The sequence below is a fragment of the Pseudonaja textilis genome, chromosome 4 (assembly GCF_049901715.1).
Source record: "Pseudonaja textilis isolate UNSWEBS1 chromosome 4, rPseTex1.2, whole genome shotgun sequence".
Lineage (NCBI taxonomy): Eukaryota > Metazoa > Chordata > Lepidosauria > Squamata > Elapidae > Pseudonaja > Pseudonaja textilis.
In genome coordinates, this window is record NC_141993.1 from 23,993,484 (window position 1) to 24,065,572 (window position 72,089).

The 72,089-nt window shown below is 37.9% G+C and overlaps 3 protein-coding genes across 4 annotated transcripts in view; all 3 read left to right on the forward strand.

Moving 5' to 3' along the window:
- The first annotated feature begins 10,966 nt into the window (after nt 1-10,966).
- Nucleotides 10,967-30,297, forward strand: LOC148125776 (lipase member M-like). Its single transcript, XM_087932378.1, has 9 exons — nt 10,967-11,065; nt 12,160-12,277; nt 15,861-16,059; nt 20,165-20,274; nt 21,151-21,287; nt 23,417-23,563; nt 24,047-24,118; nt 27,976-28,041; nt 29,341-30,297. Exons 1-9 carry the CDS (start codon nt 10,970-10,972, stop codon nt 29,572-29,574), a joined length of 1,179 nt encoding a protein of 392 aa, XP_087788504.1. The 5' UTR covers nt 10,967-10,969; the 3' UTR covers nt 29,575-30,297.
- An 8,371-nt stretch (nt 30,298-38,668) lies between these two features.
- On the forward strand, nt 38,669-52,677 carry LOC148125777 (lipase member M-like). Its single transcript, XM_087932380.1, has 10 exons — nt 38,669-38,725; nt 42,004-42,112; nt 43,233-43,350; nt 44,843-45,041; nt 46,838-46,947; nt 47,817-47,953; nt 49,509-49,655; nt 50,238-50,309; nt 51,555-51,620; nt 52,444-52,677. Exons 2-10 carry the CDS (start codon nt 42,014-42,016, stop codon nt 52,675-52,677), a joined length of 1,182 nt encoding a protein of 393 aa, XP_087788506.1. The 5' UTR covers nt 38,669-38,725; nt 42,004-42,013.
- An 8,012-nt stretch (nt 52,678-60,689) lies between these two features.
- The window catches only part of LOC113442743 (lysosomal acid lipase/cholesteryl ester hydrolase-like), a 12,396-nt gene continuing 996 nt past the window's right edge, over nt 60,690-72,089 (forward strand). The window contains exons 1-9 of one of the 2 annotated variants that reach the window (XM_087932375.1): nt 60,690-60,815; nt 61,300-61,411; nt 62,169-62,286; nt 62,704-62,911; nt 64,671-64,780; nt 66,143-66,282; nt 67,942-68,079; nt 70,835-70,906; nt 71,547-71,612. In XM_087932375.1, the coding sequence (XP_087788501.1) occupies nt 61,316-61,411; nt 62,169-62,286; nt 62,704-62,911; nt 64,671-64,780; nt 66,143-66,282; nt 67,942-68,079; nt 70,835-70,906; nt 71,547-71,612 (948 nt within the window). In that variant the 5' untranslated portion in view covers nt 60,690-60,815; nt 61,300-61,315. Of the gene's footprint in view, nt 60,816-61,272; nt 61,412-62,168; nt 62,287-62,703; nt 62,912-64,670; nt 64,781-66,142; nt 66,283-67,941; nt 68,080-70,834; nt 70,907-71,546; nt 71,613-72,089 lie in introns of those variants that run through there. The other variant, XM_087932376.1, reaches the window with a different exon arrangement.

Sequence of the window (72,089 nt, forward strand, 5' to 3'; positions counted from 1 at the left end):
TCATGACTCCTTGTCAAGTAATTTCTGGTACAGCATTGCTTTTGGAAGTTATTGGCTTGGCAACTCTCCAAGCCTGATAAGGTCTGTGGTTGAAAATCTCTCTTGAAAGACTGTTTGCCAGGACTTTGCTGGATGTGAATGATAGGAATTCACATTAGCCTAATAAAAAGGGGTTTTGTCAGGAGGAGGAGTCTGCTTCGTTATTTTGTGAAGCCTAGGTCAGAACATATGCAGAGGTGAGGGTGAAGATTTGTTCTCCAAGCTTGTTGATTAGTTTCCAAACATTTCATTACCAGGCTAGGTAACATGTTGAGTGGAGTTTAGGGGATGTCATTTCTTCTGTTTACAAGGGCTTCATGTGATCAGTAGGTCTTGGGATGGTGAGTTCACATCAGGTGAGTAACCCATCAGGTCAGGGTCTTATGATGGTCAGGTGTCAGTCACCAGTGGGAATCTTGTGAAAGGGAGGTTTCATCAGGTGAGGATACTGTTGAATATTCAATGGGGAAAGTCAGTGATGTCAGACTTTCCCCATTGGTTCATTTTCAGGGCAGGAAAATGAACAGCCATCAGTGGCTGAAGTTTTGGACAGCGACCTGTAAAAAGAACAGCAGGGGCTCTGCAGGGCAGTCTTTTAAATGGAGCAGAATAAATGGAATCTTTTTTACCGCTCCCTGTTGTTCTGCCTCTTCGATCTACGCCATATCTAACAGGTACCACCCACATAGACAGAGGTGCTACAGTCTTGACAATAGACTTGTTAGCTGGAGCTCTAACTTTTTGCTGTTGTCGATCTCCAATACCAATGCAAACACAGCTGAACTAATTCCTGCATTGTGCTTGGGCATTCAATTCTTGCTAGCACATCTAGAACTTGATTTGCCAGTCCTTCCTGAAATTAGTCCATAAGTACTGCTTTAATCCAGGTCAGATTTTGAGAGATTAGCTGGAAAGAATTTACATATTCAGTTACTAAGAGCATCCTTATTTCTATTTTTGAATATGGCTATTCGCTGACTAAATTATCACAGAGTCAGAATGCATGACATAGATCTGTTGACTAAATTTAGCAAAATTGTCTGGCAAATGACTCTGTTAATAATGATATGACCCATCTAGCAGAATTTCCGGATTAAAGGCACATTATAAACCCAACTAGATGACTTTGTGCTTGAATTATTAATTGTCCATACATGCTCATATAGAGATTGCATTGTGCCTAAAATTGAGACAACTTCCCATAATTTCTTTTTGAGATTGGCAATTGGGCATTTTCTGGAAAAGTTTCGGAGATACTACTACTGTTTGCACTCGCTAGGCATGTAATGTTTGCAGCTTTACATGCAAGTTGTTCTATGCTGTTTGTTTTTCTGCAGCAAGGCCATTACCAAAAATGTCTCCTTCCAGTCAGCCAAGAGTTAATGAGACTGGAAACAAATTGGAAAGAAACAAAGTGTACAGCGGCAACCAAAAAAAGCCAATGCAATCCTAAATTGCATTAATGAGGGATACAATTAAGATCAAGTGAAGTACTAATACTACTCTATAAAGCTTTAGTAGGACCACAACTAGAATACTGCATCCAGTTTTGGTCATTACACTATAAAAAAAAAGACATTGAGACTCTAGAAGAAGTTCAGAGAAGAGCAACCAAGATGATTAGGGGACTAAAAGGAGGCTAAAATATATGATGAATGGTTGCAGGAACTGGGCATGGCTAATCTAGTGAAAAGAAGGACCATGGGAGACATGATAACAGTCTCCCAATATTTGAAAGGCTGCCAGAGAGAAGAGAGGGTCAAGCTTTCCAAAGCACCTGAAGGCCAGACAAGGAATAATGGATGGGGTTTCCAGGTTGAGCCCTCCTTGCTGACAAACCATAAATCGCGATCATCCATGACTATGGCCCATGCTCTTTCGTCGGAGACCCCCAATCATTATGATTAGGGGCTGAAGCTGCCTCGGAGGGACAGTGGAGAAAGGGGAAGCCGCCAGCCAGGTTGAGGGGAGCCGCATCTCCTCCACCTGGGCTTGGCAATTTTTCCCCCTGAAGATGACTGAAGTGGTGGTCTAAAATGGCCACCCTGAAGAGGAGGACTCAGTTGGACTAAGTTTGTGCAGGAGTGAAGAAAGAGGTGGATAGCATGTGAGCCGGGACGATTGGGCACAACTACTAAATAAAAGGTACCCTGGGATTAATGTAACAATGAATTTTTAGAAAAGAAAGTGGCGGAAATACAAAGGGAAGGAAAAGAAAAAGAAAAATAATTTTGACAGCTAAACGGGGCTTCAAACCAGGAAAGGAAGAAGCCAGAACAAGATACTTAATTAAATTGGATTAAAGTATTTTGGCAACAGGCATAAATTAAAGCTGGACTTAAGAGTGTCAAAAAAATTGGGGGGACGGGGCAAATATACAAACTGGAAATTTGATTGTATTGGAATATTGAGGCTCAAAAAGCCCTGAATAATAAAACAGGGAAAAAGGTGAAGACTTTGCAGAACGGAGAGTGCCATCTTGTGGACAAAAAATTAAATTTAAAAATAAAAGGAAAAAGATCCTGTTTCTTTATGAACTTGAATTGATACAATGTAAAGAAATATTGAAACAATAAAGCAACAAGCCTAGAAAGCGAAAGTTGAACTAGAATAAAAGAAGAAGTAGAAAAGATTGACTGTGGAACTAATTGGTGATTTTGGTATAGACCCAGTGTTGGAATAATTGTGAATCTAGAAAGCCTGAAGAAGAAAAAAGGAAAATAAAGGTTTTTGTGGGTTTCAATGATTATAAGATATGTGCAATGATGATATCTATTTGGGAACTAAAAATGGAACTTAAAAATATGAAGGAATTACTACAGAAAAGAGGTGAATCACTTGGCTCTGTTTTAATGGAAATGGTGACTGAAGAACATGAAGAAAGAATTTCAGAGAAGGAGGAGTTAGTTCAAGCAGCAGCCATCTTAAATAGACAATTAACACAAAGAAGAGGGAAAAGAAGGGGGGGTTAAAAATTTGAGATTCAAGAAGGTAACTAAAAAGGGGAATACCTGTGAAATTAGGAAAGGCAGAAAAGAGCAACAGAAAAGGGGAAAGGAAGATACAAAGGAAGAGGGACACAACCTGGAAGGAGAAAAGATGTGGGAAAATGAAGGGGAAGAGAGGTAACGAGAAACAGGAGTAGGAAATAAAGAAATATGGGAATTGCAAAATAATGAGAAGAAACTGTTTATTTAGAAGACATAGAGATAACGGTTAATGAATTAAAAAGGGGGGGATTCCTCATGGAGATGTGGGGTAATAATGTATTTGCAATTACAAAATATTTAGAAAATAGGGAAATATAGATTATTAAAAGGAGGGATGGACACTGATATTCTTTACTAGATGATTGTATATCTTTATTCTTATATTTAAAAGAAATGTTAATATTTATTAAATAAATTGAAATAATTGAAATTAACTGTGAGATTGTTTAAAAATGAGATTAATATCAGTGACCAGGATTAATTAAATGGACTAATTGTTTTTTTTTTCCTTATCTTTGTTTTGAAACTATAAATAAATTCCATGAATTTAAAGGGGAAAAATACATTGTGGAATCTGACTGAAAAGATATATAATGTTATGTAGTTTTTTTAGGGAATGACTATTTCTATAATTAGTTAAAAATAAATGTTTATTGGGAGTTAAGGTATATTTTAACCACTGAAGTGACACACTCAAATTAGTAAAAAGGGGGGGGAGGACTTATGTTTTTTTTTCTCTTGTATAAATTTAGAACTTATGGAAAGAATATGCGATGAAATTGCAAATCTGACAGATAAAAACTATTTAAATGAGAAAAGAGTATTTTGGAAAAGGTAACAATAAAAGTATTTGTAATTATAAATGTCAGTTAATAGAGTAATATAGATTATTAAGAGGAAGGAGGGGCATTGATATTTTTTATTAGGCTAATGCATATTGTTATTTTTATTTTTAAAAGAAATATTAATGTTTAAGAAATATATTTGAAATAATTGAAATGAAATGAGAGGATGTTTAGATTGAGACCAATATCAGAGACCAGGATTAATTTGTCCTTTTCTTCTGTAAAAGTTGGAATGGAAAAGGTAATAATAGAACTAAGTAAAAATTGGATAAGATAGGAAGTTGAATGTAAAAAATGAATATATAACTGTTGTCATATTTGCATGGTGACCTGGGAATATGTTGTCCACTGAAAAGAGCCTTTTTGTTTTGTAATTCATGTGAAAAACTGAATAAAACTTATTTTTTAAAAAAAGGAATAATGGATGGAAACTGAACAAGGAGAAATTCAACCTGGAAATGAGAAATTTTCTGACAGTGAGAGCAATCAACTAATGGAACAGCTTACCTTCCAAAGTTGTGGGAGCTTCATCACTGGAAACTTTCAAGAAGAGACTGGACTGCCATTTGTCAGAAATGGTGTAGGGTTTCCTGCGTGGGCAGGGGGTTGGACTAGATAACCTACAAGGTCCCTTCCAACTCTTGTTAATCTGTTAAATCTGCTGTTTTCAGTTTAGAGGTAACAACATTAAAAAACAATATACAGTCTGTTATAGTCACTTGCTTAAATCACAGGTGTCAAACTCGATTGCATCATGTGACATATAGTGACATATTTTTTGCCTTTGTAAAGCTAGGGAGGGCTTGGACTACATGTGACACATCCATGCAGTTTGACAGCCCTGGTCTAAATGGTTAGCTTTATAACAAGAGCATGCAGAAGTATAGTCCAAAATCAGTCTAGGGTTCCAAGAGCTGGATCAGAGTTGTCAGCCACTCCAGAAGTCAGAATTTCACAAGCAGAATTCACATGAATTACCATATAAGAGCCAGAGATCAGATGGCTGTTTCCAAAAAATAATTGTGATGACCCAGGGTGGGATACAAACTAAACACAGTCACAAAAACAGGTGAAGCCCCCTTTATTCCTTCACTTTGCTTCAGAGCTCCAAATATCCTTGACTGGAGACAAAAAACTCCCCCACAAGCAGTTACAAAAAGGAGGAAATGCCATTTAAACTAAAACTGCCTATAAATTATAAAGAGTAAAAACAACACAAACCACTGAAGCAATTAAGGGAACCAGGCAAGATAAGGGCTTGAAGTCATCCACAGATATTGGAACACACACTGGGAAGGATGCCAAACTCAGAGAGGAATGACAGACTGGAGATATTTCCATGCTTTGTTTCCAGCACTGGCCCATAGGCATGTCCATCCTTTTAACCAGTTCTCACAGCTGCAACCCTTGAAGAGAATCAAGGCCCTTTCCTCCCCCATAGACCATGCCATTCACGTGTTTCCCTTATCCTTTCCTCCCTGCGTGCCCTAAGATGGAGAGAGGATGGGCCTGAGTCTTCCTCTGACTGCCCAGCCAGCCTCTGCCCTTCCCCAGCCTGCTCTACAACCTCCAGAGCCATACTTCCACTCCCTGTTGGCGGTTCCTCTTCTCCCTTGGAGTCAGTCTCCAACAGGGCATGACAGTAATATGGATCAGTGCTATCTGTTAAATCAGGCTGCAGTCAGCTATCATTACTCAAGAAATTTATTGCTTCTTTGGCAAGAATTCTCTGTTCTCTTTACTCACCAGTTGCATTCTCAGCTGACTATTCTATGATGGGTCATATAGTGCCTGGTTTTAATCAGTCTCATGGTATTCTTGGCTTTATGTCTCAGAGGCCACAGGTTCTGCTGGAGCCTCTTCAAAGTTAAAAATCATTGTCTGAGTCCTGGCCCATGACAATTTAGGCCATTGAATTCAATCCCCTGCTTAGTACTAGAATGTTCTAATCTAGTTTCTAAAAATCCTCCTTTAAAATATGGTCATCAAACTGGGCACATTACTGACCAATGTGGAATAAAGTGAAACAATTAGCTTGTTTAATTCGAAAACCATACTTATGTTAATAAAGCCTTTTTTTAACTTTTAAGAGCCACATCATATTGCTATTAATAGTATATTCCATTTGCAATCAATTGGTATTTCAAGATCTTTTTCATAAGTACCATTAATTCTGATAATATACTAATAATGTATTATTAAGGTATCCTTCCAACTATAATTGTGGTTTTGGTACCATAATAGCCACATTGTTGGGTGATTTCAGAATATCCCATCTACTATTTTATTTCTCAATAGGTCAGTATCAGAGTGATTCACCTGTATTTTCTCAAATCCTCCTTTTACCCCTTTTCTAGGCCAGGGCTGTCAAACTCCCACCCATGGGTTGGATGCATCACATGCTGGCCATGCCCACGCCCAGTTTAATGAAGGGACAATGTGAGTTTGACACCCCTGCTCTAGACTTTCTAAATTGATTGATTGTTTATTTATTAGATTTTTTTTTATCCCACCTTTATTACTTTCTATGTAATTCAAGATAGCAAACATACCTAATGCTCCGTTTTCCTCTTCTTTTTCCTACAAGAATCCTATGAAGTGAATTCCCCTGCGAGTTGGCCAACTGATCCAAAGTCTGATTTCCATGCCTAAGGCCTTCATTGGTTTACTAGTTGTTTCTGGTTTCTAGGCCAGTACCTTAACCACTTACTGGGTCTCAAGGACTAGTTGAATGAAATAGTGGGAATGGAAAAAGGACAATGAAACCTGCCTTTGATCAATTAAGTGCCATTGCAATCAAATTATCTTTTATGTGTCACAAAGTGACCATGCAAAATTATTCTTTTTCCATAACAGTCTGTCCTTCAAGTCTTCCAAGGTTCCCTCATCAGCACTCTAACTGAGTTGATTCATCTGGCTGTTGATTGTTTTCTTCTCTTTTCCTTCCAATTTTTACCATATGCTACGCTGGCTGGAGAATTCTGGAAATTGAACTCCACAAGCCTTAAAGTTGCTAAGTTTGGAGACCTCTGTATTACATAAATACATAAAGGTTCAATCAGACCAGTGGTACACCAATTTGTCTGACCTAGAAATTCAAACTCGTTCAAAAGTATTCCCTGAACATGTTTTCATCAGACTCTCATGTTAGTTCTGCTTCTTGATCTTGTTCTTTAAAATTGTCTGGTGGAATACATTGTTGACAAAGATCACATTGAAAGACCAACTAAGAAATGATGTCCCTAAACATTAATCAATCTGTGGACCAGTGAAGCTGCAATGCAAGTAATCAAAATCATGGTTGGGCGTATAAAGACCTTTTTCTTTATGTACCATGTAATTATGATCTATCTATTTTACATATATATTCAGATTATATTCTAATGCAAGCTTTGTGCAGGATCTGTTCAGTATCAAGTTCTTCTAGACAGCATAACTAGGTAAGTTAAAATATGTTCTTTAATGTTTGTCCTTAATTTGTCTGGACAATATTTTTATCTTGCAATACTATTTTACATGTTTATTAGTTTTTCAGAAAAAGAATTTCACCATTAATTCCCTGAAATGTAATCCTTAGAACATTATAAGTAAAAATATTGTTTGCATTTTTCAAGTAAAACAACTGAAATCTAAAGACCTGAATACCCATCTTGGTCGTATTGTGTCTTCTTAAAAATATTGCAATACTATTGATGAAAATGGTAACATCCTACCTGTAACAGTTGTCATAGCTAAATAATAACGTTTCTAGTTCCTGCTTGAAATTCTTTATCTTAAATACATTATATAAATATGGGCATAGAGAGATAGCAGATAGCAATAGTCATTTGCAGTGACTATCCCATACATTTTTACTTATTCTAACAACAATTTTCAAGCCCTCCAGGCCAATTCCAAAGTGAAGATGTGATGTGTTAAATTGTGATCAGTTACCATTAGCTTTTGTTTAAAAAATATTACATTGTGCTAAGGCTTCAATATCACTTATATACGTGGTAGAAATTCACCAAAAGAAGGAGCATAGCACTGAGATGAAATTGTCACATCATTCGATACCTGCTTTACAAGGAAAGGCATTCTGAACAACAGAAAGGAAAATTGTAAATTTACAAACTTTGATGTTGAGAGGTAGGAAATCTGAGGAATTTGATTCATTAACAAGATTTAGGAAAGTGGAAGATAATGGAAAAATTATTTCTCTATTCTAAAGCAAAAGCAGTATGGAAGATTTTGCTTTAATAAGGATGAAATATTGAGCTATTCCACCTGCTTGTGGACAATGAAATGTTGGTAATTTCTCACCCTGTCACCTTGTTTCCTTGTAAGGATGTCTTTAAATGAACTTTAATGAATGAACATTTTTATCAGTCACCTACCATATTTGAAAACAAAACATTAAAAATAAAAACAAAAGATGAAATGTTACATTTCATGTTGGGTTCATCATTGGATTGTCAAAAGTCTGCCTAATTTTACAGGCTGTGTTACAAAATTTAGCTATATTCAGAGTCTAAATTTTGGCTGGCAGGTGAGGACTTTCCATTGTTTTAGGACTAAAGAGGCTTTTCCCACAGTAGGAAATAGTTGTCTATTTTATTTGTTTGTTTAAAACAGGACTGTCAAACTCGCAGCCAGCAGACCAGATGCATCACGCACTGGCCACGTCCAAGCCCAGTTTAGCAAAGGGGGGGGGGGGGAGAAGTCACAATACATCATGAGATGTTGCCATAACACCGCGAGTTTGACACCTCAATTTAAAACATTTATATATCCCCCCTCCATCTTTCAGACAATTCCGGTTGGCTCCCAACTACACCTTATTTGGGCGAGAAGGGTGGGTATGTGTTGTGTCGCTATTAGAAGCATTTTTCTCATTAGACAGTAGTACAACCCTAAGAAAAGGATGGTTGTTCTTGTGTTGGTGAGGCATTTATGCAGTTGCCTGGGGCTGATCTTTATTCCTTTTTAATTTTAATTACAGGTGTGAGTGGTGGTGAAAAAGTGAGGAGGGGCTGGGAAGAACTTGGACTTTATCATTTTATTATATCACACATATTATTTTATTACTTCTTCTGAATTCAGATCTTTTATTACTTCTTCTGAATTCAGATCCTTAAAGTTTCCCCAGTAAATATATTGGGCATATTTACAGTTATGGAGTGCATAATTGTAAATGTTCTTAGTTGGACAGTATAAGTAATTATTACTTATGTGTCAGAAAAAGAATACATCAGATTCATCAGGGGGGTTTTGGTATGAATTTCTCTCTTTTTTCCTCATTCTCTCTCTCTCCCCCTCTCCCTCCCCCCACTTTTTCATATACCTTATACCCCATGGTGGCATAGTTACCTAATACTCCTTTCTTTTCCTATTTTCCACACAATAGCAACCCGTGAAATGAGTCAGACTGAGAGAAATCACTTCTAAAGCAGTTGATTCTGTATTGGGAATCTGCTGCTAGTATATGCACACAGTCAAAGTATCTGCAATCAATATATTATCTACAATAAGTAGAACAGTATTATGTAAGATCTATGTAAACTTACAGCTCTAAGTCCTGGCACTTCTGATCGAAAGAGAGCAGTGACTTGTAATCTCTAAGCTTTAGCAGGTCTGTCAAATTGGCGGCCCACAAGTTTGATGTAACATGTGCAGGCCAAGCCCACCCTCACTCTACAAAGGCAAAAAAAGCCACGCTACATCATGTGAGATGATCGAGTTTGACAGCCGTGCTTTAGAGTAACGAAACCTATTAGGATTCTTTTTCATTTTATTGGATTATTTTGCTATGACAGTAGGATTAGCCCAGAAATTTAACATTCGATTAGCAGACAAGTAGTCCTTACTTACCTATTACTTTGTTTAGCAATTAAAGCTACAACACTGTAAAAAGAAAATAGCTTTGCAACCAATCCTTTTAGAGTCTATTTATGAGTATCACAGTGGCATTTCAGCTATTCCATGACCAGGAGTCAATCATTCAGGTTCCTCATAACTAGCTTATGAGTCATGACAAGTAGAGTTAATAGACAGTGCAGAAGTAAAATTGTACATTATACTCACATGATGTCTTGCTTTAAAACCATAGTGATTTGCTTAATGACCCAAGGGAAAGCAAGGTTGTAAGCCTTTCACAGTCACCTGATCAGCTTTTCAGTTCCAATTAATACTTCAATTCAGATCTACTTTCTTGATTGGAATTTATTTACATTATTCATTGTATTTGGCTCCCTGTGACAATGAAGAATACTTCTCTGCTATTGGTCCTTAAAAAGCTGTTATGCATGTCTTATCTCAATAAGATACAATAAACAAACAGCATTGCAATCTTAATTTGCTGGTTTTGATCACAGACATGTGAGAATGAATTATTTATGGGAATATTTAAAAAGGTAGAATATTATATTTCCCTAAAGGAGAAATGGAGAAATGTGTTTTAGAGGCAGAGAGCAGCCTCTTTCTTAATAGCCCACAGCAGAGGCCAGCACTTAAGAGATAAAGAATTTATTGAAAGAGGAAGCCAACTATCTACATGGCTCTATTCGTAAGCAAAGCAAATACTGCCAGCAGAAGCCCATTTAGGACAGGATATTTTGAAACTCCTTACAGCAAAATTTGACAGCTAACAAAGGCAGAACAGTTGGATTAGAAAGCAGCCCCTCACCCAAGATCCAACACAGGACAAAAGCCATTAGCCACAATAGGAATTGCCCAACACCCTTTCGGAACACAAGCCCCTTCATTGCACCACCTCCAGAACAGTCCATATGTCAAAGTCACAGAAACTATAAAGATCCATCCACTCATTTGGTCAGCTGTGCCATAAACCTTGGTGGTTTTGTTCATCAATAAATGGACCTTCTTTCCAATCAGCCTCCAACATCTATGTTGTTTCTAGGGCCTTTCTCCCAGCATGGAACTGAACCAGATGGGTTTTCCTTCTAACAGATTTTATAAGCCCTATGATGGTTTCTTTGTATCTAATGGGAAGATCAATTAAGATGGCAGTTTGATTTTTCTGTTCTATTAGTTGATTAGTTAGAGGGCTTATACTATCAAAAGCTGATCTGTTTGTTTTTGCTTTGCAGACCCACAATGTGGCTGGTTTGGGTGGTGATAATCCAACAAGCAGTGATCTCAGAAAAATCTATCAATGGAAGAGATTTGAATCCTGAACTTTTGATGAACATTGTAAATTGCTCATCTAGGTGGTGATAAAAGGGGAAAGATCCTCATGTTTTATTCAGACAGATTCTCAAGAAAGAGGGTTTAATTGACTGAAGTTCCTGACTTTTTTGGTTATTCTGGGAGACAGTTTTGAAATTATTCAACTTTCATTTCCAGATTAATTGAGTAACTCACACAACCCCCCCTCCTCCTTTTTAAGGCCCTCATATACCTTAAACACTACACCAAACGGGCTCTTTTGTAAGATGCATACATCTTGATACTTTGCATCTAATGATACTTTGCATCTAATATATTATTGTTTTTGAAAACCATTTAATCGTAGCTAACTAGCACATTATAATCTCTTCACCATATGTATGCAGCCTGTTAATTCAGGGTAGAGTCAGGACGACTGGATGGACCTGAGAGTTTATTGTCTGGATGCTCTTCTTGATGCCACATGGAGTTCCCAGCAGATATTTTTTCTAAACATCTGCTACTACCGCTGAACATTCTGAGTGGGAAAGTGTTTGTCTTCTCTGCTAGGTCACCATGCTGCTTGATTAAATAACTCATACCGACCATGTTAAAAATGCATGTCATCATTATGGCAATATTACTGAAACACCCACTGCAAATTGTGTTTCTTTCACAATTCTGTGAAAACAGAATTCTCTGCCCTGTCTAGCCAAACACATTCTGTTTGAATAGGCAGAGCATAACTACTTTAGAGTATAGGAAATACTATATGTGGCTGGCTTGACATTAATTTCTAGTTCATGGACATCCCACTGTGTACAAAGGGAAAAATTATACCAGTATTTAAGATATGTGGACTTCAGCTTCCAGAATTCCCCAGCCAGGGGGAATTCATATACCTACAAGTTGCCAAGTTTGAAAAACACTAGATTATAACTCCCCATTCCCATATACGTAGTGGGAAAGAATGGAGCAGGCAAAAAGGAGCAGCTTCATCTAGTAAAAAAACAAAAAAGATTTAGATTGTGAGCAGTTATTTAAAAAAAATATTTGTCATCTTATGAATGGTTAGAGTAGGAATGCTCCCAAACACTATTAAGCTTTTTCAAGGTGTTGTTGATGTATTTTTTTTGCAGAGTGAAATAATTCAATATTGGGGATACCCTAGTGAAGAGCATGAAATCATGACAAGTGATGGCTATTATCTCAAAGCAAACAGAATTCCTAATGGAATACGCAGCAGTGAAAAAACAGGTATTTTGGAGATGAATTATTAATATGGTGACATTTCTAAGGCAAATGCCTGCTAGATTCACAGTTTTAATTCAAGTCAGGAGATGAGAGAAAAACATTTTCAATGTCATGAAGTGACAAGAAAAAAAAAGAGAAAGAGAAGACTAGTGTGGACAAGGTCAGCTTTTTTACCCCCATTCTGACATCCTCTAATTAAGACTTATTATGGTATCTTTAATCTGGTGTCCTTCTATTCGGACTTAATCTGTCATTAATCACAGAGAGTTTTATAACAATTTCAATTTCTTCTTCCCAGTCAATTTGAGAACAAACTCTCCTTTATCACTAACTATTCCAAACATAATTGCTTTCTCCAGTGAATTCTTCCCACACATGACAAAGTAAGTGAGATACAGTTTTGTGATTTTGCCTTTTAGTGACCTGTCTGGTGTTACACACTCCAGTACATGCTTGTTATTTATATTTGATGTCCAAGGAATATGCAGTAGTCTTCTCCACCAGCACCACAGCTAAAATGAGTTGATTTTCTTCTTGCCTTGCTTTTTTAAGGTCCAACTTTCACAACTGTAGGTAGCTACTAAGTCCAACCCATCTTGAATTCCATTGATTCTTATCAGGAACTAATTTAGTATTGAACATTGACTAGATTTTTCTGTAGAGGGTTGGGCAATATATCTTCTTAAGTAGAACTAAAGCATATGGTCCTGATTCAATGTCCCTGACGATATGTAAATGATGTAGATGAGATGAGAATCAGTTTGGGTGTAGTAGCTTACGTGTCAGGCTACAAATTGGGAAATGGTTTGTTTTAGTGCTGCCTAAGGCAGCAAACCAGCTAGATTACTTCGGGCTAATCACCCTTTCTCAGCTTTAGAAGGGGGCAGTGGCAAACCAAGTCCAAAAATCTTGTCAAGAACACTGCAGGGACTAGTGCCCCCTCCCAAACTAAATCAGATCTGGACCCCAGGTCACATTCAGCCCTTTGACTCCTCCTGTCTGGTCTCTGTGAAGTAAATTAGAAATCAAATGTAAATAAGCGAACGCCATGAATGCAATACAACTGCATTGCTTTTAATTTAAAGGTGACTGCTTATTGTTTTTCCTTCAATTTACGTAGGGGTGAGCCTACACCCTTCACAGTAATGTGTTGGCTCTATTGGTTCAGCCTTCCATAACATTCTCACATGGCTCTGGTATTACTCAATCAACTTTGATATGCATCAAAGTTCCATTGATACGAAAGAAACTGGGACAAGTATGGCACCTAAATTATTTTACTTTTTCTTTTAAGGAATTACATACCACTCTGCAAACCCCCACAGCAGCTACAACACAAAATTAAAAAATAAACAATGTACCACACGAGGTGGGAGGAAGGCTTTCCCTTGCAGGTGATCATATTTCCTGGACTAATTGTTTGTTTGTGTAATATAGTGAACCTATGTTTCACTGCTGTCTGTGAAGAAAGCCCTCATCTTCACAGCATGACAACTGCTGACAAATTTCAACTACTGAAGCTTTCATGTTTGCCCCTAGCATGTGAAGAACCCCTTGTGGGAAGAAATATCTATCTAGTTCAGTTCCAAGCTAGGAGAAAGGCACTGGAGACAAAATGGAGTCTGGAGTCTGATTGGAAAGAGGGTCCATTTATTGATGAACAGAACCACATGTTTGTAGTTCTGGTGCAGCTGACCACATGGAGTTGAGAGTGGGGGTATTTATATCTTCTCTTGGGCTTTGCACTTGAACTTCCTTTTCCTGTGCAAGAACATGTATTTTATTGGCTGTTGTCAGACTCCCATGTGGCCATGTACAAATCCTAGGAGTTTGTCTGAGCTAAGTTTGCTTGAAGTTTGAACTGCTGGATGGTTGGTGTGCAACTGAGGTAATGCAATGAAGGGGCTTTGAGAAATTCCTATTATGGCTTAGGCCTAATTCTACCTAGTTAGCGATCTCTTTATCTCTTAAGTGCTGACATCTGCTGATGGCTATTAAGAAAGGTGAAGGCTGCTTTCCAAGAGCATATTTCTCCATTTCTCATCCAGGGAAATACAATTTTCTGTCTTTTTTCTCAAAATATTTCATTCTTTTAGGAGAGGGGTGGGTGCTAACTTGCTACACCATCCTGCTGTCTAATGTTGAAGAATATTATCAGTAATGCGACCAGACTTGGGATTTCCTATAAAATCCCAAACGTCACATCAGTCCATTTAAAGTGATCTGTTGATTGTCCTTAAACCATTTGTTAACTTTTTTCATGTGAAAGTCAATTGTTGCTTGTTAGGAATGTGAGTCACCTAACGGTTATTTGGGTTGGAAATATATAAACTAGGGTAGACATTTTAATACTATGTCTTTAAAAGCATGCTAAATCTGTAATTGGGTGTGGTTCCACAAACGGCCATAAGATTGAGCCAGAAACCTGGGTTGTTTTTAGTCTCAGACGAGAGTCTCAGTGAAGTGAGTGAGTCTCTGTTCCCTTCTGTTGGAAGAGTTTTGCCATTCCTCTATTTTTCCTTATTGACTGTTTTTCTTGGATTTGATGTAAGTCTGTTACTGAACTGTTTTTGATACTGGACTTTGATATTGGAATTATCCCTGGACTGAACACTGACTGATTTAACTGTTAATTGATTTGTGTGGACTTGGCTTAAACGTTTATTGAAAGTAAAAACCTACATTTACTGTACAGTGTATCTGTGTGCTATTTGTGTATTATTCAAACACTTTTCTCACTACGTCTCCCTGTATGTGCTCATTCTCCTAATGGCGAATTACCTCAACATTGCTGTCACAAGTTGTCCACTTTGCTCTGGCTGCAAATAAGTTCATTATTCAGCATCTCAGCTTTTTTTTTTTTTTTTTTTGATCCATTCACATTGCTCCTGTCAATATAGTCAGCATAAACAACCTGCATTCAAGTATTAATCTCATTTGAACAGACTCCGTTGGCAATGAAAAATTCAGTCATGACACACTGCATAGTTTCCCTATGGCTTCCATTTCACAAACAATACAATATGCAGGGCTGTCTTAACAGCATTATGGGCCCTGGGCAAAGCAGTGTACTGGGGCCCCTATGACAACTATTCACAGGAATAAAAATGTAAATGGTTGATAAAATTAAACATGTATTTGCATGTTACTATTAATTTTAAAAATGCAGTAAAATATCATAAATATGTTGCTGTATTTATATGATACAAGGTGCACTGAAGGTGCACACAAACAGATTAGTGTGGCGCCCACTGGCAAGTGCCCATCAGGCCCATGAGTTAAGACAGCCCTGGCAATGCAAACTTTTCTCATAGCAACTTTCCAATAATTGAAGTGAAAAAATAGGTGCTAAAGAATTCATCTGAGCTTCTAACATGCCAAGACTATACTGCCATCTATTAGCAATTTATCAAATTGCAAACATTACTTTTCATTCAGTCTTCGTACATTCATGCTCATATTCAGGCTGCAGGTTCCATAGATATCATAAATACAGAATTATGATGTGCCATGTTTATAAAAATACAACGCTCCTTGCTGGAGTGATCCTTAAATGATATAATATTTAATGTTACTTATTTTCAAGGGCCTAAACCTGTTGTGTTACTGGTCTCTGGTTTTCTGACGGAAGGGAGATGTTGGCTCATCAATCTTCCCAGCAATAGCCTGGGATTTGTTCTAGCAGATGCTGGCTATGATGTTTGGATAATAAATAACAGAGGGACTACCTGGTCTAGAAGACACCAGAACCTAACAATTGACCAAGAGGAATTTTGGGATTTCAGGTAAAACTCGGAACAGTTTATATAGTAATTAAATAAAAGCAGATTTTTGCCAGAGAAATGGGTCAGATGTTATAGAATGCGAGACGTATCCTTTAGTAGCTTTTGAGATTGTATAAAGATAATCCTTGACTTAGGACCACAATTGAGCCCAAAATTTCTGTTCTTAAGTGAGACATTTGTTAAGTGAATTTTGCCCCATTTCTTGCCTCAGTTGTTAAGTGAATCACTGCAGCTGATGAGTTAGTAACCCAGTTGTTAAGTGAACCAGGCTTCCTCATTGACTTTGTCTGAAATTCACAAAAGGAGACCACGTGACCTTGGGACACAGCAACAGTCATAACAATAGAAATAGCAATAGCATTTGGACTTATATACTGCTTTACAGTGCTTTACAGCCCTTTCTAAGCTGTTTACAGAGTCAACATATTGCCCCCAACAATCTGGGTCCTCATTTTACCAACCTTGGAAGGCTGGAAGGCTGAGTCAACCTTGAGCCTGGTGAGATTTTGCATTGCCAAATTGCAGGCAGCTGGCAGGCAGCAGAAGTAGCCTGCAGTACTGCACTCTAACCACTGTGCCACCTGGCTCATAAATATAAGTCAGTTGCCAAACATCTGAAATTTGATCATGGGGGTACTGCAAAGTTTGTAAGTGTGAAAAACAGTCATAAGTCACTTTTTTCAGTGCTGTTGTAACTCTGAATGATTACTAAATGAACTGTTATAAGTTGAGGACTACCTGTATGAATTGTCAGATTCATTGGATTTCTGACACTACTTGTCATGCCCCTGTTCAAATCGGACTCAGAAGGAGAAGAGGAACAGCTGACAGGGAGTGGGAGCGTGGCTTTGGAGGTTGTGGAGGAAACTGGGGAAGGGCACAGGCCGGTTGGGCATTCAGAGGAAGACCCGAATCCATCCCTCTTTATCCTAGGGCATGCAGGAAGGAGCGGATAAGGGGGAAACATGAATGGCATGGTCTATGGACAAGGAAAGGGTCCCGATCCCCTTCATGGGCTGCAGCTGTGAGGATTGTTTAAAAGGACAAACTGCACATGGGCCAGTGCTGAAAACAAAGCGTGAAAATATTTCTAGACTTTCAGTTCTTAATGAGTTCTGGCGTCCTTCCCAGTGTGTGTATTTTGATATCCGTGGACATCTTCAAGCCCTTATCCTGCCTTGTCTCCTTAATTGCTTCAGTGTGGTTTGTGTTGTTTTTGTCTATTTATAATTTATATGTATTTTGAGTTTAAATGGAAGTTCTTCCTTTTCTCAACAGTTTGTGGGGGAGTTTTTTCTCCAGTCAATGATAATTGGACCTTTGAAGCCAAGTTGAAGGAATTAAAGGGACATCACTGGTTTTTGTGACTTTGTTGCTTTTGTATCCCACCCTGGGTCATCACACTACTTTAGAGAGCCCATTGGAACATAAAGACATTTTCTTCCAGTTTCAATATCAGTTATTCATTAAGGTTTATCAGCAGTTCAGATTTTATCATTAAAATGCCATTTGAAGCATGGATGTGAACGTAGTGTCTATCTGCAACACTTTAAAGTAGCTGTACTGCACTTTTTCCCAGGAAAGGAAAAAGTGTTTCAGGTGCTCTGAAAATACATGGGAGCACTTTGCCTCCTAATGTTAATAAATTAGTGTTAAACTTCAATGTATATTAGTAGCAAATTAAATATTAAAATGCAGTTACTATATGAGACCCAGCTTGGTTTAGGGATGAACAGCTGTGGACTAGAAGCTGGAAGATGATAAGATCTAATCTAGGGGTGTCAAACTGGATTTCTTCGAGGGGCAGATCAGCATTGTACTTCTCCTCTGTGGGCCGGCTGAGAGGGGAAGAGATGGAACCAGTGGTGGGATTCAAATTTTTTTACTACCAGTTCTGTGGGCATGGTTTCTGTGGCAAGGGAAGGACACTGTAAAATTTCCAGTCAGAGGTTGTATTTATCAGTTCTCCAAACTACTCAAAATTTCTGCTACTGGTTCTCCAGAACTGGTCAGAACCTGCTGAATGTCACCTCTGGACGGAACCCTGTCAGCCAAAATGGGACATGGGGGCACCCGTCGCCCCCTCACGGCCTGTTTTTGTACTAAACGCCCTCCTGCAGCACTTTACCAGCCAAAATGGGGCCTTTTGGTTGGCAGGCTGCTTCAAGAGGCTGTCCAGACTGAGAATGGGCCACGGGGGTGTGTGTGCCCCCCCATGGTCCAATTTGGCTGCCAGAGGCACCATGGGCCTGTCCTTGGCTATTTCCAGGACAGCCCCATGAGCCAGATTTAAGCACCCCACGGGCTGGATCCGGTCCATGGAATTTGAGTTTGACATGCTGTTCTTTTAGGCACAAAACCCCACTAGAAATAAGGTGATGGGACACACCTCTGAATTTTTGAAGAGAAAATGAATTACTGTGGTAATTCACTTAACAATTGTGTAAAGAAATGTTGTAAAATGGAGCAAATCTCATTTAGCAAATGTCTCACTTAGCAACATAAATTTTGGGCTCAATTGGGGTCATAAATCGAGGACTACCTATAGTTATCAGTAGTCAAAGTCGTCTTGAAAGACCACAACAAGTTCTATGTAACCAAAATTGAATCATCTATACAAAAGAGAAAGGTGTGCCTGAAAAAAACCCAATTGCTTGAAGAAGTACTTTTTTAGGAGGAAACAGATTAAGGGAAATAAACAGAAAGAACTTCATAGAGGCTCAACAAACTCAGTTACAAAATTCTGGCAAAGCAAATAGAAAACAAGGAAGGAGGGAGAACAGAAGAGCGTAATACCGAATCTTAAATGGAAGCAAGACTGATCCCTCACTAATATATTCATAAATTCTCTTACTGGTCTGACTTGTTCTTAATTATTAAGGCAGATCCTATAAAGCGTAGAGAAAAATTTAGGGCCTCCAGTTTTCGCTGAAGTGAAGCACAAGGAAGACTCGGCCATGTGAAATTTAAAAAGTGAGCAATTTGATAATGAAACAATCAAAAAGACAGCTGTTATTTTGGAAATCTAATGGGTTTAGTTTAAGTAACTAACTTAACATGTAATAAAAAATTAGTTTTCTTTGCTTCTACGCTGTCTATATCAGGGGTGTCAAACTCGCAATGACATGTCATCACGTGACATCGAAAATTTCAAAAACGAAAATTTTTTCCCTTTGCTAAAATGGAGGTGGGTGTGGCCAGCACATGATGCATCCGGCCTGCGGGCCACAAGATTGACAACCCTTGCCTATGTCATACAAACAGGCCAGAAACCAGGAGAGTATGAGTTTCAATGCCACCTTAGCCATGAAAGCCAGCTGGGTGGCTTTGGGCCAGTCCTTCTCTCTCACAACACAACTCACCTCACAAGATAGTTGTTACGGGCAAAATAGGAGGAGTAAGGAGTGTAAGATGTTCACCATCTTAAATTATTTTTCTAAAAAAACAATAAAGGCAAGATTTTTAAAAAAACTTGCAGCCTTCTGCCTTTTTTTTTTTTTACCCTTAAGCTATAAAGGTTAACTTACCCTTAACCTTATGGTACCATATGACTATTATTAAGTGTTGTACAGGGGTGGGTTTCTACCGGTTCTGTCCACCTCTGTAGAACCAGTAGCTCTAAAGAGCAGCAGACATAGAACTGGTTCTGTCTGCTGATATTTTTGCCCACCCACCTACTCAGGCTCTTACCTGATCTTTATTTCCTGATTTTTCAACTTCAGCTGCCGAACGAGGCACAGCTGCAGTTTAAAAAGCAGGAAAAGAGGGCTGTTTCAAAGGTTGCTTCTCTGCACACAGCGTGCTGATGATGATTTACAGGCGCGAGGCTCGCAGCGTGCAGGGAAGTACATCATAAAACACCAAACCTCGTAAATCCCAAACCGGTAGTTAACCCTGTCGTATCCCATCCCTGGTGTTGTACCTTATGATTCTTGACTCTTGAATGTATCTTTTCTTTTATGTACACTGAGAGCATTTGCACCAAGACAAATTCCTTGTGTGTCCAATCACACTTGCCAATAAAGAATTATATTCTATTCTACTCTATTATACAGAATAAATCTCAGCAATGTTTTGTGTCTTTGCTTGTGTCCCTCTATTACAGTTTTCATGAAATGGCAATTTATGATATTCCTGCAACTATAAACTTTATTCTACATAAGACAAACCAGGATAGTTTATATTACATTGGCCATTCTCAAGGAGCTTCATTGGGTAAGTTAAGAGTGAATCATATTTCATCCTTGCATCTTTCTCAAACAGTCAATGATCAAGCAGCATAGAAATATAGCTGTTTAATGATCAACAATATTTTTACCAATGTATTGTGAAATATATGGCCCAAAGTATAAGCCAGAAGTTAAAATATAATAGTCTCTTGACAGCAAGAAATCTATCTTGAATTCTTGAAAGATGATAGGGAGCAGAATAGATAAGATAAGTAGGTAGGCAGGCAGGCAGGCAGACAGACAGACAGGATAAATGCAAATAACTGATTTATTTATTTCTCTTTTTTTTCTGAAAGATGCTGCAATAGTGAAGAAACTAAGCCAGCCATGAATATAGGCTTTCTATTTGCCTGTTACAGGCACGGCAATAATGTAGGGAAAGAATGAGATTGAAATTTTAACTCAAGTTAAAGTTAAGCAAAATGTGGACATCAAGGCTTTGTGACAAACATTGCATTTGGTCTTCTGCAATTAACCTCCCAACCAATAGAACTTGGTGGCCCTTGATCCTTACTGGAGATAATCTTTAGATTATCTTTTGCATTTAACTATGAGATGCCTGGGTACAAGCAAAGCCCTCTCATATCCCTTTATTAGCCTCCTATTTACATATATTCTGCTGCAAAGAAAAGAAAGCCACTCTTATAAAAACAACAATAGGATTAGGAGGAGGAGGAGGAGGAGGAGGAGGAGGAGGAGGAGGAGGAGGAGGATAGCTGGCACTTTCTTGCAAGCTTATCCATTATGTATCTATCAATCTTGGAGCAAACACCATCACTTAAATATCAATACATATACTGACACTAGGTTTTGATCAACATTTAGCTTGTTTTCCATTTTTTAAAACTTATCTTTCTTTCAGGTCTTATTACTTTTTCAGTCTTCCCACAGCTTGCTCAGAAAACAAAACTTTTAATATTCCTTGCACCTTCCTCCACATTAAAGGGCATCAAAGGAATAGGAAAATACACCCTACTACTTCCCTACAAAGTTAAAAGGGTAGGTATTTCTCATAGGTTTACTTTCTTATACTATTTGATTCAGTATAGAAATATAGATGTGTTATTATCTCCTGCAATTTGTATAATTTGGAGGTAGGGTTTAAATATCTGTTTAAAATTCACCTCCTTTTTTTCTTAGAATTTGTATGGATTCCCCCACCACCACCAACCTTCAGTATTTAAACACAAAAAAATGACTTCAATTCCCAAGTCTTGCATAAGACATCATGTAATGAATCTAGATGTGACTACAAAACTGGAGAGAATTTTTCAAAAGTGATTTTTTTTGGACAAATGCTTGCTTTTTGAAGGGACCCTCCTACATTATTAGATGTTCATTTCCCCTTGACAGAATATTTGACAAAATGTTGCTTTCTTCATTTTGCCTTTTATAAAGATGGTGGACAATTTTACATGAAGCTACAGGCACAAAAGTACTGCTGAAGAAATAGGCTTTTATTGATTTTATTTATTTTATCTCCATTTTTTATCTCCCCACTTTTTTAAATCAGTTGTTTCCCCTACAGAATGATTGGACAATACTTTTTCACTTAGTATAACCCAGGATGAAATTTCAATATTTTTTTATCTTTAAAAAAAAAAGCCCTCCAACTTATAATGCCCAAATTCTTGAATAATTTCTGGAAAACATTTAGAAAGCATTCTTTGCTGTTTCCACAAATAGTTTAAAAAAATTTTAAAGGCAATTTTTCATTCACCAAATTAGTTATTTTTTACCAATTTTTAAATATCTATTTCCTGTCCCCTATCAGTATGTTATATTTGCTTCATCTAATTACAGGGTTTAACTTCACTTTCTCTTCTAAAATGCTTTGATAAAACTGATTAAACAAATTCATGCACTCCTCTCTATGCTATCCTCTCTGTGCAGCAGCCAAAAAACCTAATGCAATCCTAAGTTGTATTAACAGAGGGATACAATCAAGATCAAGGGAAGTACTAATACCACTCTATAAAGCCTTAGTAAGACCACACCTAGAGTACTGCATCCAGTTTTGTTCACCACATTATAAACAAGATGTTGAGACTCTAGAAAAAGTACAGAGAAGAGCAACCAGGATGATTAGGGAACTGGAGGCTTAAACATACAATGAACGGTTGCAGGAACTGGGCTTGGCTAGTCCAGTAAAGAGAAGGACCAGGGGAGACATGATAGAAGTCTTCCAATATGTGAGGGGCTGCCACAGGGAGGAAGGGGTCAAGCTATTTTCTAAAGCGCCTGTAGGCCAGACAAGGAATAATGGATGGAAACTGAACAAGGACAGATTTAACCTGGAAATAAGGAGAAACTTTCTGACAGTGAGAACAACCAACCAATGGAACAGCTTGCCCTTGGAAGTTGTGGGAGCACCATCACTTGAGACTTTCAAGGAGAGATTGGACTGCCATTTGTCAGAAATGGTGTAGGGTCTCCCACTTGGGTGGGGGGGTTGGACTAGATGACCTACAAGGTCCCTTCCAACTCTGATTATCTGTTATCTGTTAAAGTAACTAATTTTCTTTGTGACTCCTGGCCATCTTTGATTGCTAACTCTCTTGCTATTGAATAAACCTCACCCCTGCTTCCAGCAATTTTCTTGTGTTTTTTTGAAATCCAGAATCATACTAAGAATTTATTCTAATACCAGGAAAAGCTGTTTGCAGTTCCCCATGTTCAAAAAGTGAGAAGAGCAAATCTTACAAGCCTTGGTTTTAGATCAGTGATCCTACATGTTAGCCTCGCCACAGAAATTTGATTTGTCCCTTTGCTATTAAATTTTTAACTATTCTAGAAAGCCTTTGAGTTATTAGTTGTTATCATAATAACCGTTTTGTGTATGAGTTAGGCTTCATCTATTGCATTATTGTGTTGTATTTTTATCATGGGTGGAGTAGTAGTTGCCATGCTTTATATTAGTTAATGTTCTAAATAATACCCACTAGTTATACTGGGCATAAATCCCATAAGTAAGGAATAAAGAAAGATTGCATGTATTTTAAAATATTGTTAAAATAATGCAGAGAATCAATGGGTGTATTGAATCTGCTGAATTAAATGAGGAATTGATAAACTATTCAATTAGAGGTGCTTCTATAAAATTTTGCAATAATATTTGTATTTTGCAGTATTTATGGGGAAGTAAAGACTTAATTCTTCTGAATAACAGAACAAGAATCACTAATGCCAAACTATGCAAGCTCCCAGGATTACACAAGATTTGCATCCAAATATTTTCATCTTTTGTGGGTTTTAATAAAAACAATATAAATATGGTAAGTGGATTGTGGAATTTTTTTATTTAGATAAATCAAGGTATTTATTTTTAATATGGAATTTTATGTGTAACATTGCAATAATGATATGTATTATTTCTGTAAGTGATTTTTTTTTTTACAACAGTTCAAAATTTAGCTGATGCACCAACTTTTTCAATTAGTTTGTTTTCATTAATCGTTAATTTCATTCATCCTATGTAGCCTTGATTGCACAATTGCAGTTGTCATCTTGATTTTTTGCCCCCCCCTCCCCCCCCTTTTCTGTGGTCACCTTGCTTGCTGACCGTTGGCCAATAATGAGACAGAATGTGTGTTCCTTGGTTTGAAAATTTCAAGATTGCTTTCAGTAGAAACTGAATAGTCTTTCTCCTTAACAGAGGATTTAAAGAAATCTATCTGCCTTTTGGCTTTAAGAAGCGTAATTGGTGTAGTTTCCAATCCCTCAAATTTTTTAATTATTTTGTTTATTTTTTTTTCCAGAGTCGAATTGATCTTTTTTCGGCAACTTACCCAGATGTTTCTTCTGTAAAAAATATATTTCATTGGACCCAGGTAAAGTTTCTTTTTCCAATTTTCTTGGCAAGTCAAAATAGAATGGTACTATATGATGCCATTTGATGAAATGTTTAGTATCAGGCATGCACCAAAGGAATTCTCAGTCATTTAGATCATGGTTGTCCCAAAGGTACTTTTTTTTTCTTCAGAGCTTCAACTCTTCAGAGCTGAAGTAGTTTCTTGGATGAGAAGCAAAGCACCTTCAAAGAAAAACCAGAAAGTCCAGTTGCCTCTTGAAAAAAGCACCTTTGGCATAAAATCTAATTTCTTCATAGATAGTAAAGATCAACTACAGAGTGCCTTAGATGAAATGAAGTAGACCTTGTCAGAATTCAGAGCCTGGGCATGGAACCTTGATTAGGCTAGGGAATGAACTTTCTTGAGATCTGGAGAGCAGTAGAAGTCCTTTTAGACTTCTCTGGGGCTTTTAATCTCATAGTATTATTCTAGGCTATCTTTGGGGTTGGGATTGGAGATGCTGTTTTGCAAAGGTATCTTCCTCTACGGCCCATTCCAATTGCTGGTAATAGGAAAAAGGAGGTCAAATCAGTGGCTGCTCACTTATGTGATGCCACAGGGCTGGTTGCCTTCTCCTCCCCCTCACTGATCAATCTATCCATGAAACCACTGGATGAGGTTGATTTGTAATTTGTAGTTCTATACCGTTAGTAGGATGATGGTACTTTGCTTTCCATCCAGTGAAACAAGACCTCACCCTGTTGAGGTCTTGTTCCACTGAGTTCTGGGTGGGAATGAAATTCAATTCCAACAAGGCACAGTTACTGTTTCCACTGAAGTACTTGATAGCTCCAACGGTATGACTTGGTGGGGAAGCACAGCCATTCGGGAGCAGGTCACTGTTTTGGGATCCTCCTGGACTTGCAATTCCTCCTTGAACAGCAAGTATAGTAGAAGGATCCTTTAGCACTTGTGACAATATTTTGTTATATTGACTCATACCCCATTATCACTCTCCTAGAATACTAATATGTTCTCTACATGGGGCTGCCTCTAAAGCAAACTCAGAACCTTCAGTTGGGCCAAAATGCAGCAGCTAGTGCATTCTCCAACACCCATCAGACCACATCACAATTGTACTACAGGCCCTACAGTGGCTTCCTAAAGCCTCCTACATGCAATTGAAAATGCTGGTCTTTGGACATACTATAGATTTGGATAAATGGCAAACACTATGGGAGCGAAGTAAAAAGATAACATTGGCCACATCGTATAAGGAAAACTTATACAAGATGTTTGATAGGTGGCACCTCCCCCCAGCAAGACTGGGTAAAACGTATAAAAACCTGTCACCAAAATGTTGGAAATGTGCCCAAGAACATGGAACGTATCACCATGCATGGTGGTATTGTAAGAAAACCCAAGAATTTTGGCATAAGATCCAGATGTGATTAGAGGAGATGACTAGACAGAAAATAAACTAGAATTATTTTTACTTGGAATTAGAATTAGAAGAACTTTATTGTCATTGTACAAGTACAAGAAAACTGTGGATGCACCCCAGCAACTGTTTGCAATACAATAAAACCAAAGCACTTAAAAATGAAGATAAGAAAAATAGAGTTCCCACGTCTCCATTTGCAATTTGAGAGTACAATATCTATGAATAGACACAAAATATACATCCAACACTGACTGTAATACTTAGCCGAGTATAATACACAAGAGATGGATTGTACTATAATATGTTATTATACATCTGAATGGGGTATTGAGAATGGGGTATTCACATCTTTTCACATCTTAATAAGGTAGTGACTTCGTGTTTATTTGCGGTTTGGATGGTCCAGGGAAAGAAACCAGTCTAGTCTTGTTAGTCTAGTGGTGTGGGATTTTATTGACCTAAAACGCCGTCCAGATGGCAGCAGGTCAAAAAGATCATTGCCAGGGTGTGAGGGGTCTTCTATAATGGCCTTGATTCTGCTTTGGCAGTGGGACCTGGCTAAGTCTTTTAGGAAGGGCAGAGGGCAACCAATGATCTTTTGAGCAGTGTTTATCACCCTCTGTACAGTTTTCCTGTCCTCAACTGTGGAGCCTGCATACCACACACCCAGACAATATGTCAGAGTGCTCTCCACAGAGGCTTTATAGAAAGCCAGCAACAGCTTCTTATCCAGATTGTTCTTCCTGAGAACCCGCAGGAAGTGCAGCTGCTGCTGAGCCTTCTTCACTATGGAATTATGACAGAAAGATATAGCAAAGAGGACATTTATCTAATAGTACACATCATCATGGCAGCAATAATGGCTTTTGCCCAAAAATGGAAATATAGAGAAATTTCCAATGAAGTGAGATGATAAAGAAGATATTGATATGTGCTGAAATGGATAGATTGACTCTGGAATTAAAAAATAAGGATGAGACAGAATACTACAAGATATGGGATAAATTGTATCAATGGTTGGAAAAGAAAGGAAGGACCCAGAATAAAAAATAAACAGGATTTGTAGAAGGGGTAACTACAGATAAAAACTAACTGTACAAATGTATAAAAGTCTATGAAATATGTATTATATATTATAACATGTATGACAAAAAGGAATGTCAGAATGATCACACCATGTCTAATGTTTTAATAATTTAATCAATAAAATATGTTTTTTTAAAGAAAGAAAATGCTGGCCTTAACCCATCAAGCCAAATTATCTTCCCACTAGAAGCATGTTTTCCCATACAGCCTATTCATACTTACCAGGATAAGGATAATAGTAGTTTCTCACTTTTGTGAGGTGACAATGCTCAAACTATCTGTCAAATGGACCAGTTGAAAGCTTGCCATGTATCAATGCTTGTTCCTGGATGGTTGAGCTTGGAAATAATTAACTCTCTTTTTTGGGAGAGAACCATTAAAAAGGACTTGCCTCCAAGTACTATATGATCAAATTAATAAGCAAATACTATTTGAATTTGTGAGTATGAATTAGTAATATAATTGTCTAGAAAGTCCCAGAGGTTTCTAATGTAATAATAATGCAGTGGGGAAAGGGGTGTATAAATATTTATAAACAAAATATTGCAAGACAAATTTAAGGAGAAGATCTAAGGCTGAACTGGTTCTAGCATACTCATGAGAATACTAAATGGAAACTGTTATAATATCCACCACTACCAAAACTCAGATATTTCTTTAATAAAGGGGACATAGGAGACTTACCCAGACAAAATAGATAAGCCAAAGTAATATAATCCAGGAGTGAGATGTCAAGATTATTTACTTTTTGCCTTGATGTTCTAAGAAAGGATGGGAATTAAATCAAGATCACCTCTCTCAATCCACTTTGCAAAAATTTTCATAAAACGGAAGATGGTCGCTAAAGAATATTTGGATATCTCACTCCATTGCAAGTTACTTCCAATCCTACAGTTGGTATGAGGAAGGTCAATCCAGGCCCACACTGAACCATTAAGGAACATAAGAAAAATCTAGCGACATAGCATCTGAATAGTGAGTAGCAAATGTCCCCCACAATAGGCAAATGAATTGAACTTGTTTTGCCTATGGCATCTTTGATTAATCAGTTGCAAGTGCTGGGTTTGAGCTGATAAGAGTCCTGTGAAAGACCCAAGCCACCTGAGATGGTGGGTAGGGGAACTTCTAAATCTACACAGCTTGAGGCTTCCTAGGATTGGAAGTAACTTGCAATGGAGTGAGATATCCAAATATTCTTTAGCGACCATCTTCCGTTTTATGAAAATTTTTGCAAAGTGGATTGAGAGAGGGCCTGCTAATTAAAATCCTTTAATTTTGAATTTATATATTTGTCTCAAATTTCAGATTAAAAAAAATAAATGTAAATGTTTGTTAAGTATACACAACTCTTATTTTCCCAATTTAGATTTTTGAATCGAATGAATTTAAATATTTCGACTATGGAAACCGGAACAAAGCTATATACAACACGGTGAGGAAAATATTGTTACAATGCTTGTAATGGAACATGTGTTTGCATACATACACAAAGAGGTGTGGTTTCTGGGCACCCAGCTTCCCCACCCAATATTCCTACTTCCCACAATCTTGGTGACATATTGTTTCAAAGCATTTTCCTCCCTGCACTGATTTAATCAAAGTGTAACTGGGAGGAAAAATGTGCTAAATTAAAACTGTAGTGCTTTTAGCCGGTTTCTTTTGTATGTCCAGTGAAACATTTTCCTCCATTACGGTCTTAATGTTATCAGGTAGAACTTGTCCCTCTTCCCTAGTATCTTTCAGACAGTCTGTTTATAGAGGTAGAAACTATTAAAAGTAACTTTTGGGTCTAGTTTTCAAAAATATTCTTTTTTGTCCAATATTAAAATATTTTGCTTCATTCTGTAATTGTATATTGAGTTTGTGTTCTTCTTTAATAGTAATATTTGGTTCCCTCTAGTGTCGAGTTTTGAAAATCTTACTGTATTTTTTAAAAATAAAAACAAAAGCATTTTTTAATAGATAGGATTCTTTATAATTAATTCCAAAATCTATTTTCAAATTTATCTGGAATTTTAGTTTGCAGATTTCTAAGTTTTAATAACTTTTCTGTTTATCGCATGGAGTTCTAAACTTGCCAGAGGCCACAAAGCTGTCTAGAGCACTTGTGGGTGACTTCAAGTCCTCTCCTTGTCCAGAGAAGAAGTATCAAAGAGAAGTACATCAAATGTACTTCCTGAGCTTCATTCTGCCATGGTCATTGGTTCTCTTTTTTCAAGTAACCACTTCTTTCTTGGAAGTCTTGTGAATTAGTGCATTATAAAATGTGCTTCTCTGTATTAAATTATTAAATTACTAATGTACTAAATATTATGAATGTAATGTCTCTGTATCAAAGTATCATAATACAAATCTCCTTTTCATTACATACAAATGTGTACATTTCACATTTTCAAGAGCCCCAAAATAGATTCTAAAAATATACTTATGAATCAACATATTTTTTCAGCGATTTTTGACATGATTGAATTGGTATGATCTGATACAAAATATACCAATGTGATTCATCCTGAACTACTGCTTAATTAATCCTTTAATGTAAGAGCTTTGTAACTTATCAGTCACAAAATAAAAATTGTGTATCACAGAAGATAAGGGATCTGTCAAAGAATAGGTTTTTTTTTTTCAGATCTGGATACATGGATGAGAATGTTGGTATTACTAAAAGATGAAATATCTGGAAATAGGCAAGTTGACTACTTTTTCATATTTTGCATCTCTTCTTCCACAGACCAAGCCCCTGTTTTATAAAATTGAAGATATAACTGTGCCAACAGCTGTTTGGAATGGTGGGAATGACTTCATTGTGACTCCAGAAAATATCAATCATCTGCTCCCGCGACTTACTAACTTAGTTTTCCATAAGTATATTCCTAGCTGGAATCATGCTGATTTTATCTGGGGCCTTGATGTCCTAAAATACTTGCATGAGGATATTTTTTATCTAATGCAGAACTACAGATAAATATAGATGGAAGTTTTCTCTGGCAATAGAGGATAGCTGTATTTCGAATTTGATGTAGAAAATAAACAGCTTATATTTTCCACATTAGTTTTAAATGTTGCTATCCTCTTTTGTCAGAAAATGTCTTCCAGACACTTTACTAAAAGTGAAAGCGGGGAAGTAATAGAAAAATAGTGAAGAAAAAAGATAGAAGTAGCTTCTGGTCTTCTTTACAGCCATTAGAAATATGATTATAAATTCACCTCTTACTCTAAGGGTACAGAAGAACTCTCTTTTTTTCTATGATCTATCTATCCATGTCTAATTGTCAAAATCATAAATCATAATCATAAATTATATGTTGACTTTTTTTCTGTTTCAAGCAAAAAGTCCATAAGGGTTTCCACTCAGCAACAAATGCTAAATATTGTCTTTTCTCTCATCAAAGTCAATTTAGCTACCTCAGCAAATTCCACCAACCATTCCTCCATTGTGGCTAGTGCCAACTCTTTATTTCTTTATGCAAACAATAAACTTACTAATTCATTTCCATATTGCTGTTACATCAGTCAGTCTTACATGTTAACTTTCCAGAAAAGCAAAGCTAGTCCAAGCTTGTCTTCACTTATTTAGAATTCATATGTACCTCACAGACAATAATCAGCCTGTATGCAAGCACTAGACACCAAACCTAGGAAAATTCAGGCAGAAGTTAGTCTAGCTCAAGTCAAGGGTTCAAAAAGAATTCCTATAATATGTGGGGTGATCTTTGAACCTGGTTATTTTCTTGCAGATGTTTCATGAACAAACTAGGTAATATCACTGATGAAGTTATGAAGCTTGATAATGAAACATCTGCAAGGAAAAAAAGCAAGTTTAGAGAGCATCAAAGACCTACAGTTCAACCCTGAGATACAAATACCCTCTTCTATCAGAATTCTTATAATATATTATGGCAAATAATAAAGATATATATCACAGTTAAATCTACATGTAGATTTAACAGGCACTTATAATTACTCCCTGACCTACTGTGAAAGGAAACAACCCAGAGGCTTATGGAAGAAGCCACCATTGCAGACAATCTAACATTTTTCAATTCTTGTCCTCCCTCCCCAGCTGTACTCTGAATTGATAACACTGTGCATATATTGGAGGGAATTGGTTTGAAACTGAAGGATTAGACTGTATACATTGCTCTGTTATAGCAAACTTTTGAAATTGCTAGACTGTACCAACGGTGCTTCTCAGAAGGGAACTGGACTTTCTTTTATGTTTCCTAGGCTTTGCTAGACTGTCCATTATTTCTTTGCTTTACTTTCTTATTAAACAAGAAGAAGAAGAAATTTTTTTTCCTGCTCTCTAATGTGTGTCATTATTTCCACCACTCCCTCTGGATGGGTATTAATTGTCTATTAATGCCAACTATCAGGTGAGATCCTGAAGAGATAATAAACTACAGATTCCAGGATTATAGCAATATGCAAACCATGTTGGGAGAGGCACTTCGTTCCATAATTGTAGCTTATGTGGGTTGTAACTATGAGTTCTTTAGCACCCAGGTTTATAGTTGTAGGTTCCCTTCTCCCACTTGGCACCAAGAAACACTGCCAGGTTGATTGATGATGAGACTGACTTTTGTGCTTTCATGTGCTTCCATGAGGGATACTTCCTGCTCCCCAGGCTGCATGCAATACATAATTGATGGAAATAGAAATCAATAAACCTGTTGATGGGAAGCTAGTTATATGACCAGGAAGAGTGCAAGGTTAATTACACTGACAGAGTGGAAAAGTTACTATATTTGCATTTCAGCCTTCTTATGTCCTGAGCCTAAGAGCTCTGGGGGCACCATGACTTCCTTAGAAGGAACAGGAGGGGGGAAAGTAGCTTGATAGGCACTAGTTAGCCTTGCAGATTTTTTACAATATCTAATACACTGAACAAGTAGGGAAAAGGGAAACAAGAGGGTGGAATTTGGAAAATGGAGGAGACCACCTGGAACTTAAAAAAATTGATAGTGGAATTTTAACAAGGCTTGCAAAAGATACATTGTAGCTGAAATTTTGTTACAAGAGAACAAAGCCCCTGGAAAGAGAAAGTGAGAAAAGAAGCAAGAAACAGTTTTGGATAATTGGATGATTCCTGGAATTTTGGATGGTGGATCCTAATGAAACAAAATAAAATCAATTGGGGGTTGTTTAAAATTTTTTAAAATGGTATCACTCCTTGAAGAGTTAAAAATGAGACTTAAAGAACAAAAGGAGGAAGCACAAGAGGGAAGAGGATCTTTTGGCTTCGTATTTCAATTTTTAGAAATGGAGATTTTGAACTATGAAAAACAACAAGAAACGCTGGCAGAACAAGAGGGGCTGGACAAAGAAGAAGACATCTTTAATGACCAAGCAATTTTAAGTGGGGTAAAAAGGGGAAGTGGGGGGGAGGGAGTTTTAAAACTTAAGCATTGAAGCAACAACCAAAAAAGAGTAATTTGAAAAGCAATCATATCAAGAAGAAGCAGAAGGGAGGATCACAGAAGGGAGGATCAGATAGAAAAGGGAATAAAAAGGGGAGGGAGAAGAAGAGAGGGAAGAGGGAAAGGAAAAGAAGCTACAAAGGAAAGAAACAAGATATAGAGGTACAGGAAAAGCATACAAGAATTAAAGGTTAAAAACCTATTTAAAAGACACAGACAAAGGCTAAAATTTAACTTAAGGGGAGGATTCTGCACGGCATAGCGTTGTTATATTAGAAATAGAAAAGGGTTAGAAAATATGTTTAGATGATTAAAGTGATAGAAAAAAATTGTATTGTTGTGTAATGGAATATTTGTTTGTAAAGAGAATAAGGCTATCAATGATTTAAAAAGCAAGTTAAAAGAAACTGAAAAGAAACATGGAAGATTTTTATCAGTTGACCATATGAATTTGAATAAGAATAATAATTTTATTGACTACTGTTAATAACTATTGTTTTGTTTTTTATTTAAAGACAGTAATAAGTAAAATATGAAATATAGATGATTAAAGTGAAAGACAACTGATATTACTAGGTAATGTTTGTTAAAAGAAATAGAAATGTAAAAGATTGTTATTAATATTAATGGCAGAGGTGTGCTTGAATAGCATAATTATTCCATTTACTATTGTTATACATATATACACAGATATACACTGCTCAAAAAAATAAAGGGAACACCTAAACAACACAATGTAACTCCAAGTCAATCACACTTCCGTGAAATCAAACTGTCCACTTAGGTAGCAACACTGATTGACAATCAATTTCACATGCTGTTGTGCAAATGGAATAGACAACAGGTAGAAAGCATAGGCAGTTAGCAAGACATCCCCAATAAAGGAGTGATTCTGCAGGTGGTGATCACAGACCACTTCTCAGTTCCTATGCTTTCTGGCTGATGGTTTGGTCACTTTTGAATGCTGGCGGTGCTTTCAATCTAGTGGTAGCATGAGACGGAGTCTACAACCCACACAAGTGGCTCGGGTAGTGCAGCTCATCCAGGATGGCACATCAATGCGAGCTGTGCCAAGAAGCTTTGCTGTGTCTGTCAGCATAGTCCAGAGCATGGAGGCGCTACCAGGAGACAGGCCAGTACATCAGGAGATGTGGAGGAGGCCATAGGAGGGCAACAACCCAGCATCAGGACCACTACCTCCGCCTTTGTGCAAGGAGGGACAGGAGGAGCACTGCCAGAGCCCTGCAAAATGACCTCCAGTGGGCCACAAATGTGCATGTGGCTGCTCAAACAGTCAGAAACAGACTCCATGAGGGTGGTATGAGAGCCCGACGTCCACAGGTGGGGGTTGTGCTTACAGCCCAACCCCATGCAGGACATTTGGCATTTGCCAGAGAAAACCAAGATTGGCAAATTTGCCACTGGTGCCCTGTGCTCTTCACAGATGAAAGCAGGTTCACACTGAGCATATGTGACAAATGTGACAGGGTCTGGAGACACCATGGAGAATGTTCTCTGCCTGCAACATCCTCCAGCATGACCAGTTTGGCAGTGGGTCAGTAATGGTGTGGAGTGGCATTTCTTTAGAGGGCTGCACAGCCCTCCATGTGCTCACCAGAGGTAGCCTGACTGCCATTAGGTACCGAGATGAGATCTTCGGACCCTTATGAGACCATATGCTTGTGCGGTTGGCCCTGGGTACCTCCTAATGCACGACAATGCTAGACCTCGTGTGGCTGGAGTGTGTCAGCAGTTCCTGAAAGACCAAGGCATTGATGCTATGGACTGACCTGCCCGTTCCCCAGATCTGAATCCAATTGAGCACATCTGGGACATCATGTCTCGCTCCATCCACCAACGCCATGTTGCACCACAGACTATCCAGGAGTTGGGAGATGCTTTAGTCCAGGTGTGGGAGGAGATCCCTCAGGAGACCATCCGCCACCTCATCAGGAGCATGCCCAGGCATTGTAGGGAAGGCATACAGGGACGTGGAGGCCACACACACTACTGAGCCTCATTTTGACTTGTTTTAAGGACATTACATCAAAGTTGGATCAGCCTGTAGTGTTTTTTTCCACTTTAATTTTGAGTGTAACTCCAAATCCAGACCTCCATGGGTTGCTAAATTTGATTTCCATTGATAATTTTTGTGTGATTTTGTTGTCAGCACATTCAACTTTGTAATGAACAAAGTATTTAATAAGAATATTTCATTCATTCAGATCTAGGATGTCTTATTTTTGTGTTCCCTTTATTTTTTTGAGCAGTGTATATACATATATACTTTTTTCTTTTAAGAATTTAGTGTGTATTTTTAAGGGAATGTACCAAGCAGAATTCGATTAAAAATAGGTATGTGTTTTAAAATAGAGGTTAAAAAATGAACGTTATAACTGTAAAGATGTAACTTAAATTTTCAAACAAGATTTGAAAAAAGATACAAAGGTGTTATATTCCAGTCTAGTAATTACAGGAGGAAATTTTTTTTATGAGAAAAGATAATATGAAATTGTAATCAGGACAGATGAAAATATAAAAACATTGATTAGAAAGATTTTAAAAATTAGAAAAAGATATGTAATTGAATTAAGAAAGGAATGAGATAATTTAAAATAAGGCTATAGGAAGTAAAGAAAGGGAAAAGCTATTGAGAAAATTGCAAAAATAGTTATATGATATGGATTAGAATGTATAAGATAAATATGTATTCAGTTTGTGTCTGTATGGAGAAGTGTTAACCCAGGGGCACGCTGTTCTCAAAAAAGGATATTTTATTTGTATTTGTATGTTTTGTGAAGACTTAAATAAAACTTTTATTAAAAAGAAAAAAAGATACTCCTGCAATGACATAGAATACAGAAAGATTGAAATTAGGTTAATCATAGAATGCACATTTTAACCTGCCACCCACAGGACTCACCTTGGGCTTGTGTGGATATTTTTCATGCAATCTTCCCACCAGCTTTCCAGCTATTTACCCAAGTCGCTTGTGAAATTGAATAGCCTTTCCAATAAATTAGATATTATAACTTCCTCCTGAAAATCCTAGAATCCAAAATTTTCTTAACCTCATAATGTTCATGCCCTGATATGAACAAAGGTTTCGGTGCTACACATTCTGCTGGCCTCAATGAAGAACCAACAAATGGCTTTAACAAACTACTATGAAACACCAGATGTACTTTTCTTCCCAATAACCTAGGGAGATTAAGCTTCACAGTTACTGGGTTTATTACTTTAATTATCTGTAAAGGCCCTATGAATTTTGGACTTAATTTCCTAGAAGGTAAGTGTAACTTAAAATATTTACTTGACAAATAAACTTTATCCCCCACTTTAAACTGTGGCTGCTGGGAACGATGTTTGTCAGCTTGCATCTTGAATGATGGGCAATCTTGTTGCCAGAGTTCCCTCTCCTGCTGGTTGTTCAGGGTTAGGGACCTCAATGGCTTGCCACACAGATTTGCTTTTCTCAGGAGGTTTTCTCAGTGCCTTTTTCCCTTTGGGGGGAGTGGGTGCTCTCACTAGAGGTACTGGGGCGGGTGGTAATCTCTCCAATGCTCGATGCTGCCCTCGATGCTGCCCACAATGGAAACATTTCATGGAAGTCGGGAAGGCTGCTGTTTGACATCCTTCCCCTTGGCATGAAGCTGAGCATTGTGTGAATAGCCTTTTGGGTGGTCTCTCAGTGTTGCTTTTTCAGTGCTGTCTGAGCACATTGTCCATTGCTATGGCCATCCAGTACCACTCATAGATTCTGTACTCAGGCAGCCCACGGCAAAGGCAGATTTTTAACAACTCCTCATCCAGGCTTTCTTGGAATTAGTGCTGATCAATGAGCGGGTCAGGGAAGGTTGCTTGGTCAAGCAGTCTCTTTCCATCTGTTGGATATTTGCACTTGACAGTTCGCTTGGGGATTTTGGGCAGGCCCCTAGCTGGCGCGCAATATACTCCATGACGACCGTTACTCTGATGGTCTCCTGGGGAATCCATTGGGAGGCCTGCTGCTTGACCAGCAACTTAACACAAGCCCCCCCACAGAGTTTGCACTCATGTCCTGGTGCCCCTGAGTCCCTTCTTTCTGCCATCTTCCCTGAGTCTTTACTGTTACCCAGTGCTCCAGGTAAACAACAGGGCTCAGGACCCTGAATAACAACCCCTGTCCAGGATTATGGTTTTTTAAGAGAGCCGGAATAATGTCAGGTTTCCAAGTGATGAAATCCATTTAAAAAGAAAATAGCAAACTCCATCTTCCAAAACAATTACTTTTACTTAGGAGAGCATCCAATTGGCAAAGTCTGCTGTAATTCCAGATCTGACACAACCCAGAATTACCCCACATAATATTGGAAGTTAGAAACAGCCCCCAAAAGTCACATTGTCCAATAGAAGTAATTCAGCGTTGCCTGATGTCATAAATCTCCACCTCAAGGGCCTCAGCATGATCAGCTCATGTTCCCACAGGAAGAAGAATCATCTAGCCTAAACAACTCTATCTCCATTCCTCCCTCCTTAGGAATGTGGCAAGCCCAAAACCTCTCCCCCATAACCAGCATAGAGAAAGTAAGAAAGAGAATATATACTAAGCCTAAATAAAATGGCTACACATATGTCAGTTTCAGATTTGATCTGCTAAATAAATGTATCCCTTCTGATTGATTTAGTGCAGAGGTGGTATTCAGCAGGTTCTGGCCAGTTCTGGAGAACCAGTAGCAGAAATTTTGAGTAGTTCAGAGAACTGGCAAATACCACCTCTGACTGGCCTCTCCCCCGTCTATTCTCTGCCTCCTGAGTCCCAGCTGATCGACTGGGTCTTCTTTTGTTGCCCTGCACAAGAGAACAGAGGTGAAAAGTAGGTTAGTGGGATGGGGAAGGAATGTGATTTTGCAGTAACTTTCCCCTGGAGTGGGGAGGGAATGGAAATTTTACAATATCCTTCCCCTGTCATGCCCACCAAGCCACGCCCACCAAGCCATGCCCACAGAACCTGTAGTAAAAAAAAATTGAAACTCACCACTGGTTTGGTGGTCTGCAGGAAACCTCCAGCTGTTATTAGCTTGCTCCTTTATCAAAACTTGCTTTCAGCACATGTTGCTGTGAGGTCAATTGGCTTCTCTACAGATATGTTCATTCGTGTGTTGCTTGCATCACTGTTCCAAACAGGAGTTCATCCTGAAACATTTTTTTTCTTTTTACAGACTGGAGGTTTGCATTCAGTGAGAAGTAATGAACACCAACTTCTTTTGCTACAGTAAAGATTTGCCCATGTTTTACTTTACAGCAGATGCCCTGCTGCTTGGGGTCCACAGCTGATCTTTTCCTCCACTGATTCTACTGGGAGGAGAAGAGGCATGTTAGATGGAACATATTCTGGTGGTGCAGGAGGGGGAAACTGAAATGCTTAACTCACTGGAATGGATACTCTGATATGGAGCAATCCTAAAAGGTGGCAGGAGACATCAGGTACCGTAATTAGTTCTCTGTTAATTCCACTTGAAATACAAAGCCCATCCTAATGAACTGCCTCTAGTCTTGCCAAATGATACTCCCTGGGAAGAAGAAAATGCCTTGCTTCCTGCAACATTGGTTTCCATGAAGCAGTAAAGGAGAGGAGACACTTTTCAGCTCCAGCTGGAAGAATTGTCCATTGACCTTGACGAGTTGCCAAGGCCATCTTTGTCCATGAGAGAAGGGGTGATGCTAATGGAAGGATCCAAAGGAATGGGGTAAGGGACGAACAATTCAGGGAGGATTTTCAGAAAGCATTACTCAGTTCTGGCATAGAAAGACCTGGTTCTGTTTCTGAAGTTGCCTAGCTTGGAGGGCTGACATAACCATCACTGCTGATCAATTTGCCTATAGATATTACTACAGAGCGGAAACTTGGCCCTATTTCCAATATGCTGAAAGATGGGTGTGAAAGCTGGCATTCCAAGAAAGAGGAAGTTTGGCCTCTTTGCATATATAGGAATTACAGATAACGGATAACAGATAATCAGAGTTGGAAGGGACCTTGTAAGTCATGTAGTCCAACCCCCACACACAAGCGGGAGACCCTACACCATTTCTGACAAATGGCAATCCAGTCTCTTCTTGAAAGCCTCCAGTGATGGCGCTCCCACAGCTTCCGAAGGCAAAGCTGTTCCATTGGTTGGTTGTTCTCACTGTCAGAAAGTTTCGCCTTATTTCCAGGTTAAATCTCTCCTTGTTCAGTTTCCATCCATTATTCCTTGTCTGGCCTTCAGTTGCTTTGGTTTTGCTTTAGTTTTGCAGCTCCTTCATTTCTTACTTCCATCACTTCTAATATGATGAACTTACTGTTTCATTTTCCTGGTAATCATTACAAAAAACATTTCTGTTTCTATTATGATGGAAAGTGCTGAATTTTGTGAATTTTTAAAAAAAATTCACTTACAAATCCAACTGATTTCATATCTATATTTCAAAAGAGGAAGTCTCAAATACTTTCTAATTTGGCATTCAGTAACAATATTGATAACAGCAACAGATAGAAGAATTGAAAGAATGACATCATTGGAAATCACTTCCTATAATAATAAGTTGGGACACCAGAAAGTGAAAGGACTTTAAAAGGCAGGAGTTCACTCACTCTTCTCACTTCTTACTTAAAGCTGTGAACATTTGAATCTTTCCAGGCTCAGCATTTCCATCCAGGACAGAAAATAAATCCTGGTAAATATTTCTTTTTTTCTTTAAGCAAATTGGCTTGTTGATTATTGTAGAACAGAAGATTTATAATGTTCTCTCTATTCAGCATCATTTTAAGGATCTGAGAGCAATTTTAGCTATAATAGATTGTTGGCTTTTCAATAGATGACAGCATTGCAATTGTTTGCTTTCATTTAAAGAATGTATTACATACATACATACATACATACATACATGGATGGGATCTGACCGGTATAACTACTGGTTCTGTTGCTATGCGTCGTGTGCACATGCGTGAGTTGCGCAAGTGCAATTTACGACCTGCTGAGCTGCCCAAGCAGCTGAAAAGTGCTGCATGCAGACGCGGAGCATTTGAAAAGCCTCATTTTTCCTGGTTTTTCCAACCTCAGCTGTGCCGCACAAAGCAGCTGAGGTTGAAAAAGCAGGAAATAAAGGACAGGTAAGAGCCCGAATGGGCGAGTGGGCCAAAACAGCAGCAGAAACAGAACCGGTTCTATGTCTGCTGCTCTTTGGAGCAACCAGTTCTACAGAGGTGGACAGAACCAGTAGAATCCTACCCCTGCATGCATGCATACATACATACATACGTGTGTGTGTGTGTGTGTGTGTGTGTCTGTGTCTGTGTGTAAAAGAAGAAACAGACATCCTACTATCTCCAGAACTTAAAATTATATTTAATGTACTTACTAACCTTTCACCAGCCTCTGATAACATTGTCAGAGTGTTAACCTACCATTACAGAGATCTTTGCCTTTATATATCATTACTCATTAATCTCTTGTTACTTCCTCCTTTGATCAACATGACGGAAACAAAAACAACAGAGCTAATTACAGATGGGAGGTAGATGGAAGGGCCTATCATGAGTGCAAGGGCTAAATTGATTAAGGATATATAAAGGCAAAGATCTCTGTAATGGTAGCTTAATACTCTGACGATGTCAGCAAAAGCTGATGAAAGCTTAGTAAGTACATTAAATATAATTTTACGTTTTGGAGATTGCAGGATGTCTGTTTCTTCTTTTACAAGCTGAAACTTGTATTTTTAGAATAGTTTGGTATGTATGTATGTATGTATGTATGTATGTATGTATGTATATACATGCATACCCGCTCCTCTGACAAATATCCACCCATTGTTTATCTAAATTCTTCTATACAGACATCAGAAATTCATTTATGAGGAGTGAACATGTTTTTTAATTAATTTAATTCAAGAAACTGTGATGCTCCTAAAATAGTTTATTAAATGGATGTATGCCAGATTTATGCTAACATCACTGAGAACATTCTCAAGTTTATTTTGCTTAACAAAAATCCTAGCAAAGTGTTTTAGCTAAAGAATATTCACTGAATCAGTAGTAAACATCGGTTTATTTTATTGTTGCATATATTTGCTTAAAGTTATTGCTCCTACACCAGCCCTAATATGATTTTTTTTAAAAAATCCATCCTTTCCCTAAATACATTGCAGTGCAGAATTTCTTGCAGAATTTACATTTCTAAATGCCAAATTAAATCAAAAGTTTATTGTACCTATAAGACAGTCAGTGAAGTGAAAGTAAAACAGGTAAAAATTAAAATATAAAATTAAAAAGAAACTGGTGTCGAAAGAGTAGCCAAGCTTTCTGTCAGAGGATTTCCGAGGATGTGGGGATGACCTGTGAGAGGCAGGAGGAAGAACCACAGCCTAGACAACAACTCTGAGTCCAAAGGATGAGTGAAGAAAGCATCTTAGAAGGGACCCTCCCAAATTTTCAAGATAGTAAAAGGGAGGGACAGGAGAGGTGCTCTCAGACTTGCAAGATTCTGTTACTGTAACCCCAGAATAAAGATAGAGCTAGCACCTCTGACTGTGCTTCTTGTTTGGATTACCTCACAGTGCTAACAACCTTACACATCTGGAAGTTCTCCTCCCATCCCACACTTTTTCTTTTCCTTCTGGGAAAACTAGGGATGATATCATCTTTAAACGCTTTGCTCATCTCTTCTTCAGATTTAAATTTTGTAATCAGATCATTGTCTAGGCCAGGGGTCACCAGATCATTGTCTATTCGGCCTCAGGGACCACTAAATTCATAATTTTAAATCCTGCGGACCACTAATACAATCTGCCTAATGACCAGCTGGGTGGGTGTGGCTAGGTGGGCATGTGACTGGATGGGCATGGCCAACTCGATGTCACTCAATGTTGAAGGATGCCTCATTGGCCTCTACTCGCCCACCCCTTCCCAGCCACTCCTTGCCTCTCTGCCCAGACATTTTAAGGCCCCAACAGGAAGCAGTTGTTGGAGCTAAGCAGCCACCGTGAGAAAGAGCTGGCAAAACAGCTCAGTTCAAATTGGATCTGTCCGAGAAGGAGGCTCAGCAGAAGCACCTCACTGAGGACTATGATCATAGGCTTTCCAAGCAGAGGGAAGACCTGTGGGAGGGCAAGGTCAGGTACCAGTGCTGGAGGCTCAGTGGGCTGAGATGGTCAGCCAATTCCAGGCCATTATGCAGTACCACTGGAACAAGGCCCTCTGGCTCTTCACTACCAGCAGCATTTCCCTCCAATCTTTGCCCAAAGCCCCATACCAGGAGGCTGAAGCAGACTCCAAGTCAGAATTTCTGCCCCTCTCCGACCCACAGAAAAAGATCCCAAAGGGGGAGACTCTGTAGCAACACAAATGTTCATTGCACATATCCGTCTCAGGGGGCGTAGTTTGAGGACCCCTGATTTAGGGGGCGTAGTTTGAGGACCCCTGATTTAGTGCAATATAAAAAAATGCAAATAATTTTTTTGAGGACTACCAAAATTTTCTCACAGACCACCAGTGACCGCTGGTCTAGGGTGTAACATTTTTTTCTTGTCTCCCAGAGTTTTCTTACATACCACAAACCATTATGGTTCTTTAATCAAATGTATGACTCCCTGCTTACAGTTGAAACACAGGTATTTGAAGATAATAATATTCGTATATTAAATTTATATGCCATCCCACTCCCAGCAATCTAGTACTGGAATTCTTACAGATTTCATCCTCTGGTACATCTCTTAAAGTCATATGAATAAGCATGAGACTGCAATATTAGTAAATATCAGTGCACTTCAAATTGGTCTTTTTAACAGGGACATCCCCAGAGTAGCCAAGCCCTTAATTCTAATTATTAGTTACACAATGATTACTTAATAATTCCCAATTGTTACAACTTTTGTGTGGATATTCTAGCAATTTCATGCATGATTTATTGGCATCAAACATTTCTCAATCTTCTAAACACCTTTTTTTTTAAATATAGGTACAAGAAGATGGGACTCTTATTTTTAATGGTTTTTGCAATTCAAGGCATTTTATCTTCCATGAGAATAGTGCCCCAAGCCAGAAACCCTGAAGCATACATGAACATTGTAAGTTGTAATTGTGTTGGTGATTGATGTTGTATAATATAATATAATATAGAACATTAAAAAGGGCAGTAAGGATAAATGGATCCCTAGAATAAATGTTTAAAACAGGGTATTTCAAGTTCCATATTTATTCAGTCCCAGAAAAGCAAAAAACATTTTAAAAATAACCCTGCCTTGGTTTAGTTTACGATGTAATAGAGAGAAACAGATGGTCTTTCAAGATAATGTTCTCATAGCCTATAACAATAAATAATATTCCTGAACTATCCTATTGCTTCTGTTTCTTCCCTTCCTCAAAAGAGCTAAATAAAAGCTGAAAATGACTAGAAAATAGTACAAGTAAATTAAAAGAATTATTTATAAATAAATAAATAAATAAAAGAAAGTCTTTCCAGGAGCTTTAATGATTGATTAATTACGATTAGGGGACTGGAGACTAAAACATATGAAGAATGGTATAGGAACTGGGCATGGCTAGTCTAGTGAAGAGAAGGACCAGGGGAGACATGATAGCAGTCTTCCAGAATATGAGGGGCTGCCATAGAGAGGAAGGGGTCAAGCTATTTTCCAAAGCACCTGAAGGCCAGACAAGAATAATGGATGGAAACTGATCAAGGAGAGATTCAACCTGGAAATAAGGAGAACTTTTCTGACAGCAAGAACAAGCAACCAACGGAATGGTTTGTCTTTGGAAGTTCTGGGAGCTTTATCACTTGAGACTTTCAAGAAGAGATTGGACTGCCATCTGTCAGAAATGGTGTAGGATCTCCTGCTTGGGCGGGGGGTTGGACTAGATGACCTATAAGGTGCCTTCAACTCAATCTATAAAATATCTGTAAATCTGTAAATTCTTTCCATTATGGATCACTAATGCTCTTCTAGGTTAAAAAGAGCTTGGTAGGTTTTATTGATAATGATTACATGTTCTCATTTTTAAAGTAATACATACACATTAATTCTTCCAATCCTTTTCACATTTGATATTCTACATTTTTTAAAAAAACACATAATCCTTTGGCTATTTCCAGACTTCTTTTTGGTTGTGCTACAGATTAATAATGCACCAGTTGATAGGTAACGTAAAAACATGATGCATTTATACTGAAATTTCCTTCACCAGAGTGAAATCATTCACCACAAAGGATACCAAGCTGAAGAATATGAAGTAGCAACTTCTGATGGCTACATTCTCACTCTTAACAGAATTCCACATGGCAGAAAACAACATTGGAGCCAATGTAAGTAAAAATAAATAAGACTATACATTTTTAAAAATTGTGAGAGATATTTATGAAAAGTTTGTTTAGAACATTTTGCAAATAATAATAATAATAATAATAATAATAATAATAATAATAATTCAGATATGTCTATCTTATCCCATTGGAGTAGCCAACATTATGTGACAGATTGTCTTCCAGTTGACACAACTTTCAAATATACTTTTCAACTGATCACAGAAATCATGGGTTGAAAGCTTCTAGCCATCACCTTTCTAAGAGCAGGAACGGAAGTATAATTCCCAGTTCTTAACTTTTTGAAGATTTTTGAAGATGGAGGAAGGTAGAACTTAGAAGGGTACAGAGGTAGGTACATGAATTTATTCTTAGGCATTTAGGATAGCAATAGCACTTAGACTTATATAGTGCTTTATAGTGCTTTACAGCCCTCTCTAAGTGGTTTACATTATATTGCCCTCAACAACCTGGGTCCACTTTTTACCCACCTGGGAAGAATGGAAGGCTGAGTCAACCTTGAGTCTGGTGGGATTTGAACTGCCAAACTGTAGGCAGCTGGCTGCAGAGGTAGCTTGCAGTACTTCACTCTAACCACTGCGCCACAGAGGCTCCATACTTATTTCTAGGTATTTAGGATGCATATTTTCCCCAACATTAGGCATTAATGATGTGTGTGTGGGGGGGGTGTATATGTATGTATGTATATATGTGTGTGCATGTGGTCATGTCACTTTTTTCAGTGCCATTGTAAATTTTAATGGTCACTAAATGACCATTTTAAAAACTAAAATTCAATTGAAACTACATATGGACACCCTTATTCATTTTTATGGATCTCACTGACATCTAGAAAGCCTTTTTAAAGTGATCAGTTCAATTGGGGGAAGACAAGCAACAGAGAAGAAGGCAAAAAAGCAAAGTAATGGGAGAAAGAGGCAAAAGAAACTACCTCTGTCTACTTTGGATTCTAGCTCCATCATAAATTGCCTTTAATATCCTTTATCATGTGACTCCCAACAGATTAGATTTTGGAAATATGATCCTCAATGGAAAAATAAATTCCATGTCATGATGGAGAAGTGTTATTTTTTATTATTAGATAAAAGAATGATAAATAATGGATTTAGCAGAGTGAATTGATAATATGATGACCAATTGATGAACTCTTCCCAGACCCCTCAATGATAAGCAGCATTCCTTTTATAGATACTTGCTACCATTGACCAGGGAAGACTTAAAATCACATAAAGAATTTGTACTTTTAGGAAATTATGAATACGAATATTTTGAATATGAATGAATATTTTGCTCTGGTTTTGAGTAGCAGCCTAGATTCTAATATTAATTTGGGGACAGGGATGAGGAACTAAGGACCTACGTTAGTACTGAATCTTGAGTTGCTCCATGTGCACAAGATAAACAAACTTGGGTAGCCCACAAAATTTCAGGAACGGATGTGAACAATAATGATCTTTGTGATGTCCTTTTACAGCAGGAAAACCAGCTGTACTTTTGCAGCATGGCTTATGTATAGAAGGAAGGATATGGGTTGCAAACATGCCCAATCAAAGTCTTGGATTCATGCTAGCAGATGCAGGTTATGATGTCTGGATAGGGAACAACAGAGGCACCTCCTGGTCTCGAAAACATCAACACCTTACAATCAAGCAAGACCAGTATCATGCTTACAGGTGATTTAAAACAGAATGGATAGACAGCCTCACGATCTGTGGTGTTTTGTTTTTGTTTGCTTTTAATTGCATTTCTTGGACTTAATGTGGAGCAGCTTTTTACCAGATTGCACAACCGTATTCACAAATCCATACGATTTAGCTGCATTTCCTATTTCTTTGTTCAAAATACATGTTATTAAATTTTAAGCCTGTGTTACAAAGGAGAAATGTTTGGCTTTTTACTGTAAAATACAGTAAAGATTTAAACATTCAACAGCAAGAATGGAAGAGAATTTTTTTTGAAAACAGAGTAGTGTGAAAGTTTGTCCTTAATTCTTTGGTATTAATCAACTGATTATGTTCTCCTTCGTCATGTCAATAACATTATAAAACTGGTGGTTAGTAATAACAAGTAACAATGAAATAGGCTGTTCATATTCTTATTTGTAAAGAAAAATCCATCCATTGATTCATCCATTGACAAATATTATGATATGGAGTTTCAATCCTTCAACTTATTTTTAAGAGTTATATTAGGGGTGTATAACATTTTTTTTTACCTGTAATCAAAGGAATGAAAAGTTCCATGTACATGTGGAGACTGATAGAGATATGAACTATTTCCTTGCCCGTGAATGTATATGCAGAGTTCACAGCAGGGGTGTCCTCAGGAAGATTAAAAAATTGACATGTCCCCAAGGTTCTTTTTCAGGAGGCAACTGGACTTTGTTGTTATTTTTTTGAAGATGTTTTGCTTCTCACCTGAGAAGTTTCTTTAGCTCTTGCTGGATGGTGGGGAATGGAAGGATTTATATTTCTTGTAGATAACTGGTCATTTGAATTCTTTTAGAGAGTCATTAAGGCCACTTGGAGTTTATTTGTGTCATCTGGGTCACAGTGCAAATGGATGTGAGCCTTCTGTGTTACAAAGGTAACATAGATACAGCATTTGGATTGGTGAAACTCCCCAACCAATCCTTAAGAATCGTGGTGATGTTAGTAAGGTGACTTTCCAACTCAGGACAGGGAGTGAGATCATGCAAAGAGGCCTCTTTATTAGACACAGCGTGCGCCATCTACAGGATCTTTTTTGTTACTACAATTAAGGCCACTTGGAGTGTATTTGTGTCGTCAGGATGACAGTGCAAATGGATGTGGGGCCTTCTTGGCTTTAGGATGTTTTCTGCCCTGTGACCCTTCACTGGTGAAGACAGGCACAGGCTTTTGGGGATGAGTCTGTGTTGCCTGCATCTCAAATTGAAGCACAAATGATTACTATAGTCTGCAATTTTTCTGGAAATCCGTTCATACTCCTGCACCATGCAAAGGGTGTTCATCTCAAAGTACATGGCTAAATGTCTATGAAACTTCTTGGATAAGAAGCAAAACATCTTCAAAGAAAAACAAGTAAATCCAGTTGCCTCCTTAAGAAGGCACCTTTGGGACCACCATGATCTGAATGACTGAGAATTTCTAAAAACATTTTAAAAATTGACAGTTGCAACAGCACCATTAAAGTTCCCATCCCTCTTATGTTATAGGCATCACATACACGATACCTGTAAAAAACAAAACAACACAGGACTTCAGTCATGGTCGTGACCATCCTCTCATCTTTTTAGGATACCCCAGACACAATTGATTCAGAGTATGTTTATTTCTACCATGGATCTCAGTACTTATTGCCATCCATTTTTGAAAAGGATGGTTCAATCTACCTATATTATGTTGAAATTATATTGATTGAATTAGAGAGCTCATAAAAACAATGTCAATTAACTTATTTAATATAAACTGTCTATTATATTTTACAGTTTTGATGAAATGGCCAGATATGACCTCCCAGCCATGATTTCTTTTATTGTGAAAAAAACGAGAAATTCCAAGATACATTTAGTGGGCTACTCTCAAGGTGCCACTCAAGGTATATTATAGAAACCACTACTACACAAACTGTATAGTATGTATCCATGGCTTCCATATGGCAAAAGACAGAGATGGCAGAGATAGAGATTTTATAAAATTAGAATGACATTAATATATGTTTATTTCACACATGCTTTTAGATATATTCCACAGAAAAACCAGGGTAGAAAAAGTTAATTTCTTTAAAACAGGATAAAGGCTTAACCAAGACTTCTGATTTGGATTTTTAAATAATCTGCTTATTAGTCTTCAGGAAGTCTCTTAAAAATGCTTAATGTTCTTTCAATGCAACTTTCAGAAATTAAGTAATATCATGCTACTAAAAACTAAATAAAGTTTAGTGAAATAAAGAAGTTGGTTATTGCAGAATAGTTCAGTGGATAGCAATATATTGCCCAGGTGAGCTACAACTTCCTCAAGTAGCATTAGCAGAACTCTATAACCAAATCATTTCAAAGTGGCCCAAACCTCATGAGATCACTCAGCTCAGGCCCTGAAAACAGCTGTCTCTCCACCTGAGCATGAGTAGATAGATGGGCCCTGCTCTGCGTCTGGCTCCGAGACCTCCTGCTCCTCAGAGCCTTCCGCCGGCCCCGATGGTAACCCAGTCACTCCCTCCATCTCCTCTGACTCATCTGACTCAACTGCCATCTCCACTGGTAGTTGACGAACCACAACACTTAAGTATTTTTAATTTGAAAATCTTGCATATGAATATTAGTTTGGATAAGAATCTATTCCCCGCTCCCCAAAAAAATCTATCCTGGTTCTTTTACTTCTATTGATTTTGCTTAGAGTTTCACCTAAAATATGGACTCTAGAAAAATATGGTTTTTTTAGGCTAATATTTTGGGCCTGTATTCTCAGGTTTGATTGCACTTTCATCTGTGCCATATGTGGCTGAAAAGATAAAAATGTTCCATGCCTTGTCTCCAGCAACCATAGTAAAGAATTCTCAAACTCCAATAATCAAATTACTATTCCTGCCAGATGCTGTATTAAAGGTATTTGACATATAATGTGATGGTAGTAGCAAAGATGAAGAGTTCAATTATTTAATTTTGTTCCCCTATAACACATAGATTCAACTTTGAGCACATAACGTTTTGATTTTTGCCTTAATATCTGTTGTATGAGGAATCCCTGCTACATAAAATGGTTCCTATGATATGGGACCATTTATGATCCAATCTTTCTTCTAGATATAGTAAGCTTACTAGCCAAAAACTAAAATGTGGAGATGCATTTTAATTCACTCTGCTGTGCTTCTGCTGATCTGAACTTTCTTGAAATACAATATTGACATAGATGAGCTAGTATTAAGAGTTACTAACATAGTTAGCTACTAACATTAGAATGGCGACATATTTTTTAAGTTCACACCTGAATACTAAAAAAATATTGGAGAAAGAGCTATAAAATGCTTTATGTGAGGGAACCTTACCTGCAAAAATGCCAGAGGCTTAAAATGCTTCTCTTTCAAGATGCACCTAAAGTCTCAAGGCTGGGGGACCAAATTTAGCAGATGTATAGAAATGAGAAACTGACAAAAACCAACACAATAATACCCACAAATAAATCATAGATACAAATAACTTTTGGCAGCCTATGCTCATATTGAAAGTGGATAGCTATTTGTTATCCATGTTGCAAGTAGCTCTTACTCAAGTAGGCTGGAAATCTGATTTGTTTATTTGGCCTAGATGGTGTTCTTCCTCCTCCTCTGAATTATCTGGTATTATGTGGTAAATCAGGTTGGCAGAATTATTCTGCTAATAAGATCATTACAACATCAGCCTTCCTGGAAGAGGAAGCTGGCAGCTCTTGTCTCTCAAACTGTGAATAAGTCCTCTCACTTGTCCTGTGGATGAGAAAAACAAGGCCAATGAGCAGTGAAGAGCTGTGATGAAGAATGGGCAGACCTTAAGTGGCCCAGAAAAGCCTTTGGCAGCAGCAGGTCAGCCTTATAAGATTGTCCAGACAGGAAATGCAACCAGATGGACTAACTCTACTTTATTTTAAGGTTAAATTAACAGAATCTTAAACGTTTGAAAGTACATTTTTCTCCCATCATCTTTACCAAAAATTAGATAAATTTAACTTCCGAGATGCTTGCCATGCCCAGATTCCTTTTGTGAGACCAGCAGCTGCCTCTTATCTGTTCCCCTGGATGTGGCTCTTCCCTCATCTCCCATGGTCCTTCCCAGGTACCACTGCACAGAAGGTCGACAGCCACTTCAGTCTGGGGCTGACTGTGTTGAACATATGTCCATCAGAAACAGCTCCCTTTCAGGAAAATGAAAGGGAAATGCACTTTTGGAAGATGCATTTCAAGTTCTCCAGGTGAAATCCTGAGAGATTAAGGTGCATTCACTTTCTTTCTAAATAAGTAATTACAGTTATTTGCATGGTTAGAGTGAAACCAGGCATTCTCACATCCAGCTATTCCAAGCTATTTGCTTTGAAACAAAATCATCATGCTCCCATCCTAGGAGAAGCCAAACTCTAGAACACTGATCCATATTTATGTAATTACATATAATATTAATATATTTACAGGGTTTATTGGGCAGAAGGGATTTCTTCCTGAGAAATGAGATTTCAAGAGAAATTGTCATCCGCACATGCAGCTCCATAATTTACAACAAACTCTGCTCCCGAATTATTTCATTTTTTGGAGGTTATAATGAGAAGAATCTAAATTTGGTATGTATCAAGAAAAATGTATTTTAGCTGTCTGAAATTTCTTCTGAACACCTCACAGAGATTAAAAAACTGTTTCCATGAACTTCCATGTCTTAAATAATGGGAACTGCTTAATTAACAGGCAGCATAAACTTCATCACAGCTTTAGCAATTGTGCATATTTATAGTGAATATATGGTTCCTTCTAGTTTTCTCCCTGCACAATTCATATAGGAGGAAGGAAGGAGGCTTTGCCATAAAATAAACTGAGCTGAACTAAACCAGACTAAATAAAGGAAACTGCAGCTCAGGAGGAAAAAACTATCCCATGGTGGGCGCAGTGGTTAGAATGCAATACTGTAGAGTTAACTCATTGCTCACTCCAGGAGTTCGATTCTGAGAGGCTCAAGGTTGACTCAGCCTTCCATCCTTCCAAGGTTGATAAAATGAGGACCCAGATTGTTGGGGGCAATAGGCTTACTCTGTAAAGCAATTAGAGAGGGCTGTAAAGCACTGTGAAGTGGTCTATAAGTCTAAGCGCTATTGCTAAGTGCTATTAAGAAAATTGGAAAGTTACTTCAATGATCAAAATATCTGTTGCAGAGCCGCATGGATGTTTACATGTCATACTTTCCAGATTCAACATCCGTTCAAAATATACTTCACTGGGGACAGGTAAAGTATCTGAAAATCCAATATTGTTTTTCAGGATTTCATATGATTATAAAAAGGAGCCGCAATGGCACAGTGGTTAGAATACTGTACGGCGGGCTACTTCTGCTGACTACCGACTGCCTTCGATTTGGCACTTCGAATCTCACCAGGCTCAAGGTTGACTCAGCCTTCCATCCTTCTGAGGATGATAAAATGAGGACCAAGATTATTGGGGGACAATATGACTCTGTAAACCATTTAGAGAGGGCTATAAAGCACTGGGAAGCAGCATAAAAGTCTAAGAGTTATTGCTATTAAACTTTACAGGAACAGTACAGGCCTGAATTGAGGGAAGGAGAAACCAGTTTGTTTTGTGAGGTGCCAGGAGGTACTAGGGTGTATACTGAGTGTTCATCAGGTCCCAAGAACCAAGAATGACCCATGGAGTTACTGAATGACACATGGAGTTACTGAAGAGTAGTTTCCTTTATTGTTCTTCACCTACAGCAGAGGTGTCAATCTGTCACCACTGCATCACGTGATGTATCAGGACTTTTTCCCCCTTCACTAAACCAGGTGTGGGTGTGGCTAGCATGTGATCTGACTCATGGGCTGGGAGTTTGACAGCCATGACCTACAGGCAGAATCTTGCCAGACTAAAGCAACTATTTGCATAACTACATATATACTCTGGAAACAGCTAGAGAAAAGCCATTTTAATCTTCTTACTGCTGACCAAACTTTCCAAGATCTGCTATCTCTTCACCTCTGGAAAGTAGCTCTCCCACCTGGGAATCCAGACTACATACCACCATAGTTTTACAATGATAGAGAGAAGATGGTACAGTGCACAATATGCCTTGATTCCTTGATGGGCTGGGATTATTGTTGTGCGTTGCATTACGACCATTACCATTCATTATTGGTGTCACTTGTAACAGAAAGTTCTAATGATCTTGGGTCTGCCTAAAGTCTTTGCTCAGTGTTTAAAGCTATACTTTCAGTGTTTAGTATAATAAAACACCAGAATTTGGAATCATTTAGAAATCACTTCTCCCTCTTTCCCTCCTTCCCTCCTTCCTTCCCTCCTTCCTTTTCTTTCTATCTATCTATCTATCTATCTATCTATCTATCTATCTATCTATCTATCTATCTATCTATCTATCTATCATCTCCCTCTCTTTTTCTCTCTCCCTCTCCCTCTAACCCTCCTCTCCCCCTCTCCCTCTCCCCCTTCTTCCCTCCCCTCCCCTCTCTAAAATCTAGATCTACAAAACAGGACAATTTAGAGCTTTTGATTATGGGGATGGAAATAAGGAGAGATACAATCAGGTAAGATTTATGCACTACTTAAAGTTCACTTCTCTTCAGCAAGTACACAAGGTGCCCATAAATGACTGTATTGTTCTTGACTAGCTGCAACTGCTTTTGTGCATATTACCAAGGGAAAAAAATGAGGGCAACTCATGTACAAGATAATATACCGGGTTCAATGCATAACTATTAAAACCCAACAATCATTGGGGAGCCAAGCATTCACAACCAAATTTGTTTCCCTTTTTTGCTTAAAAACATCTCAAGCTGCTTTCAACCTAATGAACTTCAGGCAGGTGTGTTATTTGAACAAGTAAAAGTCTTGCTCTTCTATAACACATTTATATGATACCCCTTAACATTTATTTATATATGAATTTTATTCATCTAATTTGGTTGCCACCCAACTCTAATTGATTCTAGCAGCTCACACAGTATAATAACAAAATAACAAAAATGAAGTCAGAATGGAACACAAGCCAATAAACAGAATGGTGTTTCCAGTCAATAATACCAAGCATATCATACATCCAACAAGGGACACTAATCATCTTAGCCCAATGTTTGGAAGAAGGACAGGTCTTTAAGGCCCTCTGGGAGATCACTAAAATGACTATTGTTTCATAGTGATTTTATCAGGACACCTCACTCACTGTGCAAAGATTTCTATCACTGAAAATATTTGTTCTAACTAAATTACCGTGATCAAATATTAAAATATTCACCTCATCTTTTACCTCCTTTAAAAATTCATTCTAATTTTTCAATAGGCAGTTTGTATTTAGTATGCCATTTCGTGTGGGAAAAAACTTCCTCAGTTGGTTTATTTTTGTCTTTTTAGGATGAGCCGCCATCTTACAATGTAGAACGCATTACAGTACCAATAAGTATATGGTATGGAGAGAATGACCTGTTAGTGACACCTGATGATGTCAAAGCATTAATTAACCAGCTCCGTAGTGTTGTCTACAAAGATAGCTTATCTGACTGGAATCACGTTGATTTTGTTTGGGGCCTTGATGCTTCTAAGAGAGTTTACAGTCCTCTTATTAAATTGATATCCTTACATACATGATGTTGTAAATCTGCATAAATTAAAAAAGTACTTTTCCTTTAGGTTTGTAAGAAATTAGTGATATATAAATATAATTGTTATTGCTGCTAGTAATCACAAAAGGGATTTTGAAAATCATGGGAGATTGCTTACTTAATGTTGCTTTCAATCATATTTTGTTATGAGTCTGTGCTTATATCCCAAGCTGGCCAAATACTCACGCTCTAAAAGAGTCAAAGTCTGAAAAACATCTGTACAATACATGGGAACCTTGGGGTTACAGTAGTTAACTGTACTGCTTTTAATCATAATGCAAAGATATTTTGCTACTTGATGGTCTCATAAAGAAGCTAAGAAGAATTAATTTTTGGATCTTATTTCATTACTCCATGTGACACAGTCCTATTTGAATGTAGTAGATTAGTCTAGAGAAAGCAGAGTTCTGTCATCCAACAATTTCTTGCCATTTCTCACCCTATTGCAGGGAGGTCAAACTCAAGGCCTGGGAGCCGGAGCAGGCCCTCGGGGTACTTGGGTCTAGCCTATGGGGCTGTCCTAGAAACAGCAAAGGATCAGCCCGCGGTGCTTCTGCTAGTAAGAATGGCCTCCCAAATTCCATTTGGGCTGCCACAGTCTCCTGCAAACCTCTGCCAGTGAAAACGGAGCTTAGGAGGGCCCTCCCAAGCTCCATCTTCACTGGCAGGGTCTTGCAGGAGGCTGTGGCAATTGAAAACGGAGCTCGAGAGCCCGTTTTTGCTGGCAAAGTTCTCAGGCCACCACAGGCACAGCTGACACAAGTGATGTCAAGCTGGCCACGCCCACCCTGGTCAAACCCACCGCACCCCCCCCAAGTCAAACACAACCCTGATGCGGCCCTCAATGACATCGAATTTGACACCACTGCCCTATTGCCTATTGATGGGACTACTTTCTTCAACAGGAGGATTGTTACTAGATGAAAGAAAGTTACTCTGATTTTTGAACTCCAGCTTTATTGTGAGTTGGCTAAAGGATAGCAGAGAGCAGGCAGTTGGCTTTAATAAAATAGTTGTCCTTTTGCTTTTGAAGTATGTTTTTCATCTGAACCTTTGTATGGTAGAAACCACATTGGTGTAAATTTAGTACGTCACTTAAGCACTTAATAACATGACCTGCATCACGTTTTGCAATTACAGTAGGATGTGATAAATATCTCAGTCCTCTCTGTGTATCAGCATTTGCGTGCTATCACATGGAGGACATCAGAATTCATGTGCTATTACTTCTGATGCAGACAAAAGTATTATTCCTCTTCATGGAGAGGCAAAGCAATATTTTTTAAAAGAAAGGCATGGCAATAATAGCAAAAGAACCAAGAGACACATTGTGGAATTAGGATATTCTTTTCAAGATGTATGACTCAATGATAGGTCTATTATAGAATCTGAAGTACTTCTGACGTTCTTGCTCTTTAGAGAAAAGAAGGGAATTTTTTTATCCCATCCTTTTAAGTGCAGTCTGATTAATAAACCAAGGAAACACTGGAGTGTTTCAAAAATTCTTTCTCTTTCACCAAGGTAATCCCATTCCAAGCTTCAATAAAGGGCTTGTTCTATGCTTTTTTGATCTTTAGAAAATCAAAGAATTGGTCTCTGGGCTTTGAGGAAAGCATGTAATAGAGAAATTAATGTCAAGTAATGTTCTGTTCCTGTGTCACAAAGTTATCTTCCTACTGAGTCTCAAAAATAAATTATCTCTTTGCTTATCTATGGGTCATGCGGACAAAGCCATAATTTTTGCAGAATCTATCCTGTGCTTTAATAGCAAAGTGTTATCTATGTTCAGAACTCTGTGTCCATATAAAGTCTTCACTCATGCTAAACTCCTGATAGACTGTTGGTAGCAGTATGGAAGCAGTTTCTTTCTTTCTTCCAGGATGATTTTAACCCTATCAGTCTAGCCTATAGTTCTATAACTTCTGTTCATCCCCATCAAGTGACAATCAGATCGGATAGTTTTTAACTTTTCTGGAATTGAAGTCAGACAAGGGTTGTCACTTGCCAAAGTTCTTGAATTTAGACATGCTTATACTAGTCAGCAATACAATGGATATGAAGATAAGGATATGTTTATTTATTTATCTGTCTAGATATACACACAAAGCTTGTGAATATATATCTTGTACATTAAGGGGCAAGCAGGAAAAAGAATGAAAAGAGAAAGAGTTCACACAGAATCTTAGCCAAAGGTGAGAGCAATTTATTGTATAAACAATGTGCTAAATACCTCAACAACTATGTGGACCAAAATGGAATTAAATAATTATGGTGAGAGGAAGAATTGGAAAATAATAGAAGAAAATGATCTCTACCATACTGTGTTTTAAATAGGACAGAACTATTAAATTGAGAGATGAAACTGATCAGAAGAGACATTCTAAATTAGACAGCCCAAGTTCAACATCATAATAAAATCCCAAAATCTTTCTTTCTTGCCCGTGAAAGAAAAATGTATTGACTAGTGTGTTAAAAATACAACACATAGTTTAAAATTATGTACTGTGGAAAACTTTCTGTGAGAAAACAATGTATTTTGCCTGTGAATGTTGTTTACATACACAGGTGGCTAAACAAGCGGCTGTTGAATTCCTGTGATCCTGTGATAGATGTGATGTCACTAGCTAAATAAAAACAAAGAGAATACTTGTCTTCTGAGTAAAGATATTCTATTTGATGTTCTCTGCATGAATGTAGAATGAACCTATGATTTAAAAATCTATCGTTAAGCACATGTCTCATACAATATATCACATGTCAATATGTAGGAATCACTAACGACCTGTTGCCTAAAAGTAAGGATTAATTTAAAGATTTAATTATACCTAGGCACGCACAAAAAAAAACAAATTACTTTTAATGTAATTTAGCCACAAATTAGCTTCCATACTTTTAATTCTACTTTTTATAAACAATCATTAAATACAAAATCATTGATTTTTCCTTGGAAATGCAAAAAGAAGCAATGGAAAAATGGTTTTAAGACTGAGAAAAAAAAAGAGAAAAACTTCAGCATTACTATGACTACTATAAATCATCATTATTTCAGAACAATTATGATAAGACATAGAATGAATGTCAATGTTTCATCTAACAAACTCCAACCCAATAATCACTGAGATAGGTTTTTTTCTCAAAGTTCCATTTTATTAGAGTTGTCTTACTGGCACATCTGGGAGAACCCGAATCTCAGAGTTCTGGGTTTTCCTTGCATAATTAAAAATCAAAACTCATCCCCTGCACCCACCAGTCCATCACATGGACCAATCATCCATCGTCCCAACCGGAGACAGTCCTCCAACCACTCTTTTCTTGGTGTAGGGTAATGTGTCCTTGACTTTATAAGAAGAATGTTGTTATGTCTAAACTTCTACCTCTCTATGAAATCCCCCCTTCCAAATTCCCAGACACTAAGATGTGGCAACGTGGAAGCTTCTAAGTAAAATATGGCTTCCAAAGTTGACAGGTTCCCCTCCCTCAACCTCAGGAAAAAACACGTCCTGGAAAGAAAATACAAAGTAAAAGAACAGGAGGTTAATCTATTATCTATCATACAAATTAACCACCTCTCCCACCTCCCAGGAGGACCTTTTGGCTTGTCAGGGAATTTATCATGAAATTAACCAGCTCTTTACCCACGTAGTTCCAGCTTTAAAATTCAGCTGCCACATTTTTGTTAAGAGAGTTGGAGGAGTTGAAAAGTTCAAGGTTATTCTGTATGTTGTATTAAGAAATTCCAGTGGCAGTTAATTGGTTCTCGTGATTTATGAAGTGTAGAAGTGGGAGGAAAGAAGGTGGATTCTGTTTAAGGAGCGAAAATAATTTCACTTGGGGAAATGCCTTTGACATGCCAGATCTGTTTCTAAATAAATCAATTGGAGAGAAATGTCTCAGAGTGATTGATATCATGGATACTTTCTGGATGCCTTTCAAGTAGCTTCAGACAAAGGGTATCCCTTCCAGTGTACTAAATCCTCTATGCAGTCTAGAATCAAGGATTTTCTTAACTTCATAATGGGTTTCACCTTGCACTGCAACTGGTTTGGGGGAAGCAGATGCTTGAGGTCTCAATTCTAAACTGATAGCCAGTTTTAAGACAGGTTGTATTTTACCAAGTATTTGAGGGAGAGAGGCTAAGTTGAACAGTTTACCGAGTTCATCACTTTTGCTATGGGGAAAGGTCCTAGAAATTTTGGTCCCAACTTTTTACTGGGCAGCCTTAACCTAACCTAAGGTAAGCTCAATCTCCCACCTGGAAAGGAGGCTGGAGATCGTTGTGCTAAGGTGGGAGAAAACACAGTTGTCATTTTGGGGAGAATTTCCATGATAAAAATGAATGTGTTGCCTCAAAAGATGTTTATGTTTCAAATATTTATTTTGATGAGTCTCGTTCCATTTAAGTAGTAAAGAATGATATAATTAGGTTTGTATGACAAATAAGGATTACATTTAAATTCCCTTAAAATGCAAAGGAATGAAGAGGATTGGGTGTTTTTCATCCTGCTACCTGGTTTTGGTGAAGGGATAATTCCTGCTGATGAGAAATAAAAGAATCTTAGAACTAGAAGAGCAAGACCTGAATTCTGGATGGCATGTCTTTCTTTCTTTTTTTAATTTAATAAAGTTTTATTCAGTTTTAACAAAACAAATAAAACATCTTATTTGAGTACACCATGCTTCCGGGTTATCACATTTCCATACAGACACAATTCATATGCATATTCATCTTATATATTCAACTTCATATCTTATTACTCTTTTTCCAACTTATCACTATTTCTCCCTTTACTTCTCTTAATTTTCTTTTATGATTATCTCATTTTCTTCTTATTTAATTGTATTTCTTTCACCTAAATTTCTATATCTTTTTATTCATTATACTTATACTTTCATCTGTCTTGTTTACAATTTCATTATGTTATCTTCCAACATTCTTAAAAAGCAAAATTCCTTCTATGATTGCCAATCGGAGTGCAACACCTTTAAGTCTTATTGTTATTTTCATATGAAATTTCATTAAACATTAAATTTGTGCATTATAAAATTATAACATTCAAATTTCTAATATCTATTTTATATCATGTAAATCTCAGACTGCTTGGTACTTCCCCTTAAAAATGTAAAAAGAAAAATTCTAAAAACATAGCAAAAACAATTTATATATAAATAATTTATATATATGGTATTCAGCTTTGTTCGGGTATTTTCCCACATCATTATAGTTGTGCTTTTAAAGTTGTAGCAACGTTTCGGTAGAATCTCATCTGCCATCATCAGGCTTCTGTATTGTGTTCATCTGTGAGTCAGGCTTTCACAGCCGTTTCAGTTTTAAATTTGGGGCTAGCTTACTGCTATGCCAGAATAGTTTTTTTTTCTTCACCCTGATTGGTTGGGAGTCTTGGCCTGTGTTTATTGGTCTTGGAGTTTGCTGGTCTTGGAGTTTCTAATATCTTCTGTCTGTTTTGTGGCTTTTTTTGTCTTGACTGGCTGGCAACATTGTGTTCCTGTATTGGAGGCTTTTAGTGCAGCTTGGCTATCATCTATTATGAAGCTAGGTTTCATCTGGGTGCCTGGTTGGGGTGTGTTTGAGCTGGAGGTATCAGGGGGAGTCTTGTTTGTGCCCAGATGTTTGCCTGGCTTGTGGTGTGGAGATATTTTTTGTTTGAGAGTGCAGGCTTCCAGATAATTGACAGTCTGGTGGAATCATCTCTTCTATTCATGCTTTCAGGTCTTTTTTCAATCTCTATGGCTTCTCTGATAATTCGGATAAAATTCTGATAATTCTGATAAAAGAATTATCAGAGAAGCCATCAAGATTGAAAGTTTGATTTCAAACTTTTAACTCTTTCCCCCCCTTTCCCCCCTTATTACCACACTTTGCATTATTTGATCATTGAAAATGGTTTTTTCTTTGTCCCACCGTTCTTCTTGCTATTGAAGCTTTTGCTTTTCATAGCTCAGGATCTCCATTTCAAAAAATTCAAATACGAAGCCAAAGGATCTTCCTCCCCTTTCTGAATCTTCTTTCTGTTTTTTAAGACTCATCTTCAATTCCTCCAGGAGTGATGCCATTTTGAACACTTTTGAACAACCACCTGATTGACTTTAAGTAAAAACAGAAAAAGTAAGAAAAAACCAATGCCAAAACCATTTTTTATGTCACCAAATGATCCCAGACTGTTCCTTCTTGTTTCTTTCCTTTCCTTTTCCTTTCCATGGGTTACTGAATCTTTTAATAAGGTTTCAGTTACAATGTATCCTCGGGAGTCTTTTCAAAGTTTCGCAGTTTATTTTTCCAGGTGGCACTCCATTTTTTCAAGTCCCACCCTTTTGCCTCCACTCTTCTCCTTTTTAGGGCTTTAAAATGACCAAAGAAAAAATCTTTATTCTCCTTTTGACACTTAAATTTCAGCTTAAAGTTGCTATTAGTGTCAAAGTAGATTAATATATATTTCTTTCCATACCATTTGTAGTTGTCAATATAAGGGTAAAAAGGGGGTTTTTAACCTCCTTTTCTCTCTCCTACACCGCTTAAAAGTCTTCTTTCAGAAGTATCCCTCTAAGTACTTTTAGATTCAGAGTACCTTGCTTAGATGTTCTCTGTTGTTTAGCCTGGTCTGTCCTGCTTTCCTCTTTGTCTTCCTCTTGTAAAATCTTATCCAGTCGGGTTCTTCTTTGAGGTGGCCATTTCTGACCACTGCTGCAACTGCCTTCAGGAAAGGGAGTTTAGACCAGCCAAGGAGGAGAGATGCGGCTCCCCTCCACTCAGCTAGCAATCTCCCCCCTCTTCACCACCTCTATGGGGTGGCTTCAGCCCCAAATCCAAAGGATCGGGATGCTCCAGTGGAGAGCACAGATCGAAACCACACATGATCGTGGATTTCGGTCTGTCACTGAAGAAACCCAAACCGGAAGCTGATGGCATGTCTTTCTATGGTACAGTAAAGTTAAGGCTAATGTAGCTTTTAAAAGTCACTATATTAAAAGTGCCTTATTGAGAATATGGATATAAACCCAGAATTTAGCAACTTTCAGTTCAGTTGTTCAGTCTGCTAAGGAAAGAACCCAGCTTCAGGCCAATCTTCTTTTAATAAAAAAGTAAATATTTGTCAAATGTGTCAAGTGTGATAAAAAGAGCCACACATCAAGATGTGCAAAACTATGTTGATGGCCTTGCCTGACAATAGAAACAATCATTCCAAATGTAGGATGTTGCTGGATCCCCACTTCAATATTCCTGAAGATAAAACTTTAAACTTCACTTATGTAAATGTTGTTCTATGTAAGAGTGGGGAAAGTTAGAAAAACTAATTAGAAATAGTGAAAAGTCTATAATAAAAGCCTCCATAATAACAATCAGAAACTTTGCACCTGTTATTCTCCAGATCTAAGTCGATTTGACCTTTGACATAGCTTTCTCTGAAGCTTTAATAGGGATTTGATTGAAATCAAATACTGAAAGGCCACAATAAAACAATTTGAGAAGGCTATATTACTTACCAAAAATGAAAGATCAATGAGATTGATTGAAGCAGGAACTCTCCCCAGAAAATTTGCTTCAAGCAAGGTTACTAATGATAAATTCTCATGAGGGCTTCTATGTAAACACAACTCAGTTCTATCTGAAGACAAACCCTTAAGCTCTTATATATTTTGATTGGATTATTTCCATAACCATTACATCTGTGTAGGCACAAATTTGTGGCCTGTATGGCCAGAGGAGCAGCACCCTCATGAATCAATCACAAAAATTAAATCGTGTTGACTTAAAGCGTGAGATTCTCAATGTATAACAAGATGTACATCAAAACAGGATAAAAATTATTCACTTTTCCCTGCCACAGAGTGTGTTCTTTGTGAATTACAAGATACAATATGAGAACTTCACAATATTATTTTTAGGTTCATCACCACAATCCATTTCTCTTCTTCCTGATTGAACCCAATATTTTACTGGGTGTTACCAATGAAGCTCTTCACAAGAGTAGCACCTTTACCACCCACATCTAAAGAAACCACCCACAGTATCCCTTTGTGCTACCGTGGCTTTAAATGTTTCACAGTGCGATGAAATGTGGCGCAAGATACCTCTAGCAAAAAACTAAACGAGTATCAACTAAGAAGGTATTTATTTGCAGTTATTATTCTAAGGAGTTTCCAACTATTTATTTATTTTTTCTCCTTCATAATGTGGCAGTACAATTTTGGATGGTAATATATTTATCTCTTCTGCATTTGGTTTGACTTTCCTGGTGAGATTCATTTTGTTGGAGTGGGTAGGCTTTGTGAGAAAACCAGCTAGCCATTAGTTATTTCTCAGTGAAACTTTCTGTAATTAAATAAGTAAATATTGTAAAGTAAATATTGTGAGGGAAATGTTTAAGCTTGCTAGGTGTTTCAGAATGCTGATGTTAAATGGAAAGATAGTAATTGGGTCAGGTCATAGCTTTTATGGCTGCCCTAATAGAGAGGTTTGTAACCATCCATCCATAATCTTCAGTATCTTCAAAATTAGAGTCAGGATTTAAATGAATGCATGTATTTTGTCAATTGTACTGTTTTGGTTTTTTTTGAGATTCATTTCTTCTGTTTCTCTTATCCTCTGGAGAAAAAAAGAAAAGAAAATGTGGAGTTTTATTGTATTAGCATATCTAATACGAGGATTAACTGGCTATGAAGAACTTTTTGGACATGCAAATCCTGAAGTTTATATGAATGTTGTAAGTTATATGATTTATATTTTATAAATGAGGAAGCTGAAGGCAGTCTGAAACATGCTCCTATATGTGACCACTTGTTTTCTCCCTTATAGCAAAATCAGCATCATTCTTTTCCAACCTCCAAATATATTCATACCAATTGATTGATTGCATGCCATCCAATCAGTGTTGATATTTAGCAACCATATTTTCTCCATGAGGATCTCTCCCTAACTGGTTCTTCAGGTCTTCCAATGATGCCACCCACTGCCATTGTATATTCCTAGTTAACACTGCAATCAAGGTTACTGATACAGGAAAACTTACATCACCATTAACACTACATCTACACACATATTTACATACTTACGGGTTAAGGGTCACTATTTCAGCATTCCTAATTTTAACAGAAAACAGCAGTAGGCCTTCCATAGTGAATACAAATCCAGATCTGTTCTTGGTGGAGTCTGGACTTTTCCATCTCTTCGTCAGTGTGTGTGTGTGTGTGTGTGTGTGTGTGTGTGTGTGTGTAGAAAGAGAGAGAGAGAGAGAGAGAGAGAGAGAGAAAGGGAGGGAGGGAGGGAAGGAGGGAGAGGTGATTTCTAAACAATTCCAAATTCTGGTATTTTATTATACTAAACACTGAACATATAGTTTTTGGGGGCTGGTAGAGGGAGCTTGTGTTATACATGTTCCACTAGCTGATGCTTGGTTTTAGCTTTAGAAAAAAAATATTCAATCTTATGTGAGAGTTAATTGTTATTTTTTTCTCTCTCAGAGTCAGATAATTTCCCACCATGGCTACCCAAGTGAAGAATATGAAGTCTTGACAGAGGATGGTTATTATCTGACAATAAACAGAATTCCCTGGGGAAGAAAAAACATTTCAGTCATAGGTATCCATTTTTAAAAAAAGTCAAAGTCAATGTTGGATCTATTAAGCTGATATCAAGCATTCGATAGCCATGCCGAAGCAGAAGGACAAATGTACATTTTCAAGATTTAACATGCTAAAATGGAGTCAACTTCAGAAACCTCTAGGTCCCAAAACATATTATTATACGTGCCTCATGGGTAATATTAGAAAATAAGCCTCTGTTTCAATCAATAGCCAGACCCATGCATATTTGGTTGTATAATGTAGTCTAGAATTCAATAATATGTAAGCAAAACTTAATGAAGTTATTAATTATAAAAATACTACAATATTATGAATGTTTAAGAAGAATGGATATTTGTTTAAAATATTTTGTTGCCATGGCTTGAACGTTCTATTTGGAAACATTTTATTTTAAAAAATATATAATCCGCAGATCCTACAGAGCCAAAGCGTGTTGTCTTTTTGCAACATGGCATATTGGGAGAAGCCAGTCACTGGGTGCAGAACATGGCCAACAACAGCCTTGGTTTTATATTTGCGGACGCAGGTTATGATGTTTGGCTGGGAAACAGCAGAGGAACAAGCATGTCTCAGAGGCACCAGACTTTCTCAGTGGATCAAGTGGAATTTTGGAATTTCAGGTGGTTTGAGTCACAGTTTGAAACTGTAATTCCCATATTGAGCTATATTAATAATATGCTAGCATCTTAGTTAATAACATGTCCTAATTTCCCCTGTGAGGTAAGTTGGGCCAGAGTTCCCAAACTTTTCAGCTTTGTGGACTGGGGGAGAGGGGGAGAGGGAATGGCCCTGGGCTCATTTGAGCAAGCGCATATGCACGAGAAGCTCCATTTACATGAGTGGCAGGCATGCGCACCTGCCATCTTACACAAATGGAGCATGCGTGTCTGCTCGCCTGTCATTTCTGCGGCCTGGTTCTGAAAGACTCTAGGCTCGGCAATGATGGTTAGGGACCCCTGAGTTGGGCTAAGAGAGAGTGACTGGATCAAAGACACTCAGCCACCTTTTATGCCTAAGGCAGGAATAAAATCTGCAGTCTTCTTGTTTCTAGCCTGGTACCTTAACCATTAGCTCAAACTGTCTCCCCAACTCAAAGATTATCCAATTCCACATAACTGATGGAGCCAAAGGGCTTCCTGAGGAAGCTTAGAGTTTTTCTGGAGGGTCTGACGAGCTATTGCTGAATCCATGGTTGCAGCTTCTAATGGACACGTTACTGGGGCTTTAGCTCTGATTGTCTCTATGCGGTCTTTCTCCTTGTGCTGATCCAGTGGTGGGATTCAGCCAGTTCGCACCACTTTGGGAGAACTGGTTGTTATCTTTCTGAGCAGTTTGGTCAACTGGTTGTTGGAATAAATCATTAGGGCAGAGAACCGGTTGTTAAATTATTTGAATCCCAGCACTGTGCTGATCCTTTGCTTTTCTGAGGAACCCCTGAAAATTAAGCATGTGAAAAGATTCCTGAAGTGCTATTGGAAAAAAAAAAGAGTGAATCCAACTGAGCACAAGTAATAATTCATATGAGGGACTGCATCATGGCAATAAGGCCAGTGAAATGCTCTTCTTTCTTGCCCTTTTTTGCATCTGCTGGTAGCTGCCTAATGATTTTGCATGATTGTCTGAAGTAAGTTTGATCCTGTAACTCACTAACAGGGAGTCTGTTAGCTTGGCCACATGCCAGTTCGATCCAGCTTCTTCCTGGATGGTGAAAGCTACCTGAGAGGTGACGTATGGTTGGGTCCATATGATGGTGTCAGCCTCTTTCAGTGAAGAAGTCAGAGGTGTGGTATTCAGCAGGTTCTGACCAGTTCTGGAGAACCGGTAGGAGAAATTTTGAGTAGTTTGGAGAACCGGCAAATATACCACTTCTGACTGGAGATTTTACAGTATCCTTCCCCTGCCAGTCCACTAAGCCATGCCCACAGAACCAGTAGTAAACGTTTTTTGGATCCCACTCCTGGAAAGGATGGTTCAATTAGCTCTAAAAGAAGTGATGGTGGATTTATGTCTCAAGACGAGATCTCTGGATCCAGTGGTTGCCAGTTTTCCCATTTTATGCAAGGTGGTGAAAACAATGATTGGTCTTCAGCATCAGAGGGCCCTGAAGAAAGCAAATTGTTTGGGGCCATTTTAATTGAATTTTAGGTTTAGTTTAAGTATGGGGGTGGCATTTGTCATCCTTGTTGATAACCTGAGGCAGAGTTGGATCAGGATTATGCTCCTTAATCTCTCAGTGGCTTTTGACACTATCAATTATGGTATCCTTCTGGACTGGCTTGGAGAGTTGGAAGGCAGCTTTAACTGAAATATTTGAAATGCTGTCAGTGAAATTTGCTTACTTATTTATTAACAATTACAGATTTTAATATTTCATTTCAGTTTCCATGAAATGGCCATGTATGATCTTCCTGCAACAATAAATTTTATTTTGAAGAAAACTAAGCAGAAACAATTATACTACGTTGGTTATTCTCAAGGCGCTACTATTGGTATGATAAAATGGAAAAGCTTTTCTCTTTCTCTCTTTTATTCCTCTGTTTCTCCTTCTCCTTCTCTCTTTCCCTCTCTTTCTCTCCCCCACCTCTCCCTCTCCATCTTGGTGCTAATGTAAAAGTTCTTTCATATTATCACAAGAAGCAGAGGCTACACCTAATGTGTTTTTTTTTCTGGTAATGTTTAAAAATAGCCTGGGGAAAAAAATCCTGTTTCTGTCTCACTTTTGAAGCTACTTAGGACAAGGAAGGCAGTCAGGAGTTGAAGGAACCTGTGGACTGCATTACAATTCCACAGGGACCTTCCAAAACCTATTTATGAGGGATTCATTCAGATAGTTGACCAGGGTGATCTGTTGTTTTCCCGACAGGCTGTTAAATTAGGTTGTCAAGAAAGGATTAAAATAGAAACATTACAAAAGGGTTAACTGAAAGAGAATGCCAGCGTTATTGTGTGTTTCAGTCCCAATCACCATTACCACCATTGCAATCCCTCAACAGATTGTTCTGAAAGAAAACACAGCCCCTAATTTTTTTATAAGAGCTGCATTTCTATAGGAATAACATGTTCTGAATGACAATACTGGCTTTCCTCCCTCCTTCCCTTGCTCTCTTCCCCATTTTCTTTCTACCAGTATTCCTTTCCCTTTTATTTTTCTTCATACTAGACCATGTGGCTCTAGAGCAGGCCTGTCAAATTCGCAGACCGCAGACTGGATGTGTCATGCACCAGATTGTTGGGGGCAATATACTGACTCTGTAAAACACTTAGAGAGGGCTTTACAGCACTGTGAAGTGGTATATAAGTCTAAGTGCTATTGCTAAGTGCTATACTATCTTGAAATCAGAGGTAGTATTCAGCAGGTTTGGACTAGTTCTGGAGAACTGGTAGTGGAAGTTTTGAGTAGTTCAGAGAACCGGCAAATACTATCTGTGACTGGCCCCACCCCCAATTTATTCTCTGCCTCCGAGTCCCCACTGATTGGCTGGTCTTCTTTTGTTGCCCTCCACAGGAGAACGGAACTGGAAAGCAGGTTAGTGGGTGGGGAGGGAATAGGGATTTTGCAGTATCCTTCTCCTGGAGTGGGGTGGGAATGGAGATTTTACAATATCTTTGCCCTGCGATGCCCACTAAGCCACGCCCACCAAGCCATGCCCACAGAATCGGTAGTAAAAATTTTTTGAATCCCACCACTGCTTGGAATCAGACCTTTTTTCACAAGAGGATTGCAACCTGCAACTTCCAGAGACCTTTCAGAATAGATCTGAATACAACATGAAATTAGGTCAGTGGCTTACTAATAGATTCTACTTAATTCTAAATGGCTACTTTTTTTCCTTATTTTTTTTTCCTCTTAGGCTTCATAGCATTTTCAGCCATGCCAGAACTGTCTAAAAAAATCAGAATGTTCCTTGCCTTAGCTCCTGTGATCTATGCTACATATGTCCCAAATAATCTATTGAAATCGTTGTCCTCATTTCCTCAATATTCATTCAAGGTATTATTAATTCATTGATCATTCTTTTATGACTCATGGAACTGAAAAAGGTTAGATGACAGAAAAACAATTAGGATGCCCAAATTTCTGTCACCACAATTCCAACAGTCACATACCAGTAAGAATTAGAGTAGGGACCTATCATTTTTATTATATTATTTTGCACAAAACACAAAGATGAATACAGCATTTACCCATGCTAGATGTAGGCTGATATTTTGTGAACTCTGTATTTGTGTTCATTCAATTGATAGCACAACAAATAATTAGTCAAATAAAATGCTCCACAATCTAGACAACTGACACACTGTTTGTTTATTTATTCTGCATTGAGTAAAGATACATTTGAAATAGGAAGGGTGCCTTAAATTAGCAGGGAAGTAGACAAGATGCTTGTTTGTTTGGTCTAAACTTCCTGTCTATGGAGTTTTATTCATATGCTAGATATAGGCTCAATTATTCAGGGTAAGAATAATTCTGAGCAATGCAAAAAAGCCAAATGGAAAACAGCCCACCTGCTCAAAAGCTGGAATTGTGTAGTCCTTTCTAAAAGATAGGAAGAAAAAGGAAAAGCAACAAAGTTGGAATCTTGTCTTTCTATAAATCATACTGATATCTGAAAAAGTGCAGTTTCTCAAATTTTTCTGTTTAGAGTTTTCTAACTTCTTCAATAAATATGATGTCTTCTAGGGTATTAGACATTTAAAAAAATGTTTAAAAATGGGATTATTAAAATGGGTTTGCAGTAACAGAGGAATAGGATCACATCAGAGGTGTTATTCAGCAGGTTCTGACTAGTTCTGGAGAACCAGTAGCGGAAATTTTGAGTAGTTTGGAGAATCGGCAAATACCACCTCTGACTGGAGATTTTACAGTATTCTTCTCCGTCACGCCTACCAAGCCACGCCCACAGAACCGGTAGTAAAAAAATTCTAATCCCACCACTGGATCACATGTAGTATTAGTACCACTTTATAAAGCTTTAGTAAGAATACACTTGGAAGATTGTATCTGGTTTTGGCCACCACAATGTAAAAATGGTGTTGAGACTCTGGAAAGAGTTCAGAAAAGTGCAACAAAAATTATTAGGGAGCTGGAGGCTACAATTTATGAAGAACAGTTGCAGGAATTGGGTTTGTCTAGTCTAGTGAAAAGGACTAGGGCTGACATTGATACCAATGATCCAGTATTTGAGGTGCTGCTACAAAAAAGAGGTCAAACTATTCTCCAAAGCACCAGAATGTAAGACAGGAAGGAAGGAAGGAAGGAAGGAAGGAAGGAAGGAAGGAAGGAAGGAAGGAAGGAAGGAAGGAAGGAAGGAAGGAAGGAAGGAAGGAAGGAAGGGTTGGAAATCTTCTTTCTTCCGGGATGTTTTCAACTTTTTATTCTATGGCTGAGAAAAAGCTGGCCTTCATGCTTCACAAAGGGCTAAAATTCAAGTCTGCTGTTTCCAGTCCAGGACTTTTAACTACTGACCTGGTTCTTGTTTGCAATTACATGTTGCAATAGTAGAATTGTTGCATTATATAATCAGTGTAATTTTTGTATAAGTCAAATGTTGCTGGCTCAAAATTCAGTAGGAACCAGATAAGTTGAGCATATCTTAAATATCATTAACATCATCATAATTGACTGTTAATTTATTTCTTATTTTTACAGCAAATATTCGGTGACAAAAATACCCAGAATCCTATAAAACACTTCATGAAGAAATTATGCACAATTGCATTTATGCACAAATTATGTGCAAAGTTCATTTTTTTTCCTGATACTTACAACACAACAAATCTAAACATGGTAAGTAAGTCTTCCTGTGAAATATATTTCTCTGAATATTGCATTGGTTGTGCTTCTCTAAATTTTACAAAGGTTTCATTATCAAGGTAAAAAGTTAGCTTCCAAAAGATGGAAGCATTAATTTGAAAAAAAGAGATTTTTTTTTGAGAAAGAAAATATTTTAGGAAAAAAGCAATAGAAATAATTTCTGTAGTTTACTTTATTGTCATTGCACCTCGTACAACAAAATTAAATGCCATCTTCAGTGTACATTAGAACTTTAAAAATAAAACACAAAAACACATCCTTTGCATTCTATGCAATTAAATTGACAACCCCTGATATTGTATTAATATTGCACTATGCAGTAGAATTCAATATAGTTACTGCTCCAGGATAGAAGCTGTTTTTCAGCCTATTTGTCCTTTTTTAAATTATTCTGTACCATCTCCCAGATAGTAATAGTTCAAAAAAATAAAAAGGGGTGCCCAGGATGAGATGGATCTTTAAGAATGTTTTGAACTTTCTTAAGGTAGCGGGAGCTATAAAGCTCTTCCAAAGAGGGGAGAGGGCAACCAATAATCTTCTGGGCAATGATGTTAACCCTCTGAAGTGCTTTCCTATCTGCCCCTGTGCAATTGGCAAACTATACACAGGTGCAGTAAGTTAAAATACTCTCAATAACGCAGAAGTAGAAGGTCACCAGCAGTTTTTCATTCAGTTGTTTCCTGAGAAGTAGGTAGTAGGCCCCACAGAAGTGCTCATCCATCCGTGGATGTGTATTCACATTAATCAGATGGCTCATAGATTTCATATCAATAAATCTGCCCCATAGAATATAATCCCCAAAGTAACATTACTATTTCAGTAGTTTGGCTGCAATGTACAATTTGGGTACAATGAAAAGAGAGATGGGAATAGCCCATTCTTAAACTTCTCAATCTGGCTCAGTCCTTCATTCCTTAAAGGCTACTTAATTTCCTGTAAGACTAACTTTCCCAGTTTTTGACATTACTAGAATATGGTGCTATTTTAGTTAACTAGTCCAGCTTTTGAACAGTTAGCTGAAATGGCTGAGAAGTGAGATGTGTCACTTAAAAAGCACCACAGTTTATAACAGCCAGGATATAACATTGTACTAGGTGCTCAAGTCTTTGGAAAATCATAGTGAATAACTATTGTTCTTCTGTGTTTTTTTTTTTCTAATTTCATTGGAGAAGGAATCATGGAGACATTATAGATCAAGGATATGATAACAACTGAAATCCTCCCACCCTCTCCCACAGTTATATGTTCTTGATAGTGATCTAACCAGGGAAGGGCTGCAACTGGTTGTCCACAGTTTGGGTGAACTGGTAGCTAATTTTATCATTTTTAATGACCGGTTCGGTGAACTGGCAAATCTGACTCCTGGCTGGCCCCGCCCACCCCACCCCTCCCAGGAATCCCCACATGACCCATTTTGGATGCCACGTAAGTATAGGACCCACATGGAGGTTTGGGGAGAGTGAAAAACAGGCCTCCCATTTCTGGCCTCCAGAGGGCCTCAGGAGCCTGGGGAGCCATTTTAGCCGTCCCAGAGGCTCAAGGAAAGCCTCTGGAGCCCGGGAAGGGCAAAAAATGGGCCTCCCTGAAGTTCTAGAAGGCTGGAAATGGGCCCATTTCTAGTGTCCAGAGGGCCTTCGGAACCCAGGGGAGGCTGTTTTTGCCCTCTTAGAGGTTCAAGGAAAGCCTCTGGAGCCTGGGTAGGGTGAAGCCATGGTGCAGGAGGCCGACTAGGCCACGCCTACCATGGCCACTCCTATCTAGCAACCGGGCAGAGAACCAGTTGCTAAAATTTTTGAAGCCCGCCCCTGGATCTAACCCCATAATAACAATACATAATAATGAAGTTCTTTGTGAATGATAAACCAAATGAAGATACTGTACATTGGACTGGAAACATGATATTGGATTGCACTGTGCATTTTATTAATATTTCCCTACTTATGCGTTCAGCCAAGAAACGGTCATTTTATGAAGCAATCATGAAGCAAAGTTGATGATGTGTCTCACAAAATCTTTTAGCAGAGTTGTAAATGAAATCTTTCTCATAAATGAAAATAGCAGCTGAAATGTTAGAATGTTGTATTCTTTATTTATTTTTGTGCAACAAAATTTAGATATTTTTGGCCCTTGGAAAGCCACAAATAAATGTGATTAATTTCAAAGCTGAAACTATTTCAACCAGGATCTTAGCATTATGAGTATGGAGGATCATAACCTGGAACCTTACCTGGTTTACGGGGGATTGACACACTTTCTTTGGACACCAAAACTGGTGGGTAATCTGGAGGAGTTTCATTGCGGGATGTGAGACAAAGATGATCTTTGACTGAGATTTACCCAATTCTAAAGTGAGCTGTATTTCTGTGGCACAATCGTATAATATCACTTTTAGTAACAGAGTTCTCAGTACAAATTGCCATCATAACACAAGGATTACCTAAGGCACGGGTGTCAAACTCACCGTGTCATGTTGCCATCACATGACATTTTGTGATATTTTTCCTGTTTGTGGAGCGAGGGTAGGCATGACCTACGCGTGATGCATCTGGCCCATGGACTGCCAGTTTGACACCCCTGACCTAAAATGATTTCTCAGGTGATGAGAAAACCTATTTGCTCTGGTAAAAGTAGGATGCTACATCTTCTTTCAAAAATGAGCAATGCAAGTAAATATTTCCTTTTACCATTTTTTTTTTAAAAAATCTACTGACTTTTCAAATCCCTACAGAGCCGAATTGATGTATATGCAGCTCACTTTCCAGATATAACATCAGTTAAAACCATCTTACACTGGAAACAGGTATAATGTCTTTAATAACTTTAGTTAAATTATATGCTGTTTTAACCATCAAGGTCTCCTGAGATGTGATATTTGCTCTCATGCTGATAGCAATAATTTCCAGGATTCTCTAGGTTGCCTGTCCCAACCTCTTATTTTCTGGATGTGCTAACCTACAAATATTATTCAGAGATTTATGAGATTTATGGTCCAATATCCCAGAACAGCACCAGACTTTGAAAGTTTATCATATTAAAGAATATTAAGTCTCATTATTCATTTAAATGTTATATTTGCCCTACAAGTGTTCTTCAGCTAGAAGTATTTAAAATGTAGTTCTATTTATAAAGCCCAAAATGAGAATTCTTTTTCAAAAGAAGAAATGCTTTTTTCTTACAAGTGCTCAACAGCTTCTCTTGATTTGTATTGTTTTATATGAAGCGCATTTCTCTTTTCCTCTAAAGTTTCTCAGATCACAAATGAGAAATAAGAGTTATCTTGATTCTAATCCCAATATTAAAATATATACTATCGTATTTTTCTATTTCTTCCTTTTACCTGTTTTGTTCTTGTTCTTTGGACTTGCTGTGATTATAATCACAGAAATGGGGATATACTATATGTATATAGTATCTAATGCTTTATCTGATGCTTTTGATAGATTCTGGATACAGGATTGTTCCGCTATTTTGATTATGAGGACAAAAATCAGATGATATATAAACAGGTAACAGGGAAAGCTTTTGGAAAATAAATATGATGGTTTGAAATAATTAGAATATTATATCAAGAACCTGTGTTATAATAGGCTTTGGGTAAAAAAAAAAACCCCAAATATATAAATTAAAAGCCCATATACCAACACCAAGGGTAAATTTTTTTAACTTTGACATGGCTGTTCTGTCTTTTAATTGCTGGCTGAATATAAAGACAGACAGACATACTCTATAAAGGCTTCCATACAAAGTTTCTTTACTGGGTTACAAGGCATCCTCAAATATAACTCACAGTTATGTCGAGATCCATCTAATGTCCAATTCTTTGCATAGCTAACTTCATAGTGTAAAATTATAGTGATCTTCATCCCATAATGCTGGAGCAAAGGGTGAGAGAGACACCAGCATGGTGCTGGGGTCCAAGCAAGAGTAAAGGAAAATCCCCCAACCAAACCAATCAGGATTACAGATGTGACCACATGACATGA

Excerpts from the sequence above, each read along its gene's own strand:
- LOC148125776 (XM_087932378.1), top strand. The coding sequence starts at position 10,970 with ATGTGGCTGGTTTGGGTGGTGATAATCCAACAAGCAGTGATCTCAGAA. Across the intron at positions 11,066-12,159 it reads CTGAACTTTTGATGAACATT|AGTGAAATAATTCAATATTG; the intron begins GTAAATTGCTCA and ends TTTTTTTTGCAG. Across the intron at positions 21,288-23,416 it reads TTCCCTACAAAGTTAAAAGG|TATTTATGGGGAAGTAAAGA; the intron begins GTAGGTATTTCT and ends TGTATTTTGCAG.
- LOC148125777 (XM_087932380.1), top strand. The coding sequence starts at position 42,014 with ATGGGACTCTTATTTTTAATGGTTTTTGCAATTCAAGGCATTTTATCT. Across the intron at positions 49,656-50,237 it reads ATGAGAAGAATCTAAATTTG|AGCCGCATGGATGTTTACAT; the intron begins GTATGTATCAAG and ends TATCTGTTGCAG. Across the intron at positions 51,621-52,443 it reads ATAAGGAGAGATACAATCAG|GATGAGCCGCCATCTTACAA; the intron begins GTAAGATTTATG and ends TTGTCTTTTTAG.